This window comes from Micropterus dolomieu, linkage group LG03 (assembly GCF_021292245.1).
Source record: "Micropterus dolomieu isolate WLL.071019.BEF.003 ecotype Adirondacks linkage group LG03, ASM2129224v1, whole genome shotgun sequence".
NCBI lineage: Eukaryota > Metazoa > Chordata > Actinopteri > Centrarchiformes > Centrarchidae > Micropterus > Micropterus dolomieu.
In genome coordinates, this window is record NC_060152.1 from 18,736,124 (window position 1) to 18,808,212 (window position 72,089).

Genomic DNA, 72,089 nt, shown 5'->3' on the forward strand with positions numbered 1-72,089 from the left:
TCTGTTCTGTAGGCAAACTGCAGAGCGCCCAGAAGTGGGTCTGTGATGGATTTAAGGTGGGACAACACAAGGCACTCAAAAGACTTCATTACCACAGAGGTCAGGGCAATAGGTCTGTAGTCATTTAGTCCTGTGGTCCTTGGTTTTTTGGGGACAGGGATGATGGTGGAGGCTTTGAAGCAGGCAGGCACATGGCCTGTCTCTAGTGAGGTGTTAAAAATGTCTGTGAACACTGAAGACAGCTGATCTGAGACTGAGATTTCAAGATCTTCATTTACAAAAGAATAAAAAACACACCATTTCATTCACTTTCCTTAATACATTGTAGTCTGCCTTTTATTTTGTTATTTGGCTCACTTGTTATTTTACTTTGGTCCTATAATGTTTTGTTTTATACCAGGGGTTTTCAGAGACTATGGGATCATTATTATTCTGGTTGGTCCCGTTGACACTCAATTGAGCCAAGATAGCCTAATTTTGCTGCTTGACACAACTTAGACTACACCAAATACATAAAAATGGTCCATCCTAAGGCATGTTTTAGTTCCTGACTCTGGGAAGGTGGGAAAAACAGGAAAATTCCCCCAAACTACTGTGTCTCTGCAGTATCACTTTAACCAAATCACACACTTTTATGTGATATATGTGATCTCCCTTTGATAACTACAATACTGTAATGACCAATGTAATATTTTTTCACTTCAATTCACTGAGCCTCCCCTGAAACCATTTGGCACCGCCCTGGGGAGGTCCACTTCCCGCTTTGAAAACCTCTGCTTGATGCTCTGATATTTACATCACATATTTACATCTCTCTCTTCTGTTGTGTTGTTTGCTGATGGTTTTTGGATCATACAGCCACTCAAAGTTTTAGTCAGGTGGTAAAAAGAGATTCATCACTTTGTTCCAATATGATGTCCTGATGTTGGTGTTTTTGAGGTGACACAGAGGTTCCTGGAAGGTTGTGTCTAGACAGGGTACCTACAAGAAACTACAGTTTGTGAAACACACACTCATCTATGAGCCAAATAAACAAACCATTAGGACAACTATCAAAATTCAAAACACAGAGTGGAGCCTGCTCTCAATCTCATTTTGAAAAGTGATGTTTGTTTTCTAAAGCTGAAGATATTTAGGTTATATTTAGTTATTTAAAAGTTTGTGTTGACATTGGAGTAAATTATATTTCTATGATTAGTTAATAAGAATAAAAGGCAGACTTTACCCTGATTAAGTTTTCTCTAACAATATGTAACTAAATATCCCATGGACCATTCATTTATCCGTTATTTTAGGATTGTGTTTATGTGATATGTTTTATAATGGTGTGTTAGTCTTGCCTCTTTTATTGAGATACAGAACAATACTGAAGATTAGGAGCATTACTGGAGCATTGTCACCTTGCACTAAAGGCAAAACTTGTTTGATTGATTGGTCGATTTATTCGTTTAATGACTGATTCAAGTACATTTATTCAAGTACAGTACAATTTTGAGGTACTCTGCTTGATCACTTCTTTTGTGCTACTTACTTAAACTGCATTCACATTTACTCATTTGGCAGACGCTTTTATCCAAAGCGACAGATTTCAGAGACAAACAGTAACCTTTTTATTCCATTAATTTATTCCGTTCATCTCAGGTTACTTATTACATTGATCACACATAAACATGAGATCATCTTATACAATATGATACATTATTATATGTTAAGCTCAAACATTTGCTGAGTTAAAATGTGTTAAAATTACTTAAACCTGGACCAGCCACAATACTAAAACGTTCATTACATGTTAATGTATTAGTATAATATCCAATATTAATAATGTACAGATTGGAGACATTCTGGATCATAGGTATTTTTTACATGTAATACTTAAATACATTTTGTTGATAACACTTTTGTGCCTTCCACTTACATTTTAAATGCAGGACTTTTACTATTAAGATGTCTTTTTACATTATGGTATTGCTACATTTAATTAAATGATCTAAATACTTCTTCCACCACTGTCCCTAACCATGACATGCCTTTGTGTTTATTTGTATACTTGTAATAGCTGTTGTTCACAGAGCTATTAGCTGTTTACCACATCTCTCTGCCTTTTACTTGGCTTGACATAACGGTGAATGTGTGGCTTCCCCTCTGTTAGAGGGCGTGGACCACAGCTGGGGGCGGTGATGGGGAACAACGTGCTCTGTGTGTACAAGCAGCAGTGATAAGACAACAAGCCAGTTTGACTTCAGGCAACCAGAACGTCACAGATCCCTCCGGCTCTGTAAATCAGTTTATCCCGCTTTGAAGAGTGACAAAAAGGACGACCTGTTGAAGATTTCAAAGCAAAACCGTTTCTGACATGCACTTTGATAAATGTGAGTATATGTGCTTTTAACTTGTTTGTTAAGGCTGAATACAAGTGTTATTGCTGGTGACTTACATTTTCATTGAGTGCAACATTATAGCCTAATGTTGAATGGTTTGACAATAATGACAACCACTTATATTTTCAATTCTTACTTTAGAATTCTGTAATTGCATTTCTGGACAACACACTGCTAAACATGTTTTCAATATTAATTAATAGGTGTTTGTAATAGTGGCAGCATTATAAAACTTCTTTATAAGCCCACAACATTACATACCTATCCCTCCATTTTAAACACATTTGATATATTTTCTTTTGACTTTATTCAGGACTTTGGATCCTATATCTGATGTTTTAAAGGTGTATTGTGCTTTCAAATCAATAGGGCAATTGGTATTTTATATTCAATACCTCTCTGCTGATAGTGTACAGTTGAGTGATACCTTCATGTACCAGCCTTTCTCTCGGTTTTCGTTGAACTGAAGCATGGTTCGGGTGAATCCAAGAGTCAGGCCATTTGGGGAAACCCTGATGCACCTCCACCCCAGCACTCTTGTTTTCATATCCCCTTTTGATTAATGCTAGACAAGCAAACTGTGTGACGTGACAACTTCATTTTCTTTGTTCATGCCTTCTTTGACACAGGCGCAAATGATTACATATGTTGTTGTGTGTGCTGGGTCTGTTAAACCACAAAATGAGGAAATTGGCTCTGCACCGCTTCTTTCTTTCTCTACGGAGCGAGCCAAAAGAGAAAGGTCGTCGGAATCCCCAACCTCCCACGCACATGACTCAATGTCCAGGGGTTTCCACAACTCTTATTTGAATGTAGCACAGAGTAGCCCAAAGCAGTGCGGGGGCAGTTAGTGTAAACCCCAAATTTATATGCGTGTGGGCCAAGATGTCTTAATACAAGCCATTAAAAGCCATTTCCTAACTTCTAGTTTCTCCCAGCTGATGTGTCAGAGCAGACTGTTAAGTATTGAGCAAGGTCTATCATCTGGAAATTCACTTAGCTACTGTTTAATATAGATTGTGTAGTTACACGTTGCAACATTACCTCATCTGTGAAAAGGTCAAAGGTGGCATTTTGTTGTAAAGATCAAATGATTCTGGATTGAGTAACCTATAGTAACACCTTCTGAACATGAAAATGAAACTTGATGTCACTGAAATGTACTGACTGATGTCATTTATTCTGATAAAGTGACCTTTATGATGTGGTGGGGGCACATTGCACACAGCAGCACAAGGGCTTATTGTTTAGGACAGGTTTTCAGCTGGAAGTGAGATCGTTGTTTTTGAAAGAAGACAGAAGTCTAAACTGTCAAGTCTGTGAACTCACATTTCTCTCTCACAAACCATATTTGCATTTTTTTTTTTTTTTTTTTGTGGAAGTACACCCTCTTTGTATTCGCTCTGGCGAAATAGAGCTGTCTTTTCCCTGTGTGGCTTACCACAGCAGTCAACATTCACATGCTTTCAAGAGAAAGCGAACTGACAAAAAAACCCATTTTACTCTTCTTCTGCTCTGTCTCCCAGACATGTAGGTGCAATAGAAAGCACAAGGCAACAACACGTGTTGAGGTGACGTGCCTGTGACACACCAAAGGCAGGAAGATGTGGTTTGCGTTTCTGTTAGCGTAATGGAGCGAGACAGGAAGATGTCATAGAAAATAAGCAGTGGCAATCCCATGCTAAAGATTTTCTGATGAATCGGTCTGGTTTGTAAGGCCACACGATCTGTGTTCCTAATGGAGGAGGTTTCTCAGAGCGTTATCTTTCTACTCCGGTTCCACAAACAGGGTGGAAATATCACTTTATCTTTCACGTGTGGGGTGAAGTTTTTGAGGAAACAACCTGTGTGGTCACATAATGTCAGCTGGAAACATCAGAATTCTGTTTTGTAATATTACTTTCCTATTTTTCTCATTGCCTTACCTGTTTAATGGAAATGATACTTTTGCATCAGAAGGGGGAAAACACAGTTATAGTATAATGGATTTGATATTGATGTACTTCATCTAATGGAAAGCACCATGGAGAAACTGAGCAAGCAAAATCATCCAAGTGAGAACATTTTAATGCTATTATCTCTCTTTAAGAATTTGTTCACAGCTGCATTACTTAAAATCGATAATCTAAGCTTGCAACATGATTGTTTTTCCTGTAGTTTCATATGTGTCAGCCTATATTTGTAGTATTTGGACCTACCTACCTTACTGACAATTTACTGCTGTAATAAAGCAAAGCCCTTCTTGATGAGATGGAAACTAATATTGCAGATATACTCCAGTGGGAGTAAACAAGAAACACTAACACAGAGAGGCTATCAATACACTACAACATTATCCAGACTATTTGTGCTTTAAAAGTACAAAAAAGAGAGAGCTGATGTGAGTCTGATCACATAAAAAGTTTGATCAGTTTTTAGCCACAGCTTTCATGTCCTGAAAGGACAAAATTAGTTTTGTAGTTTTGCATTAGGGATATGGAAATAAAAAAAATCAGCAAATATTCTGATAAATTATTCATTGTTTTAATAATTTTTTCAAAAACACTACACATTCTTTTAGTCCAGCTTCTCCAATGTGAGGATTTGTAGCTTTAGTTTGTTTTGTTTAGGTTTTTGACAGCTGGCTGTAAAAACAAGACATTTGAAGATGTCACTTTGAGCTCTGGTAAATTGTGACGGGCATTAGAATGAATCAGTAATTGAAAAAAATAATCAGCCGATAAATGGATAATGAAATCATAACTGTTTCAACCTTATTGATCTCCAATCGCCATCACATGTAAAGAGAATACATGACCAAATAGTCATTCCTTTGGGGATTACTTTTAATTTTCAGCTCCAAAAGAGAAGCCGTGTTGCACTCTGCCCACAGTGAAGAAACTCTTGGAGCAGAAGAGAAGGCGTGAGACGTCCTCAGTGCCACCTCCCTGTGCTACAGCCAGCACAAGTCCCGTTCCTCCAACTACAGTAAGGTTGCACACAGAGGGGCTCAGCATCAATATGTTATAATATTACATCCTAAAGATGGGCTTGTTCATGATTTTTTTCTTTTCTTTCCCCCAGCAATTGTCTTCATCAGAACCATTTACCTGTCCAGGTATGAGTAGGGCAACTTCTGCATAACACTTGAAGGATTACTCTGGTGATATTCCAGATTTTTCATATTGGCAACCAATCCCATGAAAAGCCTGATATAGCTTGTTCCTCTGTGCCACAGAGCTCCATTGTTAACAAATGCATCAAAGAATCACACTGTTAGCTGAGTAACACAGTCCTTCATTATGATGAACCTGGGCACTGTAGTTTATTTTGAGTCAATTCCACATTCACCATCCTGCACCAAATCCACAGTGGTAAAAAGTCCCCAGTAAATACACAAATGCACTTTCTAGAAGCTACAGTGCCCAACTGATTTGGGAAGTTTTTTGGAAGATTTTATAAAAGAAAGTGTGTATGTGTGGCCTGTTTATTATTAAGATTTAAACTTGGAGATGAGAGCCACAGTTTTGTTGACAATAACAAGACTGTAGAATATCACCAGCCTTGTCCTTTTTGTGATTCTATCTTGAGCATGATGTCTCACAGAGTATATTTATACTACTGAATGAGTCATCAGTGATGAATAATAATAATCCGCCCTCTCTATTCTAGGTGCATCAAGCAGCTACTCAGACATGGCAGTGAGCTATGAGCAGTGGTCTCCAGCACCAGAGTCTTCACTCAGTTACTACCCCAGCCACCCAGGATCCAGCTATGCTGCAGCCTACAACCTCCCTATGACAGATGAATATGGCTCACAGCAGCAGGTCCCAGGATTTGGAGATACAATGACATATGTACGAGAAATCTCTTTGCCGTGGACTGCCATCTCACATAATCATACCTTTATGTTGGCTTAAATTAAATCCTGTATTCCTTTGAGCAGGAGTGCCCGATGACAGTCGCAGATCCCAGTATGGCTTCGTCTTCTTGGTCCCTTTTAAATCCCAGTCAGACCACACTGGGTTTTGGTTCGTCGATGGATGCCACCAAGCTGGAAGAAGCCAGGATGCTGCTCAGCACAATGGACTACAGCAGAGCCACCAGGCAGGATGAAGACGGAGACACGTGAGTGCTTATAAGGAATGCATGTGTGTAACACACAAACAAACACACACACACACCACAAACTACTCTGAATTTTTAGTTATTCAACATATTTTTATGAAAGAAGATTCTAAACAAGACACATTTTCTTTCTGGACTCGTATGTCCGACTGTGTTCTGTGAGTGAAATGTAATGCTCTGTATAGCGCCTTTCTAGTCATCTACACTGCCAAGGGGCTCAGGGAGTGTACAATTATATTTTCTCATTTCTACAGCATATTCACTTTACTTTACATAATTTCAACTTCTTATTCAGGTTATTATTAGATTATCAAAGACATCATGTTGAGTAGACAAGAGCTTTATTTGAAACAGTGGTCTCATTGTTTAGGTTTTACAGACAATAATTTCAATTATAATACCTTTGTCAACAAAAGAAATCAACAAATCAACACTTCACCAGATGAGCTGGACCTGCAAAAAGAAATAAGGGAGGACATTATTAAATATTTGTATTTTTTTCAATTCATCATGATCACTAATTGTGAAATATAACTGTGCTGTTTGAAAGCTGTGGCCACAACTTCAACTTGGAATTTGGATTTGGAGTTGAAGCCACAGGGCTCTGAGGTAACTGGGGTGTAACTATAGACCAAAGACACATTTTCTTTCTGGACTCGTATGTCCGACTGTGTTCTGTGAGTGAAATGTAATGCTCTGTATAGCGCCTTTCTAGTATTTGTGACCACTCAAAGCGCTTTTTACACTACATTCACACGCTGAGCTTAAGTGCTCAAGCAGAAACATTCACACACTGGTAGAATAGCAGTATTTCAAGCTAATTCGAGGTTCAGTATCTTGCCCAAAGATACTTTGACTGGAGGAGCTGGGAATTGAACTGCCAATCTTTCGATTAACGGGCAACCTGCTCTTCCTCCTGAGCCACAGTTATTTACTTCCAGAGCGCTTTCATTTTCAGTCGTAAGCTAAAAGTGAGAGCCACAAGAGCAGTTTGGCAATCCTAGAAAGATTAAAAAAAGATGTCAGTGAGTCAGCCACTCATGCACGGTGATTAGAAACTCAGATAAAGAGGAAAGACAAATTCAACAATGAAAGGGAATGGTGTGAAACTGGTTGCGGGGATTATCACAATTTCTCAGCCTCATTTAAAACTGAATCACCATGTGCTCTTGTTCTGTCAGCATCCTCCACATCTACACTGCCAAGGGGCTCAGGGAGTGTGCCTTTGCTGCTGCAGAGAGGCTGAGGGATATAGGCAGGCTTGATGCCAAAGAACACAAGGGAAAGGTATGAACAAAAAACTACACATCTTAAAGAGTATGCAAATTGAAAAATTGTAACTTTTTATCATAAACATGACCACAGGATTATAATTTCTCAAAATAAACATGTGCTTGTGCAGACTGCTTTACTGGTGGCGGTGACGGCAAACCAGCCAGAGATTGTGCAAGATCTGCTGTCATTAGGAACGGACATCAATGCCTGTGATGTTAAAGGACAAACTGCCCTCCATCTGGCTGCCCACTATGGCTTACCTGGGGTTCTGCAGGTAAAGCAGCAGCAGTACTGAACTACTTTGGCATGACTATCACAGCAGTGCAGAAAGGTTAGCTATGCAGAGCAGACCGTAACAGTGATTCTTTTGGGGGTTTTTGCAGGCAATTCTGTGTAGCAGGCCGGCTGTCAACTTAGAGGCCCGTAATTTTGAAGGTAATTTATTGTTTTAGCAGTTGGTATTACTATGAAATGATTAACCAACAGGGAAGTTTTGTTAATGTACATTATAATTTGGACCAGCACCAGTTCAGAAATATTTATATCATTGGAGCCTTAATCAAACTGTTACGTATGTTCTTCTTTGCCTTAGGTATGACTCCTTTGCACTGTGCAGCCATTTCACACAGTATCACCATGAAGGCTTTGTCTAGCAGTGGGCTGGCAGATGTTAGTCTTCAGAACAAGGCTGCGGAGAAGCTCTCCTGTGTGCAGATGCTTCTCAATGCAGGGGCATCCCTGCTCAGCCAGGTACAGCACAGCTCTCTCCCTTTTCTGAATGTCCACTGAGACACAGGCCTAGATAGATGTGTCACAGAAAAGTACTAGATGAATGAATGGAAAAATTAGTAGCGAGTAGGGCAGCGGGCACATACAGAAGTCCTATATGCTAAATCCTAACCTTTTAGTCAGAATATACAGTTCAAAGGGGAAGTGCCCAGGCTTTATCTCACCATTATGATGTCATATTACGAGCCATTTTCCCCCTACTCTCTCTTTTGTTTTCGCTTTCTTGTTTAACACTTAAATGTCTCAGTCTGACTTGTTTCATCACTTCCAATTCTCCAATTCCAGGAAATCAAAAGTAACAAGACTGTGCTGCACTTGGCTGTAAAGGAGGGGAACGTCGATCTAGTGCGTTATTTGCTGAGGATTCCCCTGCCGAATGTGAAAGAATTTGTCAACTTGAAAGTGAGTCCTGCACTGGCATGAAACTCAAAACTGGATTTTAAATATACATGTGTTTGTGGGTTTACGTGTATGTACAAACATATACTTCATACTCACCTGACTCAGTCTGAGTGACAATCTGAGTCATGTAGCATTTTCCCTTTTGCCATAGGCTCATGGTCACACAGCTTTACACATGGCTGCTGGTCTCCATGGCAACCCCCACCAGGAGGAGATCATGCGGCTGCTTCTGAGCAGAGGAGCTGATCCCAGCATCCGCAACCTGGAGAACGACCAGCCAGCTCACCTGCTGCAGAGTGGTGTCCAGGGAGAGCAGGTGAGCTGCCCATCATTTTTAACAGCCAGCCAGATCCACACTGTTTAACAATGCTATTCAGGTTTATATAAAGGGTAATTCATTATCATCTTAATTATTTATTTCATTTGTAGCTCAAGCTCATGCTGAAGAAACGAAGCGCTTCTTCTCGTCGACGTATCATGTCCTTGCAGGACCAGGAATGATTTGGACCACTTGTAATCCCCATTTAGAGGGAATAAGACGTTGCCTCTGTTGAGAAGGGTATTTATTGTTACATGGTTTTGGGAGTCTTTGGCCTATATATTGTTAATAAACTAGTTTGGCATATTAATCTCTACATATAATTCACATTGGATTAGACAAATTATGCTTTTAATGCATAAAGCTTAAATTGCCTGCTTAAGTGCTTTATTTATTTTTCCTCGCACAGGGTGAAATATTTATGTGTAGGTGAAGCATTTTGTTCCAAAATGTGACATCCTCCATCGAGCCTTTTCACAAAATGCTCCTGCTGTTGCTGACAAATTGGCATGTGTTTAAAATTAGAGACACTTTAATTTATGTATTTATTTATTTTTTGATAAATATTTGACATTTTGAAATGAAAGCCTTTACATGAACAGCATTAGTGATCTGCAAATGCAAATAGAAGGTATAGACAGTGGAAGGTGTATTAATAGTGTAGGTGTAATAGTAATAATAACTTTCCTAATAGGCCACACTCCCAGTTTAATGTTGATTTCTATGAAATCGTTTGTATGACCTCCAGGACAATGTCCCTGAAACCCCTCTGACTCTCTCGTCAAAACCCCCATCATGATAAGCTATCATATTGATACACTGAGTGATGGTTTTGATTTCAGTCAACATGTCTACTTATGTTAAGAATGTGTGTGATCAAAGTGAGAATGATCTATCATATAATTGAACTTTCTCTCTGTATGCATCATACTTATGTGTATAACACCAGGTACAATTTATTTTCTTTGTGGAAAAAGAAGCTTTACTGTGTAAAATTATTATGTATTTGAAACTGATTGTGACACATGATGAATGTTCTTATCACATAGACATTACATGAGTAAGTGCAGTGACACATTGTCTGACTAACTGTACATTTTACTCATGAGTCATGAATAAAAGTACAATAACACTGCATTTAAAGTTCCATCCAATTGTTTTGATGTTAAGGGCACCCTTTGAACAGTCCCACTTACATATGGCGACTGAAATTAGCAGAATGGAAAATACACCATCCCACTAGAAAGATGTGTCTACAGCAGTAGTTAAACAGTCACATTTAAGGAGTATTTATTTTTCAAGCTCAATTTCCTCCGGAGTTCACTGCTATGACAATCAGCCTTAGTCACAGGTGAAATGAGATTTGGTTTTGACTGTAATTTCAGTGATAAATAAGGTTTGAGTTGTCTCTCACTTATGTGTCACCTCTGTTATTAGACACTGTAAATTCCTGTAAAGTGCAAAGGAAAGTAAACAACACAATTATATTTTCTCATTTCTACAGCATATTCACTTTACTTTACATAATTTCAATTTCTTATTCAGGTTATTATTAGATTATCAAAGACATCATGTTGAGTAGACAAGAGCTTTATTTGAAACAGTGGTCTCATTGTTTAGGTTTTACAGACAATAATTTCTATTATAATACCTTTGTCAACAAAAGAAATCAACAAATCAACACTTTACTACACATTCCCTCCATTAATATATATTTCAAAGCATTTTCAAAATAAAATACATTACTGAATGTTGCCTTTTAATTTTCATCAAGATCTTTGCTAGCTATGTCATTTCAGCATGTTATATTTGGTATGTATTCTAATTATTGCTTTCTTCATCATTTTGTCATGCTATTTCTTTTAGTTTTTTTTTTTTTTTTTTTTAAAAGCCCTAAAGATATCAACATAAATAAATAAAAATAAAGGCAAAAAGCAGTTGTTACAATTGAATGCATGCAGTTCTTTGTTTTGACCTGGGCATTTCGTCTATAAATATTTAATCATGCTCTTAATTGTATTGTTTCACAGGAATATAATGTAAGGAAGAGAGACTTACTTGTTTGATTAACAGTACCGTATCAAGTCTCATGGTTGGGGATATTTTTTTATTTTTTGCCTTAGACCAGCTTATAGTCCCAACACTCAAACAATACTGAGCAACCTATAGGATAGATATTTTGCTCAATTAGGACATTACAGAATTCAGTGGGAAACTCAATGACACCAGTGTAGGATGCGTTGGAAAACCCTGTTTCTTGATCATCCATATGGCAGAGGTATATTAGCCATAAGAGGAATGGCCATGGTGTGGATTTGCTGGAGTGGCTCCTGTGACAACTTCCTCTTGTTCAAGTACAATATTGACTATACAGTTTGAGGAGGTACTGCAAACCAAAAGGAAACAAGTCAGAGAGAAAATAAACACTATTGCATTTAAGCACATAATGAGAACAGTTTTCTCCAGTTAATTGAACTTACCCTCTGTCTTTGGAATTTGGGTACCAGATGAGCTGGACCTGCAAAAAGAAATAAGGGAGGACATTATTAAATATTTGTATTTTTTTCAATTCATCATGATCACTAATTGTGAAATATAACTGTGCTGTTTGAAAGCTGTGGCCACAACTTCAACTTGGAATTTGGATTTGGAGTTGAAGCCACAGGGCTCTGAGGTAACTGGGGTGTAACTATAGACCAAATATGCAGCTTTTTGCCCTGTTCAAACAGCAGCTCTTGTCTTTCTTCATGTCTTGCCATACAAGCGGCATGCGTTCAGCTTATAATATACACTACCAGCACATGAGTGTGATGCATACATTTAAAAATGTTTTTCAATAGCAAGGGATAAACAGAACACAAAAGAATTACCCACATGTGAAAAAACACATGTGTGTAGGGCCTCTCTGTGTTGGAAGTGTATTTTAAGGTTGTGTATGCATGACAGGGGAGGGGGGGTATTTACACTAGAGGCATCCAGGACAGGGGTAGGAAAAAAGCTGTGGGAAACTCAGTTTTAGTGAAAGAACGATACTGGCAAAGATGTTTTTCCACACTAGTTGGGTATCCCCTTCAAGTCAAAAACATACAGCATGCACGGGCGGATCATCCACTAAACTCTTACTTGGATGAGGATTTTACACATTTTGTGAATTTTTTACCTGTTTGAGGAATTGTATATTAGTTACAATGGTAAAAGGTGCTTATGTACATGTCATAAAGCCTCTGCAATTAAGTGATATGTGAGAGAAAGTCTAAACTTACTCAGGGCTATTAAAATGCCAGCGACAAACATAATAACAGCAAGGGTAACCCCTGTTGTGCGCAGTGTCTCATAATCTACAAGAGAGAAAACAGTATGTGACTTAACCAAACAAACCCATTAGAGTTTAGCCTGGACTTAAAACATACTGCAGTAAAAGTACAAAATCTGATGTTAAACATGGTTCTTTTGATTATTTTAAATCAGTATATGGTATAAATCTTACCATAATCAAAGTCACTTCGGTCTGGAAACATTGTTTCTGCAAAGAAAGAGAAACAGTAAGCTTTAAGGGTGTGTGTTCAGTCCAGCACCGTGGACAGCAAGGTTTGCATCTCTCCAAATCTGCAGGCTTGGCTCCACAACTCCTTAGGACAATTTTTTTTACCACTGAGAGGAGCTTGATGCAGCATCTTTGCTCAGCAGAAAAAAATGCACCACGAAAAAGTGGGTTACAAGCCAGCAGCAGGATACAGTGGTATCATCACAGCAGCAAAGAAAGAAAGCTTGAATAATAAAAACTGTTTGAAAGGTGATTTGGAGCTTAACCACTTTAAATGACAGCTGGGTTTATTTTTAATGCAACACTGTTAAGAAAGATGTCTACTCTTGACCAATACAGTGATTCATTTTGCAAATATAAGTGTGTTTCAGGCTACAGCCTGTGCCAGATTGTTAGGATATCTGGTCGTCAATAATGCGGCTTGCTTGTTGCTGAACCCTCACTCCCAAGTGGCTGAGGTTGCAGTTTGTGTTTCTTTGTTTTCTCTCTGCCACAAAGGCTTCACAGTTTGACAGAAACAAGTGCCAAACATAATTTTTAGTATTGTTTATTTGTTCATCCCAGTGGGAGGTTTACGAAAGAACTGTATTTGTTTTCAATCCAGAAAATCAAAACTAACAGGACTGTGCTGCAAACATGCATCAGCAGTAAATTGTTTTTTGGCACTGTAGCAACAATGCAGCAGGCTGATTAACTAGATAAAAAAGATGGTATCAATATAAAACAATTCAGTTTATTTAGCCAAATTAAATATCACAAAATGATCACACTTATAATAATAATAATAATAATAATAATAATAATAATAATAATAATAATAAGAATCTGTAGAGCTTACTATTGTTTAATGTATGTTACACCCTTAAAAAATCCTATGAAAGGAGAAAAAACAGTCAAACCTGTAGTGGCCATGGCTGTACTGTAGAGATGCGGTAGAGCTCTGTCTCCCAGAAATTTAGCAGGTTGCTGGGCTGCAGTTTAAGATTGGTTGTAGCTGGACAGGACTGTAGGCAGGAGTGCTTCAGAAGCTTCAGCAGGGACCCTCTGGTGGCCACATCGAAACATTGCATTCGCAGTAGTGGGAAACAAATCTGCCAGGATGGGGACTACAAGGGGAAGTGGGCAGCCCAGAGTTAGAATAAATAACAGGGTGAACAGCTAATGCAATCTTACTACAAAATACACACAACAATTAAATTCAACAATCTACTAAGTACCATGAAAGTCTTGTGTGGTATTTTAGCTGTTTAGGGATTGTTACTATAATGTCTGCATTGTGTTTTTTGCTCCAACATTCCTTAATGCCATATTTTTTATATATTGCAGAATATTTATTTTATGTTTACTATATAAACATGAGCTTGCATAAAGCACCAGTTTCTGTCTTGTGTGTTATCTTTTGTGCAGTGCAGTCAGCCCCTTTCTGCAGTTCTAGGGAGAAAATATAGCCTGCATGTGCAGCTTTTGCGTTCCAACAGTGGACAATCTGCCAGTAAACAGCACCAAATACCAAGATAGGTAAAATTAAGTGTATTTCTTTTAAGACTGCCTTCTCCAAGAGCTGCACAATGCAGCACATAAATCATTCACACTCTCACTGCTGCTTAGTTAGTACTCCATGTGTAACTCAACTATCGGCAGCGTCAGCAGAAGCAGGAATGCAGCATAATAGAGTGCTGTTCCCTAGGCTATCTCGAATGACAGAGAAAACGAAATAATGAGGCATTCAAAAAGATAGAAGGAAATCTTTTCAAACATTTCTTTTATTATTTTGCATCAATCTGAAAGTCACAAAAATACAATTGATAATCAGACTATTGCCATCATATAAAGCTAGCACATTATCTAGTTCACAAATGATAAAACACTTTTATTTAAAAAGGGAGGGCAGTAACATCAATTAGAAATTGGAAGGAAGCTTCATGCAGCCACAGAAAGATTGTCCTCAGCTGTGATCAAAATATTTGCTGCCACCTAAAGGCAACAGCCAGTAACACTGCGGGAAAGAGGAAGATAAGTTTGATATGTTCTGAAACAATCTCTTTCAGCTTCATTTTGCAGGAAACAGACTCACAGATGTTTGTAAAACACTTACCATTATCTCCACCGCTGTGTGCCTCTGTGCCTACTAAGCTGTTGAAAGAGTTTTACATCACTGTTTTGTAAACAAAACAAAAAAAAATGCATGCATTTCACATTTATTTTTATTATAATAGAAGAAAAAAAATACATACCCTTTGGAACACCTGATTCCACATTAGGACCCCTGTAGCCGAGGAAAATTTCCAATTAGCAACTTCAGAATTGCATGTAAGATAAAATGGGCTGTGCAACACAAGATTTTCAAAGCTGGAAGTGGTAATTTATATACAGAAAACAAAATTATATACATAGTTTTACAGATTTTACAGATAAGGCTCTGGTTTGTTTGACCTGACTTCAACTTAACTTACCTTGGCTTGTCACCCTTCGAACAGGTACATTTTCGGGCTGTTTTGGGGGAAAACACACACAAAAAAGAATTATACAAATCTTAAGCGGCCATTCTGTTGTTGTACAAAAGGGACATGTGAAATTATAAAAAGAATGTGTGCAAATATAACAGTCGGCGGTGCACCCCTAACCCTCCTTGAGTACTAAAAGAGGTTGCTCCAAGCCTTGATTGTTACATGAATGCAGTCTTGAGCTTGTGCCAATAACCCCATCTGGGCTGCAAGCCCTGGGAGACCTTGCAGCTTATTGGCCTGAGCTTAAGACTATATTCATTCATACTTAAATCCCAGCAAAATTCTGTTGTTTAACATTACCCAAAATGCCGGAGCCAGTATGCTGAATAGCTTCCAGCTAGTAGCATTTTTATTATGTGCAAGTCTACAAAAGAGTTTTAACATTTAACCCACCCCAGTTTGCCCATTAACATCATAGATGAACAGGTGATGCAATGTTAACACTCTTTCACACAAGAGATCTTCAGCACCTGGATACTCTTTCTTTCAAGTCACCCACACACACAGTGTCTATATCCATGAAACCATGTTGGATATGTCCAGCGTTAGTGCAGGTTGCATTCTGCTCTCTGTTGTTGTAAAACATTATTGAATTGTCAACTTTACATTATGCTGACATGGCCTTGTTTGGCCTTGATGAAGGATGAAACCTATTTAGCCCACAGACTGGCACTATGCTTTATTCTTTACGCTTTATGCGCGAGTCTAATCAGTGTCAAATCGGTTAATGTTGCTATAGTATACTTATGGGAATAGTTGGTGTAGGTAGCAAAATAGCTGGGAAACCCCAGACCAGGCTAGTGACCTACATACTGTCAGCACTAAGAATAAAGCTGTGAGCATCTTGAAAGATAACCTCCTTTATTCACTCACTTGGACACAGAGAGGCGCTAAAGGGTGCTTACTGCCATCAATGATGGTTTTTATTTGAATGCAATTTTCAAAATACATTTGTTGTCATGCTTTCACAATTGCTTGTCAAATCAAGGTCTTTCTTCAATCAAACAGATGTTTTACTTTTATCAATACAGCAGTATTTAATGCAATCACTTGTTGAAAAGGCCCAATCATTTTTAAGACCATATCAAGTTGAAGTTTATTCAAGGTCAGAATTTTCCTGTGGCCATTGATTAAAAGAAAAATGGAGAATAGATTTAGACATTTTCAATGTTTACAATCACTACAGATGTAAACAAACATATGGCAGCAAGAAAACATTAATGACTTATTCAATTCTACTGTAAATATGTATATTTAATAACCTGTCAAATATTTAAGTGGTGATAGCAGGCTCCGTTCTTTTCAATAATCTGCACTCTGAATTATTTCAGTTAGTGTGACCACTCATATTCTCTTGCCTTCTAAAAAGCCTTGCACGCGCCTTCACAGAGCGCAGCTAGGAATCCACATGATCTTGACTGACACAAGCAGAGAGAAAGTGTGGCAGAGTGTGTGGGTTCCAGTGAATTATTTATCGGTTGGTTTTGGTTTCAGGGCTACCGCTGGCAGTAACGGCATGTGCTGGCAGGTAGGAGGAGGAACCTTGGAAGGACACTTTGTGAGGGAGGAGAGGGATAAGGTATAAAGGGCAAATTGCTGTGTGATTTCCGAGTGCTGAGATTGTGCAAGAAGCTTCAGTGTGCCTCCCTACCAGTCTGAGGCAGACAGAAGCCTGCTTTGTTTTGCAGCACCGCATGAATTTGGCAGACTCTTAGGTCAACTCGCATATACAGGGATCACAGTTTGGTGACGCTGATACTCGGCATTACACATCTATGTACCTAAGGGGGTCAAACACTTACTGACGATGAGTGCGATACCCATAAGGAACAGCACCACTGCGAAAACCAGGCCACAGATTCTCAGAGATTCATAATCTGAAATATTAAAAAAAGTACTTTATAGTGCTTGCAGACATGAGCAGCAACATATGAAAAAGACTAAATACAATAATTAAAAAGCTTTTTGAAGCCCTTTGGGAGGCCTTTTGATTTAAGAGGAGCATTCAGAAATATTCTGCGGCCTCCTAATGGTTATTTCAGGACACCACAAATTCCTATGAGCTGCAGTCAACAAATCTGTAAACACTATGTTCAACTTTAACTCTGTTGTTGTCTGTTCCAATAAGGCTAGATAAAACAGTGCAGAAGAGATCAGACTTGTACAACTGTTAAGCATCATGGGAAAAAAAAAGAAAGAAAATATTTGTGATTCCATTAATAATATGTCTATACAAATCAAGGCAGGCAGCAGTAGATGTGGGCTTAGAGTTATTATGACTAGATAATCCTAGTACAGGTACAAATAAAATCACAGCTTTGTTTACATGCATCAAGTATTGCCTAGTCTAGTCAGCTAGTTAATTAGCAGGATGGCACCTAACTGCAGGCAAGAGCAATAAACAGTGACTACATCTGAATAAATCAAATAAAAGTTTTTTTAAGCGTAAGAAGCACGAATACACTGCATACAGTCAGGGTTTTTCAGCTGCCAGCAGGCTTCATCAATTCTTTAATGCAGTGGTTCTCAACAGTTTTGGCTTTTTGGCTTGTGGCCCTTTAAAATGAAGTATTGTCTACTTGAGACTGGATTATTCGGGGCCAGAGGGACCACATGAGGAACCCCAGCTCTCAATTTGGGAACCACTGCTTTAGTGGTGTCTCAGTGAGGCATAGACAGTGGTTAGAATGGTTCAATATAGGTATACAGAACACCACCAAAAATTGCCTATTGCCCAAATCAATTGAAAGATTACAGCAAGTACACAATTGATGGTAGGTATAAAATATCAATGCAGAATTTGAGACATTCTGTGCACTTTGTTGCCTTAGAAGGACTGAAAATGAGGCCTAAAGCAGAGTGGGCAGGCAAGTATTTGCAGTGGGGTTACTCCAGAAGCTTGGCCTTGGGGTGAACATTTTCCATCACTTCTGGAAAAACAAGTGGAAAATGCAAAACTGGTCTCGACCTCCCAGATGTTTCCTGTGTAGCGGGCCGGCCATTAAAAGACAGCGTTCATCTGCTCAACACTCACCATACTGAAAAGCACTGTCATAGTCTGGTAGGGGAGAACAGAGAGAGGAAACAAATGAGAGGCAGATTTAGCCACTGACCCACTTCAGAGAGTACTGACAGCTTTTCAGCAGTTTTAGGGCCTCAGTCATTCATCAAGTCATTAGCCAGTTTGGTGCCAGTACCGTTTTGTTTGCCTAAAATGAGCATGCAGCTTACTTAATTTGACTTTTCTAAGCTTCTGTTCAAATAATGCCCACCTTTGTCCTCATCTGCCGCTGAAACTGTGAAAAGAAAAGAAGAAAAATCATTAGTCTTTATGAGACATTTGCATGTCAGCCAATGGCAAAATTGATGGTAGCAGGGCAATTTCACTCCAGAGAGAGCAGCAGAACTCAGCATGACACACTGTATGATCCTACTGTCCATACCTTTGTTTGCCTACTGTGTATTTATTTCATTGGCCTGATCTGTGTTACCCTGTGTGCTGTTAGGAATGTGGGAAAGAACACAGCTCTTCTCCGATGTGGATAACCATGTTGGCTGCATTCATGTTCACGCTCCAGTCTTCTAAATCTCACTAGAAAGTGCACTTTATGAGCTAAATCACGATTTCTGCCTTATGTTCAGTGACATCAAGAAAACAAACCAGAACAATCAAAAGAGACTTCTTTTGGTATAATAATAAACACACAAAGCAGACTGTTTATATGAGCACCAATGTTAGAAGTGAGAACAATGTAAACTTGAAGTAGCACACTGGAGGTTACATAAATACTTTTATGCTAGGCAACATTTCACATCATTAAGGTTTTTTTTTCTATTTTTTTAAAAAATTTTTTTTACAGCTCTCACTAAAATATTCAGCAGACAGTGAACAGCGTTTTAAATGTCAGACAGTCCTAGTAGCTGTGCTTATATATAAACTTTGACATATGATTTCAATTTGAGTGTAAGTTTGCCTATTCCAACAGCACATGAACATAAGTTTACATGCTAAAAGACGTCCAGTAAAAGAATGATATCCTTGATATATGTGATTCTTGATATGACATGAACTGTTACAAATGAATATAGTTGAAACCCAGCACACTAAGCCACTGCACCTACTCCACTAGAAAACACTACAGCCATTTGACTAGTAATATTGTGACTATCATCAGATACATAAGGCAACAATAACACAACATCTGAACCTTTCTAACAAACCCTGAACTGAATAATATTGCATCCCATTTACACATTTAAGGGCAGACTGTTCGAGTTAACTCTGACCTCATTATCAGGCAGTAAATGCTAATGTTAGTCTCTTCCTCTGTGAAGCAAAAACACATGTTACCATATTGGTGCTGACAAGCCTTTGAAAATAAGGTTGGGCTCTAACAGAATTAAGAATCAGAGAAAATAAAACAACCCTTAGTGTTGGCAAATCTGCATAACATCAAGCTCAACTAATGGCATGCAGGGCGCACAGACAAACAAACCAGCACAGATAAACAAACCAAAGCCTAGGCCCTGCATTAACAATGGAAAACTTGGCGTCAATCTGAATAAATGATCATTCAAACTACAGCAGAAGGAAACATTTACACTATTCTGACATGGCCTTTTCTCACAGCAAAACACTGACATTAAATAATTCAAGATGGAAAATATTAAATGTTATACATTACATTTAGAAGTGACACTTTATACACATTTGTCCAAAATAGCACATGGCAAGCAGCCATACCAAAATACAGTAAGTTAGCAGTAGAAACCAAAAAATTAGAAAATCAAACGGCCATGCAATTCCTGTGACCACTTTAATGCGTGGAACTTACCAAACACTTCCCTGCCAAATGCTGATCCTGTTATACAGACACATCAGCTTGTTTAGCAACAAAACCAAAGCTACAGACAAGGGAAGTAAATGAAGAACACTACGCTCACACAAGTTGATTTGAAAGAGGGAACAATGTAAAGCCATGTGGACATTTAGTGAAAAGGAGGCTCACCAAGCACAGGAGCCAGGCAGGAGCTGAAAGCCAACAACACCACAAGATCCATTGTACCTATTGATTAGAAACAAAAAAGCATGAAACCTTGTTAAAAGAAAAGTATGCAACAATAAAGAGAAGTGATGTAATCTGATCATGTAGAGGCAATGTGCCCATATTTAAGGCTGATTGCTGTTTTAAGAGGGTAATGTGCTGGAATGACAGGAAGTTAAGGCCTTTTTATGTGAATTACAGATAAACACTGCAACTTTCTGACTCCCTCCAGACTAAAATAACTCAGCAACTCCGAACAGAGAGAAGCCTGTTTTCAAAATCTAATACTTTTCAGAAGAACATCCAGGTCAAGTTAGTTAGGGCAAGTTGTTGTTTTCCAGAACAGTAAGGGATCAGACATAACATGCTTTATTCAACTACAGCTTTAAAGCATAGTGTTAAAGGGGCACTCCAGCAAAAGATAAGAAAAGAGAATAGTCAAAATCAAAGCAGGTATGGCTGAGATATCCTGACTTTCAGTCCCCTGTACAGTCCAAGCTCCAAAAACAATGGATCTGACATTTTCCAAAATTCAACTGGAAAATGTTTCTTTAAACTTTATAAAGCTCCCTCAAGTTTTCGGGCTGGGTATTCCTCATGACAAGTAAACTGAACTTGTGTAAAATCAGCTGAGTGCCCCTTTAATGAGACCATGTCTGGTATGACTACAAAGCTCCAGCTTAACTATACACTATGTTATCAGGATATATGTCTTAATAATATGGCCTCCTAACTCTGGGTAAAGAAGAGGGTCTATTTCAGGCTCAGCATGGGGCCTTGGCTTTGGAAGGGTGCAGGGCAAGGCCGGTGTTGAGTTGCATGCGATATTTGGTCATTGGGTTTGGATTGGTTTTGCTGGGTCATCCAGTTTACATATGGAACATGAACCTCCTGGGGCAGTTCTCCTGTCTATATATTATCTAGAGCATTCTTTGAGATTCTCTTACACCCAAATGTTTACAGGCTAAGGTTCCACAACCACACTGCCACTCCTGATGGAACGCGAGACCTTCAGAAGGTCCACAGTTGAAGGCCACTGCATGACCAAAGAGCATAGTGGTTGCAGTGTTGTTAGCTTCACAGCCACATTACAGTCAAATCCCAAGACGTGAATACAAACATTTAATGCAGGTACACACAGGTTTAGCTTTACACTTGCAGTAAACCTAAGCCATGGAATAAAGTGTTTTGCTTTGCAAAGATCAAAGCCTATGTTAGCAGTGCCAAGGTTCCCCTCCCTGGCCCAGAGCACTGCTGGGGATTCATGCATGACTAAAATGGGGGGTGTGAACATGGTGCTTGAGTAGAGAGAAATGAACACTTCAACCCTGGGAGCAGGATTAACAACAAAGGCCTGCCAATCAGGTTTAATCAAAGAAATACAGGGTGAGTTATTCTAACAGGAATCAATTCAATAATCATGTTTGTTAGCCTTCAGAGTGATGTAGAGGAATATAATGGGGAGACGGGAAAGACGCCCATAAAGCAACATGTGAAAATTAATTAACATGGATAATAATAAAGTGGGATTATTAACATGGACAACATTATCATAACAATTTGTAATTATTAAAAGGGGTTACATTAACTCATAAGCAAGCGCATGTGGGCCAGAAACTCACATATTAATCAGTAGGCTACTTTAGTAGGCTATAGGCAAAGCTTATTGAAATTTTTTCCCAGAACATATTAAACGAGGTGTATTAATTATGAAACGTTTGGTTTCAAGAGATTTGCGACACATAGGTTACCTTTTGATAATTAAAACTCTGACGCATCGGACTTATTTCGAAGACTAATTGCGCCAGACATCTCTCGACAGATTTCCAACGACTTCACGTTGTTGTTCCCGCCAATTAACGCGACACAGATTGGAGAAAATTTCATAAATTATTGTCTACGGTGTTTCTGGCATTGTACGCTGTATAAGTGTGGCACCAAACTCCATGAAGCCTCTCAGATGGCGCTGTATTTACCAGACAGGATACCAAATCGTGTATTACAATACACCAGCAAAATAAGTTAGTAAAAACACATTAGGTTTGTGTATTAAGCAACATCGCAACGTAAGCAGTGGCTTCATGTAATTAAATGATCACATGCTCACACAGGCATTTAGTTGGGAGTTGGCGGGCGTGCTTGTGATAGCCTACACGACAAGAGAAAGAATTTGGAAAACCTCTGCAAGACAAAAACATGTGGAGCCAGAAATGTGCTTTGGGAGTCTTAACCTGGAGGTTTGGGGTATTTAAGCTTACATTTGTGCGTCCGAGGAGCATGCAGTTTGACATTTGAATTAAACTTACCGTGTATCAGCCTCCTACAAACTCTAATGTTGAGTTAGACTTTCTCCCTGCCTGGTGAGCCGGAAAAGTTTTCCTCTTGTTACTTAAACCAAGAAAGCAAATATGAAATGCAAAACCTTCTCATGTAGCTAGGGGGGGAAAAAGGATGATTTAAAAAATAAATTAGTCTGTGGAGGTTCCTCAGTAGGCAACTCAGCTCCACCAAGTAAAGCTCTGTTCCGCCTTGGTCTTGTCTCAGGAATGAGAGATAGGGAGGGGGTGCTGGTGGGAGCGCTAAGCCACTGAAGTTACTCACTAAAAATGACCCTGTGCTTCTCGGAGGTAAACAACACTAGCAGAGGAGCAGAGCTACAGTGGGCTACAGAGCTACTGAACAGGGAGACTATGCCCATGCAGTTTAGTTCCAGAATTGATGATACAACATGACTTCATAATGAACTGTAAATCGTGCTAATGCCCCCCACAGCCAAATATAAGAGACATACACAGCATCAACCAGTGAGCTTGTTGTACTTTCTTGTAATTTACAGGCTTTGGAGAGTGGCTCTGTGCAGTGAAGTTAAGGCAGAAATACTAGTGCACTTTCATGACCTGTGCAGTCATTGATGAGATATAGTTTTCTCTCGGGTATATGAAATCTGTCTTCCCAAGGTCTCTTCCACACTAAACTGCCAGATTGCCCCCTCCACTAGTAGCAAATACAGAGCTGGGTGGACTAAGCTTAGATGGCAGCAGGTCCTGCCTCAATAAAATGCAGATTGTGCTATCCAGGGTGTTTACGTATATACTGTAGTGGTTAGTTAGCTGTATCAACGTTTGTTATTATACTACTTGGAAACAGAATAAGTGTTCAGGAATCAGGACAGGCGACGAGAGAAGCTAAAAGACTGTACTCAAAGACTACAAAAGCCCTTCTCAGCAAACAACTTTGTTTTTGTCTTGAGGACCTACACCACCTACCTAAGCTCCTCACTCCAATAAGAACTTGTGCCTGGCCAACAAACTGAATAAGTTCTACTGTCAGACAGTGGGATGGTTCTGACATCATCTGCTGTGACTCCAGCCATTAGCTCCAGCCCACAAGTTGCATCCTCCCCCTCCTCAGTAGGGACCTGGGATGTCAACAGATAGTTCAGAAGGCAGAACCCCTGCAAAGAAGCTAGACCAGTCTCTCCCTTGACCCTGAAACACTTTGCCGGTCAGCTATTAACAGACATCACTGGAGACATGCCATGTATCAGCCTGCTCCAAGACCTCCACCATAATCCCTATATTAAAAAAAAACCTAGGACCACAGGATTTAAAGACCCATTGCCCTGCCGTCTGTAGGAATTAAGTCTTTTGAGGGTCTTGTGTTGATTCACCTCAAAACCATCGTAGACCCCACTCCTGACCCCCTGCAGGGCCATATTTATTGCTGCTGTTGGCTCTGTAGGCGATGCAATAAACATGGCCCTCCACGTCATCCTCCAGCACCTGGACTCCTCAGGAACCTTTGCCAGGATCTATTTGTGGGTTTGATCTCTGCCTTAATCACCATCATCCCAGATGTGCTGCAGGACAATCTCTCCCAGCTGAATGTGCCTGATTCCACCTGCAGGTGGATCACAGACTTCCTGTCTGGCAGGATAATTGGAAAACCTGTCTCTGACACTCGGACCATCAGCACGGATTCCCCTCAAGGTTATGTTCTTTCCCCTCTGCTGCTCTCCCTGTAAACCAACAGCTGCACCTTCAGTCAGCAGTCCATCAAGCTCCGGATGTTGGTGGATGAAAGTCAAACAAGTCTACAGGTGGGAGGTTGACCGTCTGCTGGGCCTGGTGCAGTCGGAACAACCTGGAGCGCAACAGCCTTAAAACAGTTGAGATGGTTGTGGATTTCAAGAAGAACCCAGCCCTCCCAGTCCCCATCAGCCCCTGTGTGACTCCCCAGTTGACACTGTGGAGTCCTTCTGCTTCCTGGGCACCATCATAACCCAGGACCTCAAGTGAGAGCTGAACATCAGCTGCATCACCAAGAAAGCCCAGCAGAGGATGTCCTTCCTGCGGCAGTTGAAAACATTCAACCTGCCAAGGTTAATGATAGTGCACTTCTAAACCGCTATCAAATTTAAATTAACATCACAGACTTGGGAGTAATGTTAGACTCAGATTTAAATGTTAAATCTCCTTTTAATGTCATTTTGTTCCTTTTAGGAATATTGCCAAAGTCAGACCTTTTTTAAAAAAAGTCAGATAGATACTGATAGATGATTGCAGTTCCTCTTTGGATTAGCTCAAACCTCTATAAGAAAACTATATCTAGTTCAGAATGCCGTGGCCAGTCTTAACATAAACAAAGAAAATGGATCACAATACCCCACTGCACTGGCTAACTGTATCTTTTAGAATTGCTTTTTTAAAGTAAAATTACTTTGTTACTTTGTTTATGAAGCTTTAAATGGCCTTGCTCTTCCCTACATCAGATTCTCTCATGGAAAGTTACAGCCAGATCAGGTCCTCCTCCTGGTTTAAATTTTCCTTATGTGTCTCATCAAAGTACTGTTGAGGGTGCCTTCTGTTTTTATGCACCTAAACTATGGAACTCCCTACCTCTGGATATTAGAATGGCCTCTCTGTATTTGTAATAGAAAATTAAAGACCCATCTTTTAAATCTGGCTTTTAATTTGGATTAATGTTATAGCCTTAGTTTAAGTTTTATTCATTGGTTTTTAAATATTTTTTTTATCCCTGGTGTTTATTTTATTGTCTGATTTTATTTTAATATTTAGTCTTGCAAAATTGTGTTTCTTTTTTATGTTTCTTTTAATGTTTGTGTTGATTAATTTTGCTATGTGAGAGGGCTGCAAGTTTGTAATTAAATCTGAGTTGTGGACCAAAACCTCACTCCACAAGAACAGTTTCTTTGCATCTGCAGCTGACCTCACACTGACATGTAACTCTTATCCCCTCCCATATACATTACGTTACATTAATGCACAGGCTCCACATCTGTCGCAATGAGTTACATTAACACTTCTTTTGGACCATTATCCCTGTATATTGTATACATTCCTCATTATACTTGTGAAATCTACTGTGAATCTCTACAACTTTTTCCTTCTATAAAAAATATTGTACAAACTTTGTAAGGTTGTCTATTGATACTTTATTAGTACTTAAATTTTTTTCTCATACTATGTTTGTTATGCACCAAAAGCAGTAGCAAATTTCTTGTATGTAACAATCTACCCGATTTTGATTCTTCTCTCCTCCTACACCAAGGACCTTTAGTGCAGATAGCTTTCTTATTAAAATGTCAAATTTACACAGGAATTCTTATGTCACCAGCTGTGCTAGATGCAGCAGAAGCTGCACACATTACCCATTTGAGTCATGTATTTTTTAATTTAGACTGGCATACAGAGAGTGCTGTACAAATTTTTTAGAAGCAGACAGTGATTCACAAATAACAATCACACAGGGTAATGAAAGAGTATTTATTGGTCAGAACAGAAAGGAAAACATTACGTAAAACAAACATTTTTAAACCTAGGAAAGTACAGTATAATAAGACAGGTATGAAATTGGTTACCTTTGGCTGTTTGGGGAAAAGAGATGCTATAATTTCATCCTCCACTAGATGGAGATGTTGGTCAAGAATGAGCTAAATTTTTTACTGCTCTAAAGTGAACAATAGAGGACCAGATCCTCCAGTAAACAACAAAAACTATCCCATGAATCAAGAGGAAATATACTGAAGCATGATGAGTAAGACAGGCTGTAAACAAGCAACTTTAGCCGAACAACTTCACATTAGTCTTCATCCTGTTTAATGGGGGTAAAAAGCAGGAATGTAAGCCACGCTGTACAGCTGTTTCATTCATGAAGAAACATCAGTTCATGGTTCTGACAACAAACAACTTAAGTTTTTACCTATATAGCAGACTCTCTCTATCATCGCAGAACCAACATCTCTACAGGCCACTGAAATGAAAAAGAAAAATTGCAGTCAAAGGGCACTGGAGCAAAGTAAAGTCATGTTCACTCAGGCACAAAAGAGATTACAAGCAACACAACGTTATTTTTAAAGGCATATGCAAACACTCAGGAAATCTGGAGTATTTTCTTGTAATGTTTAGGGTCTGGTGAGAGAAAATGCCTGCAAAAACACAACTAAGTTGAATGAAGAGAGGAAGGGGGATACACAAAACTCAATCCTCTAAGGGATTGACTTAAGGCTAGAACACACAACTAAAGATGAGGGCTCAAATTAATATTGCACCCAGATGAGTCTTAAGTGTCCTTGGATGACAAGCAGTGATTGGATTGCAAGCTTGGTAGCTTTTGATGGCCATGCCTGTCAGCCTCACCTGCTTTTTAATCAGTAATTACCATAGGGGATTCTCTGGCATTTCTTAATTAAATTGGACCAAATGCAATTAAAAACCACACTCTCATTCCTTTAAAAGGGCTCTGTGGAGTCCTTGTTTAGTTCTTTCTGTTAAGAGAATAAGCGGTTGAATGGTCATAACACTGTCCCATCTCTCACTGATCTGTACTTGATTATTTCAGTGGTCAAATTAAGTTTGCAGTTTGCATAATAAAGGGCAAGATAGAGTTCAAGACTGAAACTTCCGCCCTAACTGCAATTGAAGGTTAAAAGTGTAGATGAGGAGGCAAAGTTGTTATGTTATTAAAACAATAAAAGTTAACATTAGGAGTTGGGGAACAATGTGATGAGAACTTTTATTAAAGTAGAGGGCTATCATTATCGAAGCATTAAATGTAGCAAAGTATCTTTTTCCATTACATTTACACAGAGGAAATGTTATAGTGTGCCTTTTCAATACTCACCACCTAGAAAAGTCCCCAGCGCTCCAGGAGCCAACAACCACAGCCACGTCAGTGGTGATTTTCCCATCTGCTGTCCTCATATCATCTTTAGAGTCGTTATTGTAGTTGCCACAGGCACCGCACATTTTACCAGACAAGCTACTGTCAATAATGACGGTGACCTTCTGTGAAATTGAGTAGGTGACCCGCACAGCTGTTGCCCTCTCGATGATCACAGTTCTCTCTGAGATTTGGACAGACAGATCACTTGTCACTTTGCTGGGAAATGACACCTTCCTGCCATTTGCCTGGAAGACATGAATAAGGGGAAAGAATAGTAAAACAAAATCAATTGAGATCAAAACAACTACTTGCATCGTTAAACATTTAACTATTATTCTCTGCTCACCCAGGTCTCGCGTTGGCTGTTCACTGTGATGGTGGTTTCCTGGAAGAACACATACAAGGTGGCGACGGTGGGAGATGCACCTTTGCTGCAGATCCTGACGTCCACAACCACACGGAACCACAGCTTAGAGGTCTCATCACACAGAGATGCCACTTCAAATGCCCCTTGAGCTCCCATCACTCCAGACATGCCATCAAAGGAGGTGAGGTAGCCAACTTCACTGACGCTGCAGTAGCCCTGTTTTACTTGGCAGTCTCTGACCCCGTCTCTTATGCCGCAAACCTCTCCACTGGTGCAGGACAGCTTTTCACACTTCACCAGCCCAGAAGCCTGGCACACACACTTGGACTTACATTCTTTGTCCACCACTGCTTGGCCCACCTGAAAGCATACATCGTGTATAACATTAAATCATTTATGTTTCAGGTCAGTGAATAGAATGTTTAAATGCTGTGATAGCAGAGAACGTATTATAACATCATTCTTTGTACGCTAACTACATGACTTTTATACAACTACCTTTTCAATTGTATTACAGTTACTATGTGTGACAACAAAGTAAAATCTCAGTACAGTTTACCGTCAGATATCTGCCATTGTGCACACACCCACAGTCGTCCAAAGGAACACATTGGACGCCATCAAAAACAAAGCCGTCATCACATTGGCAACCTTCAAAACAGCTTTTAGAACAAGAAAATGGGTAAATAAAGCTGGCACAGGTCCCACCGCAGGTGTCGGCACACAGCTCATAGTGACTGTGCGCAGGGCAGGAAGCAGCTACAAGAGAAGAAAACATTTGTAAGACTTTGTATGTGCACCTGAAATTTAAAACATGAAAAACATGGACTATGCATCAGCTATAATATTGCTGTGTAACTTACGGCAGAAGGAGCTGCTCCTCCATGGCTGGATTTGCACTCCTGCACTCTGGCAGGCCAAAGCGTAGGCCTGGACACTGTTACACAGAGTATCTTTGTTGCCACCCATAGCACAGACATCAAACACGCAGTGAGACAGATATGCTGCTGGGTCAATTTTACTGTGGCAGGCTTTGAAAGGCCCATTAGGTTCACTCATAATGCCACACGAGTCTGGTTTTCCGTACAAGGTGGCCTTGGCCTGCTCACATACTGGACACTGGCCTCCACAGCCCCCACACACATTCCCAGGCAGGTCCACTACCCACGCCTTCCCAAAGTCATCAACGTTATTCACTTGTTTGCCATCAGGAAGTCTGAAGTCATCACCACCCTTCGTGTTGTAGTCACCACAAAGACCACACATCTTACCCTGGTATGTAGACGGCACGATCACTTCAACATAATAGACAGTGTCATACAGGACTGTCAGTCCAAAGTCTGTCCGGACAATTATGTTGCAACCTTCCTGGGTGACTCTGAGACGCCTATTGTCCAGGGAGAGCGGAAGGTTTAGAAGTTCATCATCCACCTGGACAGAGGAGGAAAGCGAACAGAATCAGTGAGACATGTTTGTGAGGAAATAAATAAACATGCACAAATGTAACCATACACTTGTTTTGGATAAAGTTGTTGAACTCACAATGACTTTCCATGGCATTCCCTGCTGGATGTAAATGACATAACCATAGACCACCACTGCAATCGACTTTGTAACGGCCACCTTTCCATTTCCATACTTCTCATTCCCCTGAGTTACAGTGAATGGTGTCAGATAGCCTTTGTCATCATCACAAACCTTGGCCAATACGTAGACACATGTACCCTGGAAATCAAACCTTTGCCCATCGAAGGAAATGTAATGAGGGTCACCAGAAGCCACACACTTGCCTTGCCCCTCAGGGTGGCAGCTTTTCACTCCATTTACAATCTTACAGGTCTCCCCTGGACGGCACTTTGCCTTTTGGCAAGACACTGCACCATTCTCCCCACAGATGCATTGCTCGACACACTCGGTTTCAGGGTAGAAGACATCTCCTTTCTTGTAGTAGCGACCATCATAGGAGCAGCCACAGTCTCTCACAGGCACGCAGGTAGCACCACTCAGCAGGTAGCCTTCATCACACTCGCAGCCTTCTGTACAGGACCTGCGGCAGGTGGCAAGGGAAGTTAAGCTGGCACAGGTGGCTGGGCAACCCGTGGCACACAGGGTATAGTGGCTGTTAGCTGGACACAGCATTGCTGTTTTATAGGATGAGAAGAGGGGGGGAGGGACAAGGTCAAATATGAAATGAGATGTTTTGGAATAAGTGTATGTATGAAAAACAGAAATTATTAAAAAAGATTTTTAAACACAATCCCAAACTCACGACAGAAGGTATCTGTTCTCCAGGAGCCGATGGCGATTCCTTTGCTTTGACAGGCAGAGACATAGACTCCCACAGCATCACAGATTGACCCATGGTGACCATGATAAGTACAGGCATCATACACACAGTCCTCCAGGTAAGGAGCAGGGTCTACACGAGCGTGACAATCCCTGAAAGGCCCTGCCTTGTCTGCGATAATACCACAGTACTTTTGGGCTTGGTACTCTTTCCTCTGGGAGTCTGTACATGCTTGGCACCATGCCCCCTGGCAGACTGATGAACAGCCTGATACTAGGGCCACCTGCCAGCTCTCGCCCAGCTTGACTCCATTACTAGCGATCTGGCCATTCGGCATGGTCAGGTCATCCTGAGCTTTTCCATTGTAGTTGCCACACAGGCCACAGACTGCGCTCTGGTAGTTGCTGGGTAGAGTAATGCTCACTGTGCTCTGCCAGTCAAAGGTCAAAGTGATACCGGCAACTGTCTCCACTACAGCTGTCCAGCCGCTGAGAAACACGACCAGCTCATTACTATAACCCAGTGGTAATGAAGCAAGCTGCCCATTGAGCTGAGGAGCAGAAAGGGAGTGGGAGAGGGATATTTTTAGGAGATTATAGATTTAATAATTCTGCCATCCTCGATAATCCTTTCTAATGTGCAGTTAAATCTTAGTTTAATTAAGTCTGCTTGGATTAAAATTTTTAATTTGCAATTAAATATATATGCAGAAGAGCATGAGGAGTGTCAGAATTAGCACAATGACAGAAGGCATTATCATCCACTCATTTGAATGAGGCTCAATGTGCTGTTTTTATTTTTAATACTGTTACTACATACCCATTTCCTTTCTCTCCAAAAATCCACATGAAAACAAGTGTCAGATTACTTATTTATTCTATATCCATAACTCCACATCCATTCTTACCAGCACCATGTAGGGGTATTCTCTGCTGATGGTGAGGGTGATGCCATATATGGAAAATGTGACAGTCCTTGTGTAGGACACGGCCTTGCTTCCCCGGTTGTCATTCTGCACAGTCACCTTGAAAGGCACTAGTCCAGGCTGCTGAGAGCACAGTCCCACCAGCTGATATACACATGTGCCCTGGAAGTCATATTTGTGGCCATCAAATGTCCGGTAGTGAGGGTCACCTGAGGCTGTGCATGTGGCATGACCGATGGGTTGGCAGCCCCGCTCTCCATCCACTACGGCGCACCTCTGGTTGGCAGAACAGGAAGCCTCACGGCATATCACCATGCCCAGGATCGCATCACACTCACACAGGCGACCGCAAGCCTCATCAGCCCAAAAGCGCTGGCCTGGCTTGTAGTAGCGGCCCTGATAGGAGCAACCACATGTTTTAGCCGGCACACAGACACCAGCGCTGAGGACGTAACCCTGATCACACACACAGGCCTCCACACAGGTACCGTTGCAGATCTGCTTTTGCTCAGGGAATGAGCAGGATGGCTGGCACGGGCTGGCACAGTCTTCATAGTGGCTGTAACGCTGACAGTTCATTGCTGGATTGAAATTAAATTTAAAGGCATTAACCAAAAAATAAAAAAATAAATATTTGTTTGAAATCTTTGACTAAAAGGAGCAAATCATCTTCTTATAAATACTCACGGCAGCCAAACGTTTTCCTCCAGTCACTGATTATTATTCCTTCTTCACGACACTGCCTACTGTAGGAGGCCAATGCCTGGCACAGCATCTTTTTGTCCCCCTTATTCAAACACACATCATACACACAGCTGTTCATGAAGGCCTGGGGGTCCAATTTTCCATGACATTTCTGGAACACACTATTGGTCTTGGCTGCGAGGGCCCCGCAGGAAGCCTCAGTCTCATAGAGCTTCATCTGGTTACCATCACAGGTAGGACAGTTTTTCTGACACGTGTCCCAGCAAGGTTGGTCCTTGTCCTGGTCAGGCGTTTGCCAGCTCTTACCCCACTCAATTACTGACGAGACAGCTTTGCCTTCTGGATTCTGGAGCTCATCAAAGTTATTCCCGTTGAAGTTGCCACACAGACCACAGACACTGCCGTAGTAGCTGCTGGGCAGCTTTATGACCAGTTCCCAGTTCCAGTCGTAGGAGACAACCAGGCCAAAGTTCGTCTTCACCACTGCAGTGTTACCAAACTGAAACACTGACACCTCACCATCACCCAGTTGCACAGGAAGATTCAACAGCTCCCCGTTCACCTGAAGGGAATGGATCAGAACAATACATGTGTATATTATATATATATGTGTTTGACCTGTAGTATTTTAATGTGTGTGTGTATATATATATATATATATATATATATATATATATATATATATATACACACACATTAAAATACTACAGGTCAAACACATATATATATAATATACACATTAAAATACTACAGGTCACACACATCAGACAAGAATCTAAAATCTTACCGTGACTTTACCAACTTGGTTCTTGCCCATGATGATGGTGTATCCATATACAGACACTTCTACCTCCCTGACATAAGAAACTGCTGTGTTTCCCCGGTTATCATTCCTCTCAGTGACCGAGAATGGCACCAGGCCTTCCACATTCCCACAGGTTTTGGAGATGACATACTTGCAAGTGCCCTGGAAGTCATAGTTGTAACCATCAAATGTGTGGTAGTGGGGGTCACCCCAGGCCCAGCATATTCCCGTGTACTCGGGGACGCAGACCGCTTCACCATTTTCAACGGAGCACCGCTCCTTGACCCGACACTTGGCATCTTTGCATGGATCTACACAAGATAAACAAAGGGAAATTGATAGGAAAATTTAACTCAACTAATTAAAAATTTCCTGTACATTTATCTTAAAGAGAATTTACTCATTAAATAAGTTAAGAATAATTTGTTACTACAAATACACAGTATTTGTGTCTTACCTGTGTTGTAGCATGCCATGATTCCTTTCTTGACTTGGCATTTGGTGCTTTGAGGGCAGGAATACTTTTCACAGACAAGGCCTGTCGCTGGATTACAGGTGCACTTTGTGTTACAGTCTTCCTCATATACCACTTCACCAGGCTGGGGACATAGAACAGGTTCATTGTACAGGAGAAAATAATACACATAAGAAATGACAGATTAAAGAGTCATCCACATTGTTTAATTCTTATTCCATCTTACCAAAAAAAAAAAACATTTAGATAATCTGCTAAATAAGTCTCAGGAGAAATCCCCAGTGCACATATCTAAGATCAGACTGTCCACCATGTCAGAAAAAGCCAAGGCAACTTTATTGCCATGTCAGCATGAATACTGCTATGGGTATTTGCTTGACACTAAAAAGCCATCATTTGTACAGAGGTGTTGAATTGTACCTTGTAAGTCCTTCCATTGTCATAGCAGCCACACTCAGTATCTTGAACACATGTCTGTCCATTAAATAAGAAGCCAATATTACATTCGCAGCCTTCTGTACAGCTGGCGGAGCACTGGACAATCTCTGTGAGGCCTGGGCAGGATGCAGAACAGGAGTCTGCACACACCTCATAGTGACTGTTGGCTGGGCATTTCATGGCTGAAATAAATCATGCATGCATGCATCATCAAGACAGGGAAAACATGTATTAGACAAGAGCCTCTTCCTATATTCAATAAATGTAATATAAATACAGTATGGCAGACAAGAATAAGAGGTTGATGTGGAGAAAAAACAACAACTTACGACAGAATGAAGCTGTCCTCCAGTTTGTGATGTCCACTCCTGCCATGTGGCAGTTGAAGGCATAGGCTGCTATGCTGTTACACAGCACCTTTCCATCACCGTTGGAAGCACACACATCAAACACACAGTTGTTGAAGTATGGCTGTGGGTCCAGTTTACCATGGCAGGCTGCAAAAGGACCTTTGGGTGCTTTAACAAGACCACAGTAGGTAGACTCTGAAAACACAGCCTTGCGAGCTGGGTCACAGTTAGGACAGTTATCCCCTTCACAGCCATCTGCACAAACCACATTAGGGATGGTGACCTTCCAGGATTTTCCAAAAACATTCACGTTGTCGGTGAGCTGTCTATTGGGCATTTGGAAGTCATCTTTTTGGTTGCCGTTGAAGTTGCCACACAGACCACAGACTTTATCACGGTAATTACCAGGTACTGTGACTGTCACATGATAGACCAGGTCATAAGTAATGAGCAGTCCGAAATTTGTGGCAATAACATAATATATGCCTTCTTGATAGACATGCACTGCTCCATCATTAAGATTCAGGGGAAGGTAGTTAAACACTCCATTTACCTAAAAGAAAGGCACAAGTGTTATTTAAAGAAAATCTACTGATGATAAGAATTTTAAAAATATATATTTTCAAGCTAGTTTTACATCTCTCAGCATTTTCTAACATCTGCCACTAAATGATACTAAATGAAGCAGCAAATTTCACTCTATTCCAATTGAGGAGCTTGGTACAAATGATGACAAGGTGCTCACCAGGACTCCATGCATATTGTTCCTCATGATGAGAGTGAAGCCGTAGACCTCCACAGCAACCAGCTTGGTGACAGACACCACTTTGCTGTTAATCATGTAGTTCCACTGAACGTTCTCCACCTGAACAGAGAAGGCCACAAGGCGTGAGCCTTCCAGCCCACAGCTCTTGGACAGTGTGTAGGTGCAGGTGCCCTGGAAATCAAACATTCGCCCATCAAATGAGCGGTAATGGGGGTCACCAGAGGCCTGGCACACACCCTTACCAACAGGCTGACATTTTTGGACACCATTCTCTATTTCACACTTCTCATTAGGGCCACATGTGATCTTCTTGCACTCCACCTGAGAAAAACAGGCGAGAAACAACAACAAATTAATTTCTATACTGCATACTTCCATACTGCAAGGCCACACTGATCAGTATACAATTATAATTGTTTTTATTAACTGTCCACTTTTGCATCCATTACCACTCCATTTTGTGTGCACTTGCACTCCTCCTGACACTGATTGGGATAAAACACTTGGTCCATGCGGTAGTAGCGGTCTTTGTAGACGCAGCCGCACTGTGAAAAGGGAACACAGAGCTGTCCACTGAGGATGTATCCCTCATCACAGGAACAGCCCTCCCCGCACTGAGCTTGGCAACCTTGAGGAGGGCCCAGACTCTGGCACGAGGAAGGACAGGGAGTTGCACAAACTTCATAGTGGCTGTGGGCTGGACATGTCACCGCTGTATACAAGGGACAAGAAAAAACAAAAATTTTGACTGTGATTTACTGGAGACATTTTAATTTAGAGTACAGACTGCAAATGTAGGAAATGATTACAAAGCAACAGAAAAGGAAGTAACACATTGAGTGTTATCGTTATACTACAGTCCTACAGTAAATAATGCTCACTTAGCCATTTATGTAAATTACTTTATTAAAATAAATGCATTTCTCACCACAGAACTGACTGCTTCTCCAGCTGTACACCTTGGCCCCCACAGCCTGGCAGGCAGACGTGTACGTTGTAATAGCCTGACACAGCACATCCTTTCTGCCCTGATACAGGCACACATCATAAACACAGTCTTCAAAGTAGCCAGTTGGGTCCACCTTAGCATGGCAGTCACGGAACGGCCCTTTGGGGTCATTTAACAAGCCGCAGAAATCTCCTTTTTCATATTGAACCTTCTGGGTAATGTCACAATCAGGACACACCCCTTTACAGCCTTCGACACAACCTGGGATCGTGGCCACCCGCCAACTGGCACCGAAATCTGCTGGTGAGACAGGTTTGCCACCATTCTTTGGAATCAGGTCATCCTCTGGTTTGCCGTCATAGTTGCCACAAAGGCCACAAACTGCTCCCATGTAGTTGCTTGGCAGTGTTACAAACACAGCGCTTTCCCAGTTGAAGGAAACTTTGAGGCCGAAGTTTGTGCTGACCACACCGTCCCAGCCATTCTTATACACAGATACTTTTCCTCCATCCAGGGTCACAGGAAGGTTCACCAGCTCATTATTTACCTGGAAAAGGACACACAATTGTATTTGTATATAGAGATGGAATATTAAAGTGACTCACAGGAAAGATTCTGGTGTTCATATACCAAACATTATGTAGTTCTTACCATAATCAGGCCCTTGTGGGTCTTTGTAATGACAATGCTGTAGGAGTACACCTTGATATCCACTAACTTGGTGTAAGAAACCACCTTGCTGCCCCGGTGATCATTTTGCACCAGCACTTCAAAGGGCACCAACTCTGGGTTCTTGGAGCAGAGTTCAACCAATTGATACACACACGTGCCCTGGAAGTCAAACTTCCTCTTGTCAAAGGTCACATAATGGGGGTCTCCTGTGGCCTGGCAGGTGCTGTGGGAGACTGCCTCGCACTTTCTTATGCCATCAACAACCTGGCACTGCTGCCCTGTCGCACAGCCTTTGTCCTTGCACTCCACGCTTCTGCTTCCAGCAACACATTTACACCATTGCCGACAGCCCTGGTCAGCCCAGAATGACTCACTAACAGGGATGTATCGACCCTCGTAGGTGCAACCACACTCAGAGGCAGGTACACACTGACCTCCGCTCAAAACAAAGCCTGTGTTACAAGCGCAGGTCTGCACACAGGGGTATTTGCATTTGGAGGGAGCATTAGGGTCAGAACAAGTGGCAGGGCAGGCATTGCCACAGACCTCATAGTGGCTGTTTTCTGGACATTTTGCAGCTTTAGGGAGAAGAAAGACAATAGAGTGTTAGAATCACTAGGAACAACAAACAAAAGTATGTTCATTTGAGTGACTGATTTGAATAGATTCATTTATAAATTATGTATTGAATATCAAATACACACTGTGCTTTAACATGTACGTATCATCCATCTATAAAACTTATTTAACCTTTATTTAACCAGGAAGTTCCTTGAGATTGAAATCTCTTTTCTGAGGCAGACCCGGCCAAGACGGCACACCAGTTACAATTTAAATAGAAATACAGCATAGTTAAAACAAACAAACAAGCATCACACATAAAGGAAAGGGACTAAGCCAGGTCACATGTGGCAGTTAGATTTCTCAGTTACATGGCATTTTAACATGGCTTTAAATTCATTTAATGGGACTTAAAGCCATGTAAAATGCCATGTAACTGCCACACGTGACCTGGCTTTGTCCCTTTCCTTTATGTATGATGCTTGCAATGTACAGTATATAGACGCATCTCCTGTATATTTACATGTAAACCGTTTTTAAAAAATGTATGACTATTTTTTCTTGTCACCTGTGTGTAACATTGAGATCAACTTGAAAACCAGAGTCAAATTCCTTGTAGGAGTATATATACAGTACTTGGCCAACATAGCTGATTCCGATTTAGTCACCATTACTTACGGCATTGTGCCATCTCCCTCCAATCTTGGACCTGGATCCCAGCAGCCTGGCAGGCTTCAGTGTAAGCATCCAGCGCCCTGCAGAGGAAATGTCGAAGGCCACCTCCCATGCATACGTCATATTTACAGTTCTCCAGGTATGCTTGTGGGTCAATGACTGCATGACATTTGCTGAATGGCCCATTTATTATAAGTGTGATAAGCCCACAAAACAAGTCACCCTGCCACATCTTCATCAGGCTGTTCTCACATCTCTCACAGCCACCCACACAGTCATCTCTGCACAGAGCATCATTCACCAGCCCTGGCACCTTCCAGCTGCTCCCAAAGGCCACAACCCCACTTGCCTGGGTGCCGGTGGGTGTGGTGAAATCATCACTGGGGTTGCCATTGAAGTTGCCACAGAGACCACAAGTCTTACCGGCATAACTGCCGGATAGAGTGACCACTAGATAGTGTTCCCAGTCATAACGGACAGTCAGACCAAAATCTGTCTCAATGACCACAGAACGGCCACTCTGAAACATAGTCAGTTTGTTGTTGTTCAAGGCTACTGGCAAACTCCACAGATTATTGTCAATCTGCACAAAAGAAAATAGAAAACATGTTCAGTCATAATGTGTTTATATAAATGTATGAATTTTAATGTGTCACACAAATAAATAATTAAATCAAACAATCAGAATAATATTCAAAACTGAATATTTGAAAAATTAACACTCTTTAACTAACAGATATAGGAAGCCTTACCCTCACACGTCCTGTCTCAGACCGCACTACTGTGATGGTGATGCCATACACCTTCACTGTAACCAGGGCGACGTACGATACCCTGGGGCTACCTCTGTTCTCATTTTGGGCGAGGACCTCAAAGGCTGGGAGATTATCATCCTTTCCACAGTTTTTAGCAATGACGTATGTGCAGGTACCCATGAAGTCATAGTGTCGCCCATCGAATGTACGGTAGTGGGGATCTCCCATGGCCCAGCAGGTACCAGGCTTGCTTTCCACTGGCTTGGGGACACAGGAGGGATACCCACCCTTCATCTCACACACCTCATTGGCACTGCAGGTGATACTGCTGCAGGTCAAAGATCCACTTCCTGAAAAACCGTAACAATTAATGCCCACATCACCGTTCACTTATGTGTAATGTAAAATATTTTATCTCTCTACTGAAATATACTCTATATCATAATAATATATGCTGAAACTTTTTAATTGGCAGAGCTATGGTTTGTGCACATTACCTGGCTGTAAACATTGTCCTGGAGCACCATAGCCGTTCATCTGGCTGACTCCAAAACTGTAGAGAGCAAAGCTGGAACCCGAGCTGGACAGAGTGTGTGAATTGGTGCCAGGGGTTTGTTTGTAGGACATCTGCGCCCAAGAGAAGTCTGTCCCTGCAACCACTCTCCACTGGACATCACGGGGCAGGTTTGTACCATCAATACGCAGCTCTGCCATCGCACTGGTCCGTGCCACAATAAGGGCTTGATTGTCAAAGCCCTCCAGAGCCTCTAGTGAGTAAGAGGAGCAGAAGCGGTCTGTGGGCAGGATGGTCATTAAGAAAGGGTCGTAGTACTTTAACCAGTTCTGTTCAACACCGTTGAAGAGCATGAGGACTTGGATGCCACGATCAGCCTGAATGGACAGTGTTTCAGGATTGTTGTAGCGGATCTCCATCACCCTCCCCCTGGTCAAACTCAAAACCTCTTCACGGTTGCCATATTGAACCGTGACTTGGGTTGGTTGGGAGGCCTGGAGGTAGACACTATCATATTTTGTCTGGAAGCTCAGGGGAGGCACGATGAACCTGGATCCCCACCTGCTCACTGGCAGCAGCTGCTCATAAACATGATTACATTTCGAGAAGCACCAGGTGCAGGTGTGACCCGTAACAACAGCAACAGGGTTCTTGGAAGCAACCCTGGTGCCAGAAAGGTCGTTCGTGCTCTGGAGCTGGACACTCTCATATGGCTGGAGATCTATTACCATTCGGCTGCCACTCTCATAGACACGATCCTGGTACTTGATTGAGCATTGTGGGAAAATCTCTACTTGGTTGCTCTCTTTTCCATTTGTCACGGCGAACTCTTTATAAGAGCCAAAGGGGGATCCAGCAGGTGTAAAGATGAAATATTCTGTACCCCATTCAGTGGTAGGATATATCACAGAGGTGTCGGCTGTATACAGCTTGTAGTTGAAGGAGGTTACAGTCACATCTGCTGAGGTTTCAATGCGCACCGTGTTGGGACACTTTGTGCTGCCATACATCTCAACACTAGTGGGGAGACTAATGATGACCCTTTCTCCAGCATTTAGAGTTTTCTCTTGCTTGAAGTTTAAGGGAGGCACTGTCACTGTCACTTTAGCATTGGCCTGAACAGCGGTAATGTATAGCTGAAAGAGAGGACTGTCATAGTTTGCCGCATAATTCTGCATGAATGACAGGGCAAACTCCCTTCCTGCCCATCCAGCGCTAGATGGACCTGGCAGATGGGGGGAAGAGCAAGGAAACAAGAGTCAAAAGAAGATGTCTTTTCAAGTTACCTAAAATGAAGAAGTCAGGTACAAAACTGTGCTTCACAAATCTTGTGTATGAAAAAAACATGTCAAAAAAGAATTAGGAAATGAATGAGACTATTATGTGCCAAGGCAATCCAAGGATTCACAGAGTGGCAATACAAAACTTGGCTTGAGACTTCTTGGATCACATATACAATACAAAGAAAGAATATGACACCAAAGAGAAAGTGACTGAAAAATACGTTCATTTCAAAGTTAAAAAGCAGGGATGAATGCTAGTCCATAATGGATGGATTGCTTTTTTCCTTGATAACCATTGTGAGAGATTTAGACTGAGGAACAGTCACTTGACTGCTTCTCAGCAGCACTCAATAAGTCACTTGCGCAGACAATATAATTGCATAATGAAAATATTATCAATATCTGTGCCTTTGGTGTGAAAAGAACATTTTCTAGGCTCAGTCAGGGCCTGGGGGATTTAGATTACACTCCTGTTTCACCCATTTAGTATAATAGTTCCAACTCAATAGCAGCTGAAGGTAAATGCTATTCCCAACAAAAGCAAATTTCAATTTAGATGACTATCTTGCACTCACAAATTTTTCACCTGTTTAAAATTCTTCTTCTTCCACACAAGCACCTGGCAGGGCTGCACACAACTGATACGGTTGACAACCTGGATAAATTGCTTCAGATTGAGCGGTCACTTGGCTACATGTCATGCTGGGGAATTCTGAGCCAAGGTTTAAGAAATGCTTCTGTGATTGATTACTAAAAAGCTATGTTTAATTAGATTTAATAGTTGTTTAATAGTTAGCACAGTTTGAGATAAATTTTGAAGAGAAAAAGAACAATCTTCCTGAATTGAAAGATTTTCATCACTACTACTGTGTTTGTTCAATTAAACACAGCTTAAAATCATGACTAATTAGAAAGATGATAAGCACGGATATATCACACTGAAATCAGAAAAATCAGAGTATGACAAAATGCTTACTATTGAATAAAGCTCCCAAAACACAAAGCAGCAACAGGGTCCCCATGGCTGAAATACAGAGATACTTGTTTTAGTAACAGAAAAAATGAGATTTTTTGAATGTTATAAATGCATTAATTTGACAAACCAGCCAACATAAATAGCAATTTCAGAATGGACAGTGCTTACCTGCTAAGGCATCAGTTTGATGAAATTTTTCAGTTCCATCCTTTTATATATTCCATCAGACAAAAACACCCTTGTTCGACTTTGAAAAACAATACCATTCCTCTAAAACAAATTAAGGTAGAACTTGGCAATGACTTGTATGTACAGCTGTATGTTGACATAGGTGGGAGGTCCAATACTAACTACATGTACAGCATGGGATGAATCATTCATCTTTAGTAACACACCCAATGACATACACATCATGTCATTTATTTCCTGGAATCTGAAGAGAGAATCCCTGCATGAACTCCTTAATAATCTGTATTGATGTAGAAGATTTATTCTATGAATGCAACCTTTTTAGAAACTCTTCTTTTCTTTTAAATGGAAAATTTACAAAACACTGCACAAGGCTTTTGGATAATAAATCATTACATTATATCATGAAATTAGTAGAGTTTTAGTCATGTTTACTGAACCAGTTTTTAAAGCAGAAATTCCAATGTCATTGGATATATAACACCAGGAAGCTTTAGGTGATTTTTATTATTTGCCCACAGTAGTTTGTAATGTATATTCTGGCGTAACCAAATAATATTATCCATTCTAGACTGGGCAAGGCAATAATGTGATAAGACCAAAATCACAACTTATCTTCAAAGTTACCCAAGAGTCTCTGAGCAGACACTGACAGAATATTTGTATCTTATTGATATCTCACGTCACAGAATAAATGAGTTTCCGAATGGTTTCTAGTAAGAACATACATTGTTAGATTTTCCTCTGTAGAAATAAATCAGCTGTGATGCAATTACATTTGATACATAAAAATGTTACATATTACATATTGACATTTTGATAAAATGTAAGTATGTTGATTTCTACTCTGCACCCTTAATCGCTGTATTTTTGGTTTACTTTCAAAATGCCCTTCTTCCATGTGGTGTTTTACTAGCAAGGACCACACAATCAACAGGTATGATTAAATGATTTATTGATGATCGAAACAGAAAGATGTATGAGGCTTGCGGTTGCCGAAGAGACATTCGAATGCGTGTGGGGAAGCTATGATAGGATGACGGACCCCCTTATAACCCTATGGAGAGGAAGAAGATCAGGAGGCAGGACAGAGAAAGGGTTGGGGGGGAGGGATGCAGGATACAAGAGCGAAGGGGAGGAGTTAGGACGTGTGGGTATTTATGGAAATGCTGGCGGTGACGTGGTTAATGTGTGGTCCCGCTCCTGAAACTCTGCTAATTAGCACCACTTTATGCCATTTGTTATCAGTAAGAGAAAAGCCACCTATTGTGCATCACATTGCTAGCATGTAAGGCCCTATTCAGTGTGCACACCACAGTTTCCGCCAATGTTTATATTGTGTCCTTTAAGCCAGTTCATGCTTGTAAACAAGGATCTGTAAAAGAAGTGTCACTTGTAAAGCTTGCAAAGTGGGTGGATAATTCTCTAGAATATCAGTAGCTGAGCTAAACAGGCGGTTTCTGTTGGTTTTGGGTGTCACCCAAGAATAACAGCACATAGTGAATGGTGCAACAATATTTGTGATAGACAGATAGTAAATATAACTTGGCCCTCAAAAGTTTGCATTAGGTTTATTTTGATTAAAAAAACTCAAATATTTTATTAGTGTTCATTTGGTCAGAAGCCTTTGGGCAGGGCAATATTAACTCTGGTTTAGTTATGTATACAGATTGTAGATTTAGATAGAAAGGTGTGCCGCATTATTTTTTTTGGCTGGAACCTAATCAACACTGGCCAGAAATGACCTTATTTTAAAAGGTGTATGGGCCTAACTGACAGGAGTGCTGCCAGTATTACGTAAAATCAGTGGTGTAAATGGCCACATTTTATTGACGGAACCATACTGTACGTGGTTCTTTTTCATTGTTGAAAGATAAAGATCGATTTTTAAAAACATATTATTTAAAAAAAGAAAATTAAAATTCACAAATAGAATAGAATATTTAATTAGAACTAAATATTTCTAGAGCAGCAACAGAAATGTTCACATCAACAAATTCACTATGTTCTGACATAGTAGGATTTGTACATGTTAACGTTTAAAATTGTTGAACGGGTGTAACAAGTATTGGCTTTTGACTTGCAAAGGTTTTATTGCACTTCCAGTAAAAACAATAGTTGTCATCAACTCGAGTATCTTCATTTGGTTCACTTTACTTTGTCTCCATTACTCTATGTGTGACACATTGGCGTAAGTTAGTAACAACTGGCCCCAAGCTTTTATGATGGGCCCTTGGGCTCCACAGTTACTAAGCACTCACACGCACACACAGACAGCATTTGTGTCCAGAAGGGAACCGTATATTGGCGAATTTGTGTGCCTTGTTTCCTCATTGTCTTAACCCTTTGATGCATGGTATCCACATTTGTGGACAGTTATTTTAACTCCATTTTGGGTTACTATATCATGGTTATGTTCTCCAAGTCATTTCAGGACAGTGTCATTTGATTGATATGAACACTGTAACAGTTTACTGTTGTTTTCCAAATAAATAAAATAAAATTTCCAAATTTATTGCTTAATGACCTCATCAATGCAAGATGGCTGACTGTGATGGCCATGTGCTAACTGTCTCAGGCATATGTGTGAAAAACCTTTATTCAAGGAGGGCAGTCAAGATTTTAAAAAGTATGTGCAGTAAAGTATTATTAACAAGTTTATGTTTTATAAATTCAAATTTAGAGTAAAATGTTGTTTTTATATACCAACAAACAACTGTCCACATATGTGAAGGTAATCAGTGGAGTCTGATTGTGTAATCAGTGGAGTCTATTCTAATTTTTCAAAGATGCAATAAATTGTATTATATTATAATAAAACAGACATTTAACAAATATATGAACATAACTGACAATGCATAAGTGCATATTACAGCATTAAATTACAACTTTTGACTCCTTTGCAGCCTTTACACGAAATAAGAATAAGTATTACACTCACATACTGTAAAGCAATCAATTTTAATATGTAATCTGTTACATGTTGGATGTTGATATGTTAAAACTGAGATGATTCAACAAGAAGTTAGATGAGGATAACAATATGCTACTGGGTTTCCACATACATGTAACTACAGTTATCAATATCACTGAGTGTTTTTCCTCTATTTGTTCTTAAAATATGTTTTTTATTGTTTATTTGCAACAATTGAGCTTAAATACATAGCATAACATGACATAAAAAACATAACAATCCCACTGTCAGGTGTGGCATTTTACTCCTTTGTTGCATGGTGTCCACTTACGTGGACAGTTATAATAATTAATAATTTAAAAACAAAACAGAATTTTGAAAAAAAAAGTAAATTAATTTGAATATTAGCCCAATTTTGAGTAATAAAAAGAATCTTTAAAAAATCTAGATGTTTTTAATAATTCATGCACGAGAGGAACCCTATTAGCGAATTTGCGTGCCTTGTTTCCTCATTGTGCACAGTCTTAACAGAAAACATTAAATGCAGTAAATGCGCACGCACATGCACGCACGCACACACACACACACACACACACACACACACACACACACACACACACACACACACACACACACACACAGGCATGTGCTCCGCTAGTCTGCTTGTCAGAGTCTGTGTTTCACCTAGCAGTCTTGTTGTCTTGTCACATTATCAAATAGAGACTTAAAATAACATACTCATATTACCCAGCAATTATCATTGCACATGTAGGCTATGTCACACGAATCCCAAAGAAAATAAGACAATATTCATTCTGTGGAATCTTTTTAATGGTTTCTTCAAACTATTGCAGAATTAGCCTATTTTTAAACTTTTCTTGCTACAGACTTTATTTGCTAAAACTACTGACCGACACCATGGCAAAGGTGGATGTGCACATTTGCTAGTATGGCCCAAGGCCAGCAAGTATGTCCACAGACTCATTCCCGAGAAGTGCGATAGGTCTTAGGATTGTCCCACTGTCAGATCAGAAATTGCGCCACGGCTCTTAGCTGACAGAATTGCCCATAGTTCAAAGTGGTGTGATGTGAAAATTTGTGAAACATAGGGGTTGCCAGGGGACACCCGGAAGCGAGAGATATAAAAGAAAAGAAGAAGAAGGGTAAACAAACAAGCATGGAAACCAACGCTGATGCTGTAATTGTTATAATTTTTCTAACATTGATTGACCATTTTTGATGGTACATAGAACACATGAAGTCAGAGGAATGGACATATTACACACTTAGTTTAATCAACAGTCTGAAAACCATTTTAAATTTTTTTAATTTTCAGTGTCAGTTAAATCTCTCTTTTGGCCCATTTTACCTGAGGTAATGAAGCTGCCTAATAATCATGCACAGTGTGACAATATGTCAATATATGTTTCAGTTCATAGCCATCAAAATTCTGGGTGGAGCTACCTCCAATGTGTCATCCTGTATTGCAAATGATGATCCATGCAGGAGGATTTGAAACACAGTGACAAGCCTGAAAAAGCTGCCATCACAAGGTCCATGGTAAGAGATCGCACTGAACCACTGCACACTTGTCTCATCACCGAGGGACATTAGACTATAAGATAACGGAGGTTCCAAGCTCTGCTCCTGCCCACTGAGTGTGGAGACTTGGAGGCTGCCCCTGAGCTCACAAACTTCAGGTTTGTCATGACAGCCCCAGGAACCATGCCTCAGAGCACACTGCTGCCCCAGAACACAGCCTGCCTCCTCACAAATCACCCCACTCGAAGCGAGGAACCAGCATCTCTGGGTGAAGTCCTCAATGTACAGTTGCTCATCCATCTAAAAAGAGAGAAAACTAATTCTGCAGATGCTTTGAAAATTCTCCACATTTTCCCCAGAGGATGAATATGGCACTTACTGTCTGTATTAAATTAAATACCTTGAGATATATATCATAAAGGACACATCCGCACTGACTGTAAGGAACGCACTCGTCCTCATCATCAACAATTCCATAGTGACACTTGCAGCCTTCTGTACAGCCAGTTGCTGAAGAACCAGTCTGAAGCAGAGCAGGGCAAAAGTTTGAGCTTGAGTCTACACATTTCACTGGGCTGCTGCAGTCAGGACAATGGAGAGCTGGTGGCAGGACATGAAAGACATGCAAATAATTTAGAGTCCATCATATACTCTATTTAAACTGTAATCAAAATGATTCACATACCGCAAGAAGTGTTCTCTTTCCATGGTCCTACTGGTGTTCCTTTAGCCTGGCCGCCTGCAGAATATGCTTCTAGTGCTAGACACACAGCCATGTGACCCTCCCCGGCACAAACTTCCCTAATGCACATGCGCGCGTATATATCACTCTCAACACTACTGTTCCAGCAATGATCGACTTCAATACTACTGATCAACAGGACTGCACAGGCTGTGCTGTCCAGTGGGCACAGGCTGCACTCAAGACACACTCTCCCACCACTGTCAGTGCAATGCTGTCCAAGAGATATTTCTGCCCAAGTGTGCAGTAGCTCTACACAACTTTTGGCAAGATGACCATTTTTCATTTCCATGTCATCATATCTATCCCCATTGAAGTTCCCACAGAGGCCAGATGTAGTGCAATCATATACCAGTGGTAAAGGTAACCTGAGGTGGAACAACACCATCAAAAGTGACGTAGCCAAAGCCAGAAACACTTGGCACACCCTTTACTGCACCCTTTGCTGAACAGCTTTCCATGGGGCTGCAGGTCACATGTCCTCTTTCACAGTTACCCTTTTGGCAGCTTTTCTCGGAGTAGAAGTGGCAACCAGGGTAATACTCTCCCTCACGCGTGGAATACTGTCCGTCACTCAAGATGTAGCCAGAGTCACACTGGCAGCCGTCCTCACACCCTCCACTACAGTTTGCTGGAGAGGACAGTCCAAGGCACACAACGGGACATTGAGGTCCACACAGCCAGGAGCGACGTCCAGCCTCTTGAAACATTGGGGGCTTAGCCCAGCACAGAAATCTTTCATGTTTTCACCTGTTCCCCCGCCCCCTACCCAAAGTCTCATTTTCTGTTGCTACTTGCTACTTTGTTATGCCGTTTGTCATACTGAACCTTATACCTACTTTACCTAAGTCATTTTCATAATAAAATATCATGGGCCATACAAAGACATTTCTTGATGATTTTTGTAATTACTACTCATAATAATTAACACTGATAATATTAATTGAGGGGTGTCTGGGGGTCCTCCCCCCGAAAATTTTGTGCTTTAAACATATAATTTATTGTATTCTGGTGATTTTTTCTGCACCAACTTATTGAGGAAATGTCTTTATTTATATAAAAGGAAACACAAAATTCAGGTGACAATATAATAAGGTCAAAATATGATAATGCAGTAAGGGTCTCAGGCATTATGTATTAATATCAGATATGTTTCTCTTGTAGATCAACCTTTCTCATTTAATTTCATCCCTGCTGAGTCTACACATATACATGCATGACTGAAGTAGCCTAAAGTCTTTAAATGTGCATGTGGCACCTTTTTACCTCAATTATAAATTAATTAATTTTAATTCAGTTATAAACTCCAGTTGCTTCTGCAGGTTTTCTGCACATGTGCAAAACTTTCTGCACATGTAGAATCTCTCCCATTTATGTGTTGTCTGATATACATAGCTGGGATGGGGATGGTGCAATGGATAAGACAGATGCCTTTGCTGTGTGGGACTTGGGTTCAATTCCCCGTTGTCCCCCATCTACCAATGTGTTGTAAGCAAGACCCTTAACCCCTAGTTACTCCAGAGGCGTGCGACCTCTGACTTATATAGCAATTGTAAGTCGCTTTGGGTAAAAGCATCTGCTAAATGAATAAACATTTGCACAATAACATTTTGAGACAAAAGTCGTAATATTACGAGAATGAAATCTCAATCTATGGAGAAGGAGTGGCCACCAGGGTAATACTCTAATAATAGTTTAACAAAATCTACCTGCCCCTCTGCTGTGCATTACCCTTCGTTACTGCTGTGCTGACATGGTAGTAGGCTACAGACACAGAGCCCGTCTGCGACTATACTCGATGAGACGAGCTGCTCTTCATCAGAGATAGAAAACGGAAACTGAAAACAGTGTGATCAGAAATAAGAATCACCACAAATCCACACAAACATTAATTTCAGCATCTCTGATAAAGTGCAGTTCAAAGCCGCTTTAGAAGGAAACATCCTGGAACAGAGAAAAAGTCCCAAACAGAGTCTCTGAGTGAGTACAAAGAGACAGCAAAGAGAGCGAGAGGAGTCGCGGTCAGGTGGCTATTCTCTCTACTTTGCTTAACCATTTGTGCAGCATATAAACTGACTAGACACTGACCGACAACATTTAGGCTATATCTAAATGTTTTGATTACAATTCAGTAGTCGCTGACAAGCCCTGAAACTTTGAGCAATGCCCCCTCTCTCTCCTGTCGTGCTCACTGTAAATGCTGGCAGGCTGGGGGGGTCACTTTAGCTGAATTTCAAACAAAATGTAGCAATATTATTGCGAGTAGCCTCCGTTCTTTGAAGACCTGAGAGACAGGCTGCGTCATGAAGATTATTGCATATTAATCCGGAAAATATTTTTGAAACTTTTGACAAAGTTTGCATGATTGCTGCTTTGTCTAAGATGTTCATGAAAGCCATACAGAATAATCAGCTGACTAGGGGTTTAATAAAATAAAATTCAACTGACCAACAACAACAGACTGCATTCATATACTCACCACAGAAAGTTTCACACCTTCAGTGCCTAATGTGCAGCTGAGCTGCATGGCAGGCAGCAGCATAAGATGCAGTGGAATTGCAGAGTGCAGAGTAGTGTTCATCATTAGAGCAGCAATCTGCTACACAGCTGTGGAAGTAATGCTTAGGACTTAATACTAAGGCACAGTCTGCAAATGGCCCTAGCTCATTCAGCAACACCCCACAGGAATCACCGCTTTCAAAAAGCATCTGTGCTTTAGCAGGACAATGGTGTAGTCTGGAGGAACAGACTACACCATTGTTCAGCTGTGGGCAAACCCTAATCTATTTGGGCAAGCTCTTCATTGGGCATCATTTGGTCATCATCAGGGTCAGTGTTGGCATTCCCACAAAGACAAGAGACAGAAGAGCCATACACAGTTCTGTGGGGTTTTAGGTTGACACACCCTCTCGTGCCATAGCTGCTTGCAGACCATTCCTCTGGGGCACTGGGCTGGGTGGCAGTAGACCTCTCCAGTTACCGGTCCACAGATAGAGTGCTGATCACAGCTGTCCCAGAAAGTTGAGTTGAGGCTGTGGTACTTGCCTCTAGAGTCTGTGCAGCCACACTGATGTGGATGCACACAGCCATTTGGAATCCTAATGAATCCAGGGTCACAGAAACAGCCCTCAACACTGACCTTATTACAGTCACTGGAATTAAATTCACAGGATGGAAGACAGGGTGAGCCACACGTCTTCTGGTGGGTGGACAGTGCACATCAAATTGGATATTGGTGTGGCATTTAAAGATTATTTAACAATAATCTCAAGAAATATTTAACTGCATTATATTGCACCCCTCAATACGACTACTTACCAACTGTCACTTCACCGTGGTAGCTATCACTGGATCCTCCACAAACTATAGAAAAGGAATATCTGGCATCATCAGTCGCAACTCTTCAGTATGTATGTGGTTGACTACACAACTTTCAAAGGAATCTGGATCGGCTTTACAATGACAGTGGGCCAATGGACCACTCTGACGAGCACTGCACAGTGCCTCCTATGACTTAAGACAACCTCAGGAACACATTCTGTGAGGAAGGCCACTTCATCCAGTTTCTGTTTACAGCCAGTACAACAGTTATGGTCCTCATCACAGCCGGTAAGACTGAGCAAGCTCCACAGTTAATGGGAGGGGTACCAGGAGTAGGTGCAAAATACTTATTTTGAGGATCACCATTAAAATTGCCACACAGGCCATAGACTTTGCCCCTGTAGTGTGAGTCCAGTGTAAAAAGAACAGTGCTGTTCCCATCGAAGACTACATGCATCCCAAAGTCAGTTTTCAGTAGAGCTCTGCCTTCCTTGTAAGATACCTGGATCTTACCCCTCAACAGAGGAACATGAGTCACTTGACCATTAAGCTGAAAATTAAAGGGGAAACTGATAAGTAATAAAATTAAAACCTAAACATCTTCTTCATTCAGAAACTGACATTTACTCACATCTATGCTACATCTTGATGACAAATCTATAAGCTTGCACAGTGACCACCGGTGTGGAGGATGCTGCTATGCTGCCATTGTTCTTGGACACACTAAAAGGTGTCAAGCCACGTGCTGGCCCTTTGCTGGCTGCAAGCACATAGATACCCTCAAAGTTATAGCTGAGCCCATCAAAGGTGTGGTAGTGCCTCCCCAGGCCCAGCACAAACCCCAACGGCTCTCACAGACAGGCATACCATTTGCTCAGGTAACATTTCTCTGTTTCATCATATTTTCCATCACATGTGGGTTTTGCTCTGCTTAAGAAAAAATAAATAATGTTAACAGCATTAATAATTGCACTGGCAAGCAAATCAGTATCTAAAAATATATTTCCTTAATTGAAATCCTCTCCATCCTTGGGGCAACCTATGATACCATCGTAAACTATACAACTGTGCAGTGGAGAACAGGAGTATTGCTCACAGACAAAGAGGAGGACCACAGATGCAGTTGACAGTACAGTTCTGTAGCAGTTTGTCGCCTGAAAATAGAAACATTTAATGTAAACTAATAAAAAAAGTACATTGCAATGTGTTTACTGACAAGGTAAAATTTAGTCAAATACCATTTCTAATTAAAACATTACAAACCGAAATGGTATAATTCAAGTAAAAGTGTAGGACTAGCTAAATTAACTTTCCTAATTAGAATGGACAGAAAACAGTGTTTCATTCTTACCTTAAACCTCCTCCCGTCATGTAAGCAGCCACACTGCTCTGCTGGTACACAGTTATGGCCATCATTAAAGGAATCCAGTATTACACTGGCAACTTTCCTCATAGTCCCTGGGGCACTGCACTGACAGGCTAATCTCAGGACACAGTGAGGAGCAAGAATTGGCACACTGGCTGTAGTTGCTTTGAGGACATCGATCATCTGTAAAATAAAACACATGGCAGAAATATTCAGTACAATTTTACTGCATTTAATAATTTTGAAACAATTTACCAAGCTGTTGGACTTACTACAGCCTGTGGCATTCATCCAGAGGTCAACCATCCCTCCTGCCTCAGAGGCCCAGTGTTGTCCTTCTGCAACACAAAGGTTTTCCATGCAGAGTGAGTAGTATTCCTGTGGGTACACTAAATGGTGACAAGCATAGAATTGTCCCCTGGGATGGTTGAGAAGGCCACAGTACAGGTCAGAGTTATACTCAGGCACAGGGTACTGGCAGAATTGACAGACGTGTCGCTGCAGGACGATTCAATCACCAAACAAACTCCCATGATGGCCCAAAGATGTCAGGATCAGAGATCACGGTGCCACTGGAAAGCTGCAGGTCAAATAAGGGATCAGCATTGTAGTTCCCACAAACACCACAGGTTGTCTGGTAATAAATGTCAAGGATCTTGACCAGAATGTGGATTTAAGCTCAACTGGCTGTGGGGTCTGGATGGTTATCCATCCATTTTTCTGTTGCACAGTGACATTGTTCTGGGAGAATGGCATGTTCTCGTAAACTCCATTTACCTGGTTGAAATAATTCATTAAAACAAACATATTATACAATACAGTTTGTTTATGCTGAGAAAAAAATACTTTACAGCACATAGCAAGGGATGCACAATAAATCATGCTGAAGGTTGTGAAATCATTATATGACTTACCTGATTTTTTTATCCTGGAAAAGCCTCTTAAAATACATTTTATTGACTTGCAGGTAGATCTACCTGCCCCCTCTATGGTTGCCCTGCACAGCTACCAAAACAGGCTCCACATCCAGTTTGAGCGAGCACGTCTGTGTGAAATTCAAATGTATTGGGATCCATCGACAGACCAGTTTTGGGGTGGCAACCTTGAACACTCCTCAAGCTCTCCACACACAAGTCATGTGCCCCCTAGCTTTATTTACATGTAGACACTTCCTGTCCTGCCCTGAGTTATTCTCCATTGTGAAAGCAGCTACAGTTTTCTGGGAAGACACAGAGGCTGCCACTGTGAACTAAACCTGCTTCACAGAGGCTTGTCTACTGTGTTATTCTGCATGCCGAGGCAGAGGTGAACAGAGGCAGAACTCATGTTGTAACTGGTACTTGGGGGACAGAACAGGTCTGTAGAGATACACAGGCATTAAGTCGGGAAGACTGGAAAATGTTGTAAAGGTTAAGGTTGACCAGTGATGCATTAGTACCATCTAGTGGTCCAAGAGCACCTGAAAGGTTATGGCATCAATACCAATGAGTCACTGTATGTATACTAAAAATTGAATAAACTACAATATAAATACACAAGGGAACAAACTTTACATTAAGTACCTACAGGCATATATCTGATTTGTATGCAGATAATCTCCATTCTCTTTTCCTCATGGTACTTGATCAATATTAACAATCTAAACGTGATGATATTGGATATACAAACTCTACATATTTAATTTGGTGTGCACTGATGCTGAACTCCAAACAACAAAACAGTACAGTTACAATTGTAGAGAATATTAAATTTAATTCACTTGCACAACAGAGCTCGGAGCACATTAACACTCAGAATCAGCAGAAAACAGGACTTCGCCAGGAATAAACCGAAGCCTTGTGGGAAAGGCAGACAGCAGTATACTCAGGGAGTGACATAGTGCAGGCTGGAGACCTCCATAAAGACACAGGTCAGTGATGCATGCTTGTAAAAGCTGGAGGGGTCCACTTTGCCATGACAGTGTGTGAATGGTCCATTAATTTCCAGAATCTTCCCACAAGCCTCCGGGTCAGAGAAGCGGGCCGGACGCTCAGATGAACATTTTGGACAACTTCTTCCTAGACAGTCCTCCACACACCAAGAATCTGCCCACTTCTCCATTGTTTTCCAAAATGTTGCTGTGAGGTCATCAGCAGGATCAGAGTTGAAGTTACCACACAGGCCAAAAGTAGCATTAGCATTTTTACTGGTGAGACTAATGCCTGCTATGCCCTCTGTGCTCAGACTAAATTCAAAGCTGAGATCTGTGTTGATGGAAGTGTGCAGCCCCAAAAGAGAAAGCCGCTGCAGCTGGGCTGAATTGATGGGGCATGTTTTTCTTGACACCATCAACCTGTAGGGGGTGCCAAAATTGCATTTCAGAAAGCACAGGGAACCACAACAGTTTTCAAAAGTAATATTTATGAAGTCAGATTTTATTTTTAGATAATTAATGTATGAGACATTACAGTGTCAGAAAAATTATTCATGTAAACAAACTCACAGTAAAGCGCTTACCTCTGTCTTTTACCTCTTTCAATGTTTTTACTGTTTAGCTTCACAAGCACACCACTCACATTGACCAGGACATGAAGTGCTTATTCTAGGTGTCCATCTGTCTGTACGTCAACCTGAATGGTATCAATGCCTTGTTTCTGCCCACGCATGGAAATCATAGTCATGCTGGTCAAAGGTGATGACCGGTATACATGCACGTCTGCTGGGTGTGCGCCACACAGCTTCTGACTCCATCTTGAAGACCGCAATATTCATCGGAGTCACAAGAATCCGATTGGCACTGCAGCTGGTTGGTGTGGGGGTCACAAACGCACCGTTCAGTGCATCCCTCATCAGACCCAAAGGTCCGGTTGTTGTGGTAATGGTCGCCATTGAGAGTGCAGACACAGTGGGACAAGGAAACACAGGTGGCACCATCCAGGACGAACCCTGGGTCACATTGGCAGGTCTCTACACAAGCCAGGATGCAGAAGCTGCAGTAACACAAATTTGCTTATGGCAGAAGGTGCTGTTCCTCCACTCTCCAATCTGGTTCCGGGCATTTTGGCAGGCAGCAGCATAGGCCTCCAACATTGGGCCTTCTGAAGGTTATTACTAGAGCACAGGTCAAATATGTTCACAAATGTGGAGAATTTTGTGTAGTTAACAACTTCCTGGCACAGGCAAAATGGATTTTGTGGTGACAAAACATACTCTTGCTGGGAGCACCATTGACAAGCTCCATTTTTCTCTATTAGCTCTTCAGCAGAGCAGCATGGGCATGAATCTCCACAATCTGCTGTACAGTGAGCTTCCTGATCAGGAACTCTCCAGCTCCAGCCAAAGGTGGTAGCATCAACAGCCTCACCCTGTGAGGTTCTGAGGCCATACATAAAGAAATGTTCATTATATGATAAGATGCCATTCCACCATAACTGATTAAGTAAATCACACACAGACAGTAAGGCTATAATGGTGAGGTGACTCTCCAAATTCAAACTTACCCAAGCATAGCCTTTTTCCCCTCTGTAGATAGCACTTTTGTCTTTAGCTACTTGGACATGAACAGCTTTTAGAGAGGAATCCTCATTGGGAGTCCTGCCTTTCTGTATCCTGACCCAAAATGTATTATTCCCCATGTTGTCATCCAATATACGCATCAGTGTGAAGGTACAGTTTCCTTGCAATTCAAATGCTTTTTCATCAAAAGTGTAGATGTGGGAGCCTCCCAGTACCCAACACTGGGATTCTTGAGGTTGGCTCTGGACAACACAAGTCTCTCCATTCTCACAGATTTGATCTTTTTCAGCTGAAAAAATAAGAGGAAAAATATTAATTACAATATTAATGGCAGTTTAGGTAGAAGACACATGCTACTAGAGATACCAACAGACACCCCTCCCTTAAAAAATGGTTGCAAATACTGAAAGTAAAATTAGTGATTTAATGGACAATTCAAACATGCGAAGGTTTAACTTCATTTGAGGTCAAATGAAGGACATTGAGAAAAAAACACTCTGTTTTCTGTTAGGGATGTTTTGTAACCTCATACCACAAAGTGACAAAAAAAAATATTATAATGTAAGACATTGTTGCATGGTGCAGGTGAGTGAACAACAGTTTGCCTGTGAGGAAATGTCACCCAACCCAACAGAACCAACTGGGCCTACCTGTCCTTGCACAGCCCCAGGTATTGTTCAGGGTGCAGCACTGTCCCTCGGGGCAAGACGCTGGCTCACAACTCATGGTGGAAGTGGCAGAGCAGTTACACTGCTCGGAGCATCCCTCAGCCCCTGAGATCTCCCCAATCTAAAGAGAACAGTGAGTCATTGTTGTTTTGCATTACCCAACTGTTCTCCAACAGCAAGCAAGCAAACAAACCATAACACAAAAGGACTAGGATTTTGTGATTAGTAATGCCCCACGTACAGTACAGGTGAGGCATATGTTTGTTTGGCCAATGACATAAATGAGTCATGTTATTAACAGGAATAACTAGAAGATGTCACTTCTTTAGCTGTGGCAACATGTTTTTAACTGAGCCTGCAGTGGGGTCACATGTAAATTTATCATAATACACACACACACACACACACACACACACACACACACACACCCTCAGTGAACCAATAGATTAGAATGGACAGAACAAGTTAAACAAAGCTGCAATTTCAGATTGGATCAAATGACACGTATATTAGTTCCACTGGATTAAGAAATCATGCATTTATTGCTGTGATAAGAGAATATGTATGTTGGTTTAAGCTAAATAATGTGTAGCTACTCACATCATAGTAGTACCCATGGTAGAAGCAACAACATTTCTCAGCTTTGATGCAGCCATTTCCACGCTGCATGTATCCAGAGTCACATTGACAACCCTCATAACAGGCCCGTGGGCAAGGGATATCGAATAAAATACCACAGGACTCAGGGCACGCCACTGACATATATATTGTAGTGAGAGTTTTCAGGGCATAAGAGCACTGTGAGAGGGAAAAAAAAGGGTTCACATACTGTGCAGAGTCCAAATAGCCTTAAATCAATCCGGCAACTTTACTGTATAGAGCTCGCCAGAGTTTTAAGAGTACAGCAGCATGTGTGCAGACCTGTATGATTTACACCATAAAAGACTAATGAAACAACACATGTACACATAAGAAAGTCAAGATTAATACTCACCACACTTTTCACCCCTCCATGGTCTGACCTTAACTCCTGCATCCTGGCATGCAAAAGTGTACTCCTTCAAACTATTGCATTAGACATACACAAGTCATTTGCACAGTTCTGAAAGAAGGGTTCTGGGTCCACAGTGGAGTGGCATCCACGAAATGAACCTGCAGGAGCAGATAGCATGCCACAGAGGTTATCAGATGCAAATTCAGCTGCCATGGTAGAGTTGCACTCTGAACAGAGATCACTTTCTTCAGAGCAATTTGTTCCAGCTGATGAAAGCGACCAGGAAGATACAAAGATGGAAACATCACTATTATTTTTGTGATCCAGCTGGACAGGGAGACCTCTCAAAACACCATCAATCTAAAAATGCTAAATTACAAATAAAGGCACACTAAACAGTTTGCTTGTAAATGTACAACTGTTTACCTTGACTTTCTCCCAATACTCCATCTTGAATGTCACCCTGAAGTACAGCTGTCCTTGCTGGATGATAACAGTGGGATCTGACTCTTCCCTGTCACAAACCTCGGCCAGAACATAACGACATCTTCCGATATTAAAGTCAAAGCTGTGTCCATCATAGGTCCTAAAGTGCCTGCCACCCATGACTGTGCATTTAACAGGCTGTGAAGCATGTCAGGCCCTGTGGCCATCTTGGATGGCACATTTTGTTCCATTTGGATGTGTGTGGTTGTTACATTGCACTCTGTTGTAGCCCACACAGACACAGTGCAGCTGACAGTGCTCATCAGGGTAAAAGTTCTCATGGATTTCATGGTAAGCACCCTTATAAAAGTGCAACACATTCCCCACCTCTGTGGAAAAACGCAGGTTTGCAGAAACAACCCTCTTTGCATTTCACTGCTACAAGACTTGGGTTTTCTACACAGTCAGACACGTGACTGGAGCAGAGGTGGTATTCATTATTAAGTGGGCAGGAGAGATCTAAGGAGAGAGATGAAACAATTTCATTAAAAAAATATTTCCATTCTGTACACGTTTAACAAAAAGAAAAACAAGATTTCACTATGGTTACTTGCTGTAAAATTTGGAAGCCCTCCATTCATCCACTATAGCTCCTATTTCTTGACATACAGCAACATAACTGGACACAGAATGGTCTGGTTACTATTACAGAGGTCATTAACACAGTTATCACAGAAATCTTGCAGATCAACTGTTCCGTGACAGCTCTGGAATGCTCCCTCTATATCCAGTAACTGTCCACAGAAGTCTTTTCTCTCATAAAGAGCCATATCTTGTGAATTGCAACCAGAGGTGTTCATAGGCACATCTACACATTCATGTTTACTGCTGGTTTGTCACTGTCAAATGGCCTGAGAGATATCAGATTTGTCGTCAGGGATCAAATCATCTTCTGAATTAGCATTAAAGTTCCCACACAGGCCACAGAGATTACCAGAGAAGATCCTTGGCATTTGACATCAGAGTGGTGCATTACAACAATGCCCAAGTCAGTCTCTATACACTTTGAGAGTCCAGTCATGTAGAGCTTTACTTTGCCTTGGCTCAACACAGATGGAAGATGCAGTAGCAGACCATTTACCTGAGACAAGTGCAGTGATGTTAACATTGCAACTGGACAAATCATAGTTTGTCTAGATTTATTGTGGCAAATAAATGAACCTACCATAACCCTGTTACTGCAATCATTTGACATCTTAACGGAATAACCAGAGACCACCATTTTAACATGCTGAAAGGAAACATTTGCAGCACCCCTTTTCTGGTTCTGGACCTCCACACCCAGGTCTTCCCAGGTAGGACAGTGAGAAGCGAGTAGGTAAGTACAGTTGCCATAGACATCAAAGTTACGCCCATCAAAGGTGGTAAAATGGAGATCTCCTCTGGCTATACACACCCCAGGCCCATCCATGTGACAGCCCCAGGACACACTTTACCATCCAGGCAATGAGATTGAGCACACATAACCATCCTGGAGTCAAGCTGGCAGACACATTTCTCCTGACACTGTTCGTCGATCCAGGAGTTCTCCTTGGGGAGATACTGCAGGTAGCAAGGCATGCAGGACCACAGATCTCATAGTGGTTGTTCATAGTTGTGAAAGGAACATACTCTTAGTGAGGTTTTTCAGCAAACCATGTTATCAAAAAAACAACTCACGGCACGTGTCAATAGATTGCCAGTTTTGGACTTTGATCCCAAGCCTCTGGCACATTACATACATTCAGCACTTTTATCGAAAGTGACTTACAATTACTATGTACGTCTGAGGTCGCACTCCTCTGGAGCAACTAGGGGTTAAATGCCTTGCTCAGGGACACATTTGTGGATGTGTCACAGTAGGGAATTGAACCCAGGTCTCTCACACCAAAGGCATGTGTCTTATCTACTGCACTATCACTAGCCCAGCTTGTTGGCATAAGCTGTCAAGATCTTGCACATAGAAGAGGCAACTTTATTGACACAAAGGTTCACACAACTACAAACAAATGGTTCAGGATCAATATATGAGTGACAATCTGTAAAAGGTCCACCAGTCCTCTGCAGTAGGGTGCACCCAGCCCAGAAGGACTTGCCATTAATGCCAGGAATACAGGAGCCTGCATAATTTCTCACCAACCATGGGAGGGTAGAATCCATACCCTGGGTCTCATCAGTGCCACTAGAGGCAATGATGCAATCTGAGGAGCTGTGATTAGTTTTTTGATACAAACCGCACAGGACTCCATACAGCTCTGGGCCAACTTCAACCTGGAGATTGTGCTGTCCTAGTGAAGAGCCATGCCAAAGGCAGTGTCTAAGACAATGCTGGAGCCACTTGGATAAAAGTTCATAGACCCAGGTTGAGAGGCAAGTTCCTCATCTGCCAGTTAACCTGTGAATTTAGATGCAACAACAAAGAATGTGCATGAACAATTACTGAACAGCTTCAAAAAGTGTAAGTTTAATTTAAATAAGTTCAGCACACTCACCCTAACATGATTTTTGTCTCCTTTAACTATGGAAATATTAAAGCCCTGGATGCTTATCTGCAGTGTGTAGATGGTGGAGACTGTGGCACTGTTCAAATATGCTCTGGCTATATTATATTAAGCATTTACATCTGGACAGGCAGACTGAACTGAGTAGAAGGATGCTGTTCATTGTAACGTCTGATGTAAACAAGTCCAATGGGACTTTGACTAGTAATGTGGATTTTGTCACAACTGGGATGACTTTCATAACTCTACCAATTAACCAAGACTTACAGTCTTTCGCCAGGTTCTGGTGGTGACATCCAGGTCAGAGTTGATAGTAGCTATTGCCAACTGGAAACTGGAACTCATTCCTGTGTTTATCAAGGGCGGGATAATGTAATCAAAACTCCAGTGAGGGACTGGTTTCAGTTCAGCAAATCCATACAAGCAATCCCCAGATGTGTGTTTGGAGCAGGTAAAAGCAACCTCAACACGTACAGCTTCATGGGAGTTCAACTCTGAGTCAGAGAGGCTGGAGTTGCTCTGGAGATAAACACTCTGCAGCCCCCCAGCACCTTAAGGACACTACGCCTGGAGTACGTATTGCCTTTAAAGAGCACTTCCCCTGAGAGGAAGATATCCACTGATGTCTCATGGTCTGAGCTTGTGATCACCATCTGACTGACAGCAGCCTGGTTAGGGAAGTGAAGATTAATGGGATAGTAGTGGGTCACCCAGGAGGACATATCATGAAGGAGGCTGTAGTCACAACCAGTGGGGGTCCAGAATGAGGCGAAGGAGTGTAAAAGGCCATATAGAGTTCACACTGAGGAGATAGGAGGAGCGATCACTGTGCATTCCCACAGACTTTGGCAGGTCAGTCATCTTTGACTGGCAAGCAGAGAGGAAGATGCGTTGCATGAAGCTGCTTTCCAGAACCTTCACAGTGACTGAGGTCCCAACACGAGCAGCTGTGATAGTTACTAGATGGTTAACACGTGCTGTTGGGTCATTATGAGGGGGAAACATCATCAGGAACTTCCTACCAGGCCAGACCTGCAGAGGATAAAATAAAATTGAATTACACTTATTATTCAATATAAAAGTATTTGCTCCCACATCACAACTGCAGAAAATGTGCATCCAGTGTGAACAATAACGCAATTTACAAACAAAGATGGACTACGCTGACAGCAGTTGATGATTTTATGACAGTTAACACTATACTTTGACTGAAGTGATTACATCTATTCAGTGTGGGCATTGAGCAGTGTTCACAGAAAGTCTACTTGTATAACAGATAGGCCTATGACTCATGGTGTCAGATTTCAACAAACTCAGCAGCCAATGAAGAACACAGTTCCTAGTTCCTGACTGAGTACACCTGTGTTAAGGTGCAGTCTGGCAGTTTCCATGATAACAAGGATCTTGGCGTAGGAGCAACAACATACCAGCAGTATATAGGGGCAACTCTGAACAACAGCTCATTTTAATGTAAGTTCACCTTTCAGCCAATATTCTTAATGAGTATGAAGTTACTACTTTTTACTGCTGTTTCCTACATGTTGATTATTTTTAGCACAAGCTTATACTATATGCTTGCAGTGGTGGAATAACTAAGTGCATTTACTTTACTTTACTAATTGTATGCTACTTTATCCTTCTACTCCACTACATCTGAAGGGAAATACTGTACTTTTTACTCCACATTGTTACGTTACTCTGTAGATTCAGATTATAAATAAAAAATATAAAATCAAATAAAGTACGTATTAATAAAGGGTACTTTAAGCTACCCAGTAATAAGATGAAATCAACTCCACCTTTGCCCACTGCAACATTTTGATGCTTACACATAAAGCTTTAAAGTGAATAACATAATATACATTACTCTGTGGACCACTGAATAATGAGTACTTTTACTTTAGGCACTTTCACTAAATGTGTATTTGTATTCTGTGGTATTACTACTTTTACTTAAGTAAATAATCAGAGTACTTCTTCCACCACTGATGAATTGTTATTGCAAATAGTGGCAAAGGTTAATGAAACAAAAGCAATATGGTCATTAATAACTCACCAAAAAGCCAAACTGTGTGGTGTGATCTATTTCATCATGCCTTGTAAATCACATCCCAATTCAGAGAAAAGACAATAAAGATTTCTCAACATACCAATTACTAACCATAATCCAGTGCACAGATTAGTATGTTTTGTTGTCCCATGGGTTGGGACATACCCACACCCCATTCATCACTCAAAACTAGACAAATAGAACTTCCTCAAGGCAGACAGCAGAACTGTTGAGACTTGAGTGTTTCTGGTGAAAGAGGGATAACCTAATGCTAATGCAAGTGTGCTGAAATTATTGAGAGTGCAGATGAAGGTAAATAATGGACACAGCTAAGCAAACAAAGGACTTATATGTTTGAGCACCACTGCTGGGCAAGTTACTCAGAAATTGTAATATATGACTAGTTATTACTCCTTAAAAAAGTAATGTTATTACTTTACTTATTAATGGGTGATAAAAGTAACAAATTTCGTTACTATATTACTTTCAAGTGTTTCCCACAGAATGACAGCGATGACAGCAGGAGGGGCTGGGGGGTGTATTCTAACGTTTCTGGTTTGTGCAGCCGCGTTCACGTGAGAGAGAGAGAAAGAGGGAGCGAGCCAGGAGGTGCTGCACAATATATGCTCCTCAATACAGCTCCTTAATCAAAAATGATTTTAAATACGCCTTGTGAAAATTTGGAATATCAATACATGGCGGTCCGCGTTGATAATTATCCAAATTAAAGGCTAACTATGGGAAAAACTTTCCCTACCACCCCCCTTCACTCCCAAACAAAGCAGTCTCTCCCGACTTTTTAACTAACATCATATCCATAACAGCAGCAAGGAGTGTGTTTTTTACAAAGCATATAGCCTAGGCCTATCGTTTCTTAACGCCACAGGCTGAAATAAAAAAAAAATAAAGCAAGTAAATCCCGAGTTTTAAACAGCTGTTTTACTGCACATGTAGCCTCTTTATAAGAGCAGTATTCAGTTGTTACAAAACGTTGCGTTAACACTCTCTCCCAACGAGTCCAAGCAGTGTGTGGACGTCATCATTTGTTGACAAACTAGGCTGCAACTGTCAGGTGATCTTAAATGTCGCCATGAGCTACTATAACTTCAAGGCACTTCTGAGTTTGTAATGTAGCTGTTATTTAATTTTTTTTGCTACTTCTGGTTCAGTTTAAATAGCCTAATAGAAACCAATTGAACTTAATTAGCACATATATAACTGATTTACATTAATGTTATGCATGCCCTAAGCTGCTATCATCAGTATCATCACCTCATAGTTCAGTTTCAGGAAAACGGTCGTGACAGCACTTACGAACAAACTCACGGAGGTATTTTCCACCATACAGCATGAGTGACAGGCAAGGGGCAGTAGCCTACGGTGCAAAATGAGGTGGCTGTGAATCCCCTTGTAGACTGAGAATGAAATGGCCCCGAACTTGGCCCACACAACAGCTTTTCCTGTTAACACGTCAGCTCCGCGGTGGCTTCTCTTATCGACAGGCTATAGCGGTGGTGAATGCTTCAAGTTTAATGGCAGAGAGAAAGAGACACACAAGGATTTCATTTTAAAAGCTTAATTTCCACAAGCGGAGTCCTCACTTTGCAACAGAGCTGTCCTCCCGTGTTGGTAGGTTACTGGTCGTTTTTAAATGTTGTAATTATTTGGCTGTATTGTAATAATACACAAATAGTAGCCTACTAGATATAGGTCTGAACGTTTTTGTAAGCTAATGAGCATCAGCCTGTATCCCGCAGTGTAACTTCTTTCTCACCTAGTTCAGCCAAATTCATGTGAGCTGTTTCTCTAAACAATTGCTTAGAGAGCTAAACAAGTTCTGTTGGTTATACAGTGAGTCAAAGTGACAATAACTTGATTTCATCCATCCAAAAAGTGCAGATTTCTCCCTTAAGGAAACGGGTTGTGTAAGGCAAGGGTGTTGTAAATAAAAAAAAAAACTGACATAGCGCACGGCAGCACCCCTCATCTCACTTCCTGTGTGTCTCTAAGATTGCCATTTACAGTGCCATTTACAGTTTTTTTTTAAACTTAAATTGTTTGTCTGCAGACAAATTCCCCCCCCTGCTAATTAATCATGCTGCTTGCCCAGGGAGTGTCAGACATGAAGCAGGGTACCAAAACGTCACTGAACCCTTTACATCTTGTCTTTGCAGAGTTTATTTTAAAATATTTAGAGTTGCTTGTTTTTTGGAAGAGTGAGTGATGCAGTGTGCATTTCAAATAGATTGGATTGGATTATGAAAACCTTCAATGTGATTGGGATAGGTTTTGTGATTGTGTTGTTAACAAAACAAAGAACAACAGCTTTGTCACGATCAGATAAAAAGTAAACCTGAGGTGAGCGTGCCCAGTCCTCTATGTCCTGAATGTGTTTGTTACTGTTTTGTTTTGGTCATGATAAGTGTTGAAAATGCCATCATTTTTGGTGCAACCATAGAATTCTATATTGTGTGACTTCACAAGTTTTGCACACACATGCAGAGAGAGAGTGAGAAAGAGAGAGAGAGAGAGAGAGAACAAATAAAGGATATGTGTCTTGGCAGTCATGTTCAGACACACTTTCATATCCTCTTAGGTGTGTCACTGTTGGCCTTTTTTGGCCTGATGCTCAAGAAGTCATCCTCAAACCATTAGTATTGGAAATAACTGCGTGGTTGTCAGACACAGTGTTTGTCGATGGTGGATCACTCACTGGTTTGAATAGCACCAACTGAGGTATTGTGAGTTTCGCATTATTTTATTTTTACCTTATCATTAGTTTCCTGGCTATTTTGTTTGCGGTCCAGCTGCATAGCAGAGTATGTTATGTTAAAGGGCAAAGGGAATTTGCATCAACCTTAAGTAGATAAACAGCTCCTGTAGAGATGGCAGAGTTGAGTACACATTTTGATAAGAACCACATACCACTTTTGTAAAATTGAATGGCAATGAATAACAAATGATCGAGGTGCTTTTCCCTTTCTGGCTCACTCTTTTTCCTTGTTGTTGGGCTCATTGGTTTTTAGAGCAAGTCTGTTATAGGTTTGACACGTCTTCACTATAATCAAAGTTTTCTTTGCGGTCGTCTTCCTTCTCTCATTTTTTTCTCTCTTGTATTTGTTTGGATATAAACTCTCTTGGCCACAGTAATTCTAATATCTTTGCAGGTAAGTGATTGTTATCGCTGGTGTCAAAGTCGTGTCAGTGATGCACAGTGGTTGAGCAGAGGGCTGTTATCACTGCGAGCAGATAAGAAAGAGATAATCTGTGTCTCTGAATGTAGCTCTGTTCATGTACATGTAGTAAACCTCTTTTAGTGTGTGCATTGTGTTTATATAGATTACACTTGTGGGTTGGAAAGAGTGGAAAATGTTGGTAAACCTTGTAAACAAGATTTAGTTGTACTTTGGGCTTGCCTGGCCAGACAGGTATGAGGTTCAAGGTTAATCCAGTCAGTGGGTAACTGCATTGGGGAATATTGAACAAAAACAGGACAGATTCACCCTCCAGCAACAGTACAGTATATGCCTCTCTTGGAGCACTGTACTCCAGTTATGTGATTTGTAGATTTCTGCATTTACCTTCTATGATCTTTGCATCTCTAACCAGAAGGCAGCTGGCATGTCTACTTTATAAGCAAGCCACTGGTTATTGAATGTTGCAAATTGGGTCTGGTATTAAAGAGCAAATTCAATCGGCATTCAAATGTACAAGAATATATTACCCAATTTGAAACATAATACAGGCGTCAGGATCCATGTTGATACAGAGGCAGTGGACTGGGTTGATAAATATTTCCAAATTGGATCAGCTTATTATTTCACCCAAAGCGACTCTGAAAAGCAAATTGGATACAGAAGGGGATTTTATTTGCAGCTTTTTACGTTGTTTGCGTTTGGAGATTTACTGCAGCTATTCAAGAGGCCAGGACAGCCCACACTACGCTCCCTCTCCAATGAGCCTCAGTTGTGTGATTAACATATTTTTACAATATAGTCTTATATATAACCAAAATAGTTCTTAATGCTGTTCTGCTGATTTAGCATGAAGATAATCTTGTTGTGGTCATGTGTGGCCTCACAGGGTGGACATTGGTCTCACATGAATGACACAGGCAGAATTTATAGAATTTATACATGGGATTACAGTTTGTGGTCAGATTCCTGATGCCTAGGTCTTTCTGTCAAACACCTTACTGAAAGAATGAACTCATATTGACGAGTCTCCTGTCTCCATTCTTAAAGTCCATGCCTCTTTTTTTCCCTCTTCCATTCATCAAATATGGTAATTGGAATCTACTCGCCAAACAGTGAGCAGAATCCACTTCCATAAATTGTAGTAATGAGTAGGAAACAGTAAGTCAGTAACTGCTGTGTGGGTGTTGGGTGGGTGTTTAGAGGTTTGTGGCTGTCCCTTAGAGCCCTATTTAATAATCTGCCATTTAACAATGCAGGTTACCTCAGTTCTTTCCACATAGTCATTAACTATGGAGAAGGAAACAAGGACACAATGGGCATGGTCAACAATTAAGAAGCGCATACACTGTAACATTTGGCACAAAGGTCAATGGGAGAGTTCCCTCTGTGTACAGTATTAAACATGTTTCAGAAACTATTGCCTCCCGATCCCCTGCCAACCCCAGTGGCTAAATCTGACCAATCATCCGGGACCTCGACTGAAAGAGAGGCCATTCCCATGTTTCCCATGTAAAAATATCACCATCCATATTGTGTTGGAAACAGCTGGGACTTTGTTTGGCGGGCAGAGAACATCTGTGTTTCACATCTATGTGGTGTTGATGGGGAGCGGAGGTAGGGCTTGTTTTGGGCCCTGTGCCACAAGGAAGAGGAGGAGATTTTTCTTTAAGAACAACAACTACCAAAACGGATGGGGAAAAGGATACCACAGCCAATGCAATTTCATTACTTAGCTTCCAGGATAACATGAAGTTGACAGATAAGAATGTGCAGGTGAAATTGAGCTCACACTTTTTCTTTCCCGATGAGCATGAAAAGAATATTGCTTAGCAGGATACAATAAACAAATCAGTTGATTTATTTGATTGCCTTTTGTTTTGCCTGTGGAAGTCACTGGACACTTTCGTGTTGCTCCACACCTGGCATAGTACCCACTGCATAGGGAGTGCAAAATGTTCAATAGACACTTGTTACCAGCTGACTGTGACAGGATTCTCAGGACAGTTTTTCTCACAACAGTTTTTCTGCTGAGCATTTTCGGAAATAAAGTCCCCCATTCCCTGACCCTTTTGCCACCACCCACCTCAGATTACAATCTAGATTTACATGCATACTTAAACCAGTTAAAACAGCACCAGGACTTGTTGGCTTGTTTTCCACCAACTAACTGACTGTGGTTCTGACACTCAAAGTACTAGACACGCCTCAATAATAGACAGTGTTGCTGCTTTCCATCATACTCTATCTCTGATTTCACACACATCAATGACTGAATATTAATAGCAGATATTTTTAACATTTCTTTTCCCCCCGCAGCATTTGAAGATGATGCGATTGCTGTTCCTGTGTCTGCTGCTGCTGCTGCCAGCTGCTACTGGTATGTTCTCATCTCTGTGATGCTTTAAGGTGATACACATCTAATCAGGATCTATGCATCCGTGCGCTGGAATGTTTTCCTCATCTATCTATGTATGTAGACTGTCCCACTTTTGAATTATACAACCACCTAAAAGAGAAGGTGCTTCAGTGAAACAGTGTTCACACATATAAGAAAAACATGAAAGAGGAACACGCATGGTGATATTAAGAAGATAGCAGAAATGAACAGCAGATAGACTTCACCAAATGTATGTAATACAAGTATACCATTAAACCTATTGTAGCCCAGATACCTTTTGTGCTGTACTGTCCTTGTAAGAATCCCCTGCATGTAGCAGTATTTTGGAGCAGAAATGTGATGAATATTAATATTTTATTAATGTAACTTTTTTGCAGCTGTTTCAAAAGAAGATAAAGAAGAGAAGGAAGGATCAGCTGACGGTATGTAATGCATCTTTATCTGGAAAATCTGGACAGTTGTCATGGTGCTGTCCAACAAGGTAGTTGTAACTGGCTAGTAACTGTAACTGGTAAATCTATTTAGGGACAGATATAAATTAATGTTATTCAAATTAAGTATTTAAATCAACTGAGAGATCACACCTGTACACAACAACAAAGAATATTTGTTTTCAAAGAAGTTATCCCACTATAATTTCATTCTCGGGTCTTTTGCTTGTTTCTACATGATCCGTGCACTGTTATCACTTCCAGTATTTTGTCCTTGTTTTGACTTTGGGTAAGCTTAGTGGTTTCTTTTGGCCATGTATGAGGTTAATAACCTCTTTTTTATTTCTTACTTAATGGTTTTCCTTCCTTATATAGTTTCATTATTTATTCTGGTCAACACTATTTGTTTATGGATGTGGTTCCTTGTTTGCAGTTTTGTTATTGCCTACAGTTTAGATTGTTTGATTTTCTGTGTACAATATTGATTTTTGTTTTTAAGTTTCATTTTTTTGTGCTCTCAGACCATTTGGTCCTCAACTGACTTCATAAAACAAACAATCAATAGTGTTGCTAAAAGATTAAAGGTGTTGTCTATATCCTAACTCTTACACTGTTATTATTTGAAAGTGCTCACATTGAGAAACATGCATTTCTGTATTGTTCAAGCATCTGATTTCTCCTTATTTCACAGATGGGGATGATGAGGATTCATATGAAAGTGGTAAGTTTATTACCTCAGTGTGGATTGGACGGCAGTGGGATTTTCTGTGTCACACCTACAAACACTGTAATTGTAGCTGTCCAGAGGAGAATATATGAAGGTTTGGATTCTGTAATTATTGTCAGTAAGTCAGCATTGTGTGTAGGGTGCTCTAGTCCAGAGAGATGTGTGAAGGCAGTGGCCCCTATTGGCTTTCCGTCCTCCCAACCATTAAGCCCTGAATTGAATCAATTAGCTCCCTGGAGGGGCCCTGTGGATTCTGCCAAAAGGCCAGTGAACACGTCAACATCTCCGCCATCGTGCCGGTCAGCTAATCAACACTGACATTCTCATTCTCTCTCCATGCCTCTCTCCATCACTCCTCATCTTCACTTTGATGGACATTTGATAGAATTACAGATCTGTTTAGAACAAATCTTGAGTCTTGGTGAAGCAGCCTTTCTGCTACAGTTCATCTGAAACCTCAACCCTCTTCCTCTCTGTAGACACTCATGCACATACAGTATACTGTATATACAGTACCATAGCCTGGCTCTGTCTAAAGGTAAAAAAAATACAAAAGCAAGCTCCTCTAAAGCTCACTTATTATTGGTGTAAAAACCACAAGTTTTTTTACAGGGGGTTTTGTGCTGTAGTATTATTCGTCAGGTGAACTGGTTTTGGTACAGATTAAACAAATTAGCTTGTTAATTAATGACTCTCTGCAAGAAGAACTATTAGAACTGTAGAACTATTCCTTTAATGACTTGGATCCTCTATTGAAACCCTGAAACATTTGTTAACGCACGAAGAACAATGACCATTCCAAAGTCTTGTTTAGAAGTTTGATTGTTATATTCTGTTTGCAGTAGAAGTACTGCATAAAGTGTTATGTGGGGGGTTAAAATACACCTGAAATCAGTGTAACTCGTATAACTGTTCTTTTGTTCTCTCTCCCACTTGTAGTGAATACTCGTGATAACACCCTTGATCCTCACTCAGTTGTTGATAAAGCCACAGGTGTAGAAGAAACAATGGATAAGAGAAGTATTTTAATTATAACTAGCAACATATATTCAGTGTATTAAAATGTTACATATCAAGTGTAAAGGATTCATAATGTCACAGGTGTCAACTTAAGTGCTCGTTTAATACACTTACAGCCAACCTTTTATGTTTTATCTTGTAGATCAACTCACCCTGATTGTCATCGTTGTAGCTGTGACTGTTTTGACTCTTTCAGTTGCAACGGTAGTCTGTAAGTATTCTGTGTTTTGTTGAGACATAATGTAGTGAAATGTAAAAGAGTGCCTGTTTCATTCCCTCTGTTGACATATGCACTGCTGTTTCAGTGCTTGGCCAGAATCACTGTAGTCCCTGTGTGTCTTGTAAAGCTTTTAATACCTAAGCACATATGAACTTTTTTCTTGTGTAGCCATGACCGTTTTTCTTTTTTATTTCTACTTGCAGCCATCATGTTAGTAAGACGCCGCATGCACAGTCGGCAGCAAGGGTAAGATAAAATCTCTGCACTTTCAAAGTTGATATTTAAAGTTTTTTTAAAAATCTATGAATATCTTTTTGGTGGGTTCCATTTTCTGTGTAACTCATTCTCACACTCAAGAAGAACATTTATTTTATCCCTACGGCCTCTGATATGTACTGTCTCAGTGTTTTACTGAGAAATGCATGTTCCACTTCGCGCTAAGTCAGCCTGCAGGTGACAGAACCAGTCTGGTGGGTAACAGCCTTTCTGCTTCCTTGCCAATTTGCCCTTCTCCATCCAACTTGTCAGCATTAAAATCAGACAAAAACACTCAGGTGGCAAAACACAACAAGCATCCACCCATCTCAACTCGTTTGGACTTGTACAGAAATTAGTATGACAGCCTGAGGTCCTCCACTGCCACCACTGAACACTCCCCACCTCTAACCCTTCCATCTTAGCCATCAAACAATAGCCTTAAGACAGTGCCACTGGGTCTGTATGACCGAATGGAACAGGACCTAACCTGTTCCAAAGCTTACCTCATGAAGTGAGGCCTGAGTATGACTCTACTCAGAAATAAAGCAATCCAGTAAACATGATCCTGGCGCCCGGACAACAATCTGCCAACAGCAGTCATACAGCAGAACAGCCTAAACCAGTTATACAGAGACGCTATCTCTACGCTTTTTGCCTCCCTTCTACACTTTGCTTATTTAACCACAGTTAGCTCCAGGAAGACTTTCTGCAACGTAATCAGGTTTCTTTTGTTCTGGAGTGCAGTAATGCATGACCTGCAGGTTGTGTCAGAGGGGTTACAGAGTTCAAATTAGACTCCAGAGATCTCCAAGCAGCAGGAGAACTGCCATTGTGGCGCAGACACTCAGACAATCTGCAAGGGGTTAAATTCCTCCCCAGGATTACTTGCTGCCTCCTGGGGCCACAGTCAGCTCAGGCTGTGTTTGGTGCTGACTGATCGCTCTGCTGAAAAGAGGCTTAATCACACAGCAACCTCTGGCTTGTTGGATCAACAGTGCCTTGCCAGGTTTATAAGTCCCACCTGGGGATGAGCTGTGTTTTGAGGTGATGCAGTCACCACGCACCTGTCAGAGCCCTGCAGCTTGAGGCAGGCATGCCGTTTCCAGAATTCTGACACGCAGGGATGTTTCTTGTGTCTTCCTGCTAACAAACTGAGAAAGAACCTAAAAATATCTTAAAGATGACATACTTTTGCTTTTGCCCCCCCTCCCTTTCCCTGTATTCCCTTCCTGCGACCCGTTCCCCCTCTCTCTGCAGGATATACTCCGTGCCTACAGAGCAGGACCAGAAAGTGTCCGTCTAATTCCTGGTGGAGTAGCAGTCCCATAACACGCAGGCAAGAGAGGAGCAATGCAGCGGGCTATGTCATCTCCTACTCAGGACAGTTACACTTCTTTGCACAACAGCCTGCTTGTCACCCTTCAGTTCATTGCTCACTCCTGCACAAACCCAAACTCATCAATACATATGCAATATCTGTTTTTTTCTTTTATTTTTTCACTGTTGTATACTTTTGTCTTTGTCCCAGCCATTTCTACTCCACATACACACAATTTAGCCTGGGACATTTGGAACATATTCAAACCTTCTAATTGGATTCTATTTGAGGAATCCAAATCAAAGCCAGTGAATATGGCTTAAAGCTTCTTTTGTTAAAAGGGATAATTTAGCACAGCCAGAGCTCCCCCCTTTTTTTACTACCTGAAACAAGAAATTATTCCCACCAGCTATGCAGTGAAACTGTATTTGCCTTCTCCTATTCAGTTGTCTGACATCTTCTGTTCCTGGCCTATTAGGAATGACAGGAGGCAGTGTAATAGGAAGATAAAAACCTGCCCCCCTCTCTCAACCTCAGTAAAAAAAGAAACAAGTGGAAATAGCCAGTGTGAACATCAGCAAATTAATCGACCGCCATGAATGATGATGTTTTCTTTCCCCCCCTCTCTTTTTCGTTTTGAAAGGCTTTCACTTTAGTTTCGCAGATTGTAAATAGCTCTCTGAATGCTGTTGAGAGTTAGATTAATGCCTCACACAGTGGTAGAGAGAAGCTGTGTGTGAGGGAGTGATAAAATCTCACGAATCAAATGAAGTGTTGGGGATGATTTGGAAAATACCAACAATGCCTTTGTTTCATTCATATGGTGTTTGATGGCTTCTCTGTTTTCATTTAAATGGAAATCAATCATGCCCTGTGAAAGAAAGCTTTCTATCAAAGAAGAGCCCCTGGTTGCTGTATTGGTTACAATACAGAGAAGGGAGCCATGTATTTTATGTGTGGCTTTATGAGCAACACTTATAATGGGGTCATCAACACTGGGAATGGCTACATGGGGTTAAACACTGGATTTGTCAAAGAAGGATCTCACTTTGTTCTTCCACTAAGTCTTGCAGCTAATCTCATCACTGGGAGCAAGGCCGGGCTCCAATCTAGCCAGATTTGAGAGCAAAATCAATTGTGCAGTCACGTCTTTATCAGGGTGCACAGTGGCTATTGGTTTATGTGGAAGTGTCAGCTTGGCATTTGTGATTGTGCA

General features: G+C 40.9%; 4 protein-coding genes across 9 annotated transcripts in view; 2 read left to right on the plus strand and 2 right to left on the minus strand.

Moving 5' to 3' along the window:
- Positions 1-2,286: 2,286 nt before the first annotated feature.
- On the plus strand, positions 2,287-9,766 carry LOC123968799 (NF-kappa-B inhibitor delta). Its single transcript, XM_046045755.1, has 12 exons — positions 2,287-2,372; positions 5,218-5,348; positions 5,445-5,478; positions 6,033-6,217; positions 6,307-6,488; positions 7,670-7,775; positions 7,891-8,037; positions 8,147-8,198; positions 8,356-8,513; positions 8,838-8,954; positions 9,106-9,270; positions 9,384-9,766. The coding sequence occupies exons 1-12, from the start codon at positions 2,357-2,359 to the stop codon at positions 9,453-9,455; spliced, it is 1,365 nt and encodes a 454-aa protein (XP_045901711.1). The 5' UTR covers positions 2,287-2,356; the 3' UTR covers positions 9,456-9,766.
- Positions 9,767-14,562: 4,796 nt separating this feature from the next.
- Positions 14,563-22,977, minus strand: LOC123968815 (FXYD domain-containing ion transport regulator 6-like). Of its 4 annotated transcripts, XM_046045783.1 has the most exons (10): positions 22,676-22,972; positions 20,334-20,390; positions 20,160-20,186; positions 18,597-18,620; positions 18,359-18,382; positions 17,127-17,201; positions 15,271-15,307; positions 15,052-15,083; positions 14,913-14,950; positions 14,563-14,813 (listed from the first exon to the last, which is right to left on the minus strand). In XM_046045783.1, the coding sequence occupies exons 2-9, from the start codon at positions 20,383-20,385 to the stop codon at positions 14,946-14,948; spliced, it is 276 nt and encodes a 91-aa protein (XP_045901739.1). In that variant the 5' UTR covers positions 20,386-20,390; positions 22,676-22,972; the 3' UTR covers positions 14,563-14,813; positions 14,913-14,945. The 4 variants fall into 4 exon arrangements, with proteins under 4 accessions (XP_045901739.1, XP_045901740.1, XP_045901741.1 ...); XM_046045784.1 differs by lacking the exon at positions 18,359-18,382 and having other exon boundaries at positions 22,676-22,977; XM_046045785.1 differs by lacking the exon at positions 20,160-20,186 and having other exon boundaries at positions 22,676-22,949.
- A 3,194-nt stretch (positions 22,978-26,171) lies between these two features.
- Positions 26,172-58,185, minus strand: LOC123968099 (IgGFc-binding protein). The gene is given in 29 exon segments (XM_046044589.1): positions 26,172-26,483; positions 26,592-26,642; positions 27,513-27,799; positions 27,901-28,281; positions 28,481-28,680; positions 28,785-29,352; positions 29,464-30,062; positions 30,191-30,758; positions 31,116-31,714; positions 31,821-32,400; positions 32,626-32,954; positions 33,101-33,242; positions 33,539-33,738; positions 33,886-34,459; positions 34,652-34,993; positions 35,122-35,384; positions 35,601-36,168; positions 36,273-36,871; positions 37,533-38,112; positions 38,282-38,634; positions 38,782-40,023; positions 46,941-47,075; positions 52,920-53,060; positions 53,063-53,463; positions 53,687-53,712; positions 53,847-54,077; positions 54,611-54,915; positions 55,277-55,415; positions 57,856-58,185. Coding segments are annotated over 28 exon segments (10,692 nt in total). The 3' UTR covers positions 26,172-26,483; positions 26,592-26,632.
- Positions 58,186-60,668: 2,483 nt separating this feature from the next.
- si:dkey-262k9.2 overlaps positions 60,669-72,089 on the plus strand; it is a 12,558-nt gene continuing 1,137 nt past the window's right edge. The window contains exons 1-8 of one of the 3 annotated variants that reach the window (XM_046044816.1): positions 60,669-60,724; positions 66,818-66,878; positions 67,277-67,321; positions 68,022-68,051; positions 68,997-69,077; positions 69,220-69,288; positions 69,501-69,543; positions 70,813-72,089. The exon at positions 70,813-72,089 is cut by the window's right edge and continues 1,137 nt beyond it. In XM_046044816.1, coding sequence (XP_045900772.1) covers positions 66,827-66,878; positions 67,277-67,321; positions 68,022-68,051; positions 68,997-69,077; positions 69,220-69,288; positions 69,501-69,543; positions 70,813-70,858 — 366 coding nt within the window. In that variant the 5' untranslated portion in view covers positions 60,669-60,724; positions 66,818-66,826 and the 3' untranslated portion in view covers positions 70,859-72,089. Of the gene's footprint in view, positions 60,725-62,692; positions 62,934-63,899; positions 64,041-66,817; positions 66,879-67,276; positions 67,322-68,021; positions 68,052-68,996; positions 69,078-69,219; positions 69,289-69,500; positions 69,544-70,812 lie in introns of those variants that run through there. The other 2 variants (XM_046044814.1, XM_046044815.1) reach the window with 2 other exon arrangements.

What these genes read in the sequence shown, in the direction of transcription:
- LOC123968815 (XM_046045783.1), bottom strand. Translation starts at nt 20,385, where the DNA reads ATGGATCTTGTGGTGTTGTTGGCTTTCAGCTCCTGCCTGGCTCCTGTG. An exon ending in AGCGGCAGATGAGGACAAAG is followed by an intron (nt 18,383 to 18,596) that starts GTGGGCATTATT and finishes CTCCCCTACCAG; the next exon opens with ACTATGACAGTGCTTTTCAG. An exon ending in GGGTATCGCACTCATCGTCA is followed by an intron (nt 15,308 to 17,126) that starts GTAAGTGTTTGA and finishes CCCCCAAAACAG; the next exon opens with CCCGAAAATGTACCTGTTCG.
- LOC123968799 (XM_046045755.1), top strand. An exon ending in TTGGAGATACAATGACATAT is followed by an intron (nt 6,218 to 6,306) that starts GTACGAGAAATC and finishes TCCTTTGAGCAG; the next exon opens with GAGTGCCCGATGACAGTCGC. An exon ending in GTGGTGTCCAGGGAGAGCAG is followed by an intron (nt 9,271 to 9,383) that starts GTGAGCTGCCCA and finishes TTTCATTTGTAG; the next exon opens with CTCAAGCTCATGCTGAAGAA.